Source organism: Suricata suricatta, chromosome 3 (genome assembly GCF_006229205.1).
Source record: "Suricata suricatta isolate VVHF042 chromosome 3, meerkat_22Aug2017_6uvM2_HiC, whole genome shotgun sequence".
Lineage (NCBI taxonomy): Eukaryota > Metazoa > Chordata > Mammalia > Carnivora > Herpestidae > Suricata > Suricata suricatta.
Genome location: NC_043702.1, coordinates 97,864,494 through 97,933,282, shown reverse-complemented (window position 1 = coordinate 97,933,282; position 68,789 = coordinate 97,864,494). Strand labels below are relative to the sequence as shown.

The 68,789-nt window shown below is 47.7% G+C and overlaps 1 protein-coding gene across 1 annotated transcript; it reads right to left on the bottom strand.

Annotated features, from left to right (window-relative positions):
- Positions 1-20,741: 20,741 nt before the first annotated feature.
- On the bottom strand, positions 20,742-56,056 carry MARCO (macrophage receptor with collagenous structure). Its single transcript, XM_029933020.1, has 16 exons — positions 55,948-56,056; positions 43,799-43,900; positions 42,767-42,985; positions 41,478-41,513; positions 36,073-36,117; positions 35,749-35,793; positions 35,412-35,519; positions 31,804-31,902; positions 31,673-31,708; positions 30,865-30,963; positions 30,710-30,772; positions 23,879-23,923; positions 22,795-22,893; positions 22,226-22,270; positions 21,569-21,745; positions 20,742-21,004 (listed from the first exon to the last, which is right to left on the bottom strand). The coding sequence occupies exons 1-16, from the start codon at positions 56,054-56,056 to the stop codon at positions 20,874-20,876; spliced, it is 1,458 nt and encodes a 485-aa protein (XP_029788880.1). The 3' UTR covers positions 20,742-20,873.
- Between the last annotated feature and the right edge of the window lie 12,733 nt (positions 56,057-68,789).

Here is a 68,789-nt window from a genome sequence, read left to right as displayed (position 1 = left end):
CCCAGGACGAGGCTGGCACACAGGAGAGGCTGACAAATGCCAGCTGGACCGAACTGAGCTCAGCATCTGCGCTCCTCCCCTTCTGCTCTCTCTCTCACAGTGGCTTCAGAGTCGGGCCTGGATTCCATCCAGTGGCAGCTCAGCAGTTGGGCCTTGGGTTCCCCCACGTCTGCCGTCATAATGAGATCTCTGTGCAGAGTTGTCACGTTCACGAGGCCCAGTGTCTGGCACCTCCGGGGCCCTCTACACACATCTGCTTCTCCCCTGGTGCCTGAGTCGCCTGCCAGCCCCTGTGCTTGCCCCTCCAGCCCCCACCCAGCTCTTTCCAGCCTGTTTACCGTTTGCGGACACCCTTCGGTGGCCCAGGAGAGCCCAGTCTCGTGAAGCTTCCTTAACGGGATGCTTTGGCATACTCGGTTAACAGGGTGGGGAGGAAGGCTGCGGTGTGCAAAGGTGGGCACGGAGGCTCAGGGAGCTGGACCCCCAACGAGGAACAGCTGTGCACCGTGTGTGTTGTGGCTGGAGGAAGAGGGTCTGCCCCGTTGCAGGCACTACAACCCCTCTGAGACCTAGCAGAGACCGAGAACAGGGGAGCATGACCGTGGCCACACAGCTATCGCGTCAAACCTCGCTCTGGCTACCACTCAGCTGTGTGACTTTCGGCAAGTTAATCTCCCTTTCTGAGCCGTGGACTCCCCAGGTAGAAAATTAAACTCGATGTTTAGAACCGTCCTACAAGAGGGTGATGTGAGGACGAAATGACTTTGCACTACAGTGTGCTTAGCACGGTGCAGGGAACATGGGAAGCGTGGAAGGAATTCCATAATTCCATTAGTAACTGTGTGTAGGTTCAGAGCTTTGCCAAGCCCAACGCACAGAATGATCCTGAGGGTCTATGGGGCCCCAGGAAAATATTTGATGAAAAATGTGTTATAAGAGCCACGTGGAGTCTAATGACTTATTGATGAAGATTTAGAGGCAGAGAAGAGGAACCTAATTGCTTGCTGGCCCACGAGTGCTCGTGAAGGTCCCTCAGAGAGCACAGCACGGCCTCTCCCCATTCGGGCCCAGGAAGCATCACTGTATACTCTTGGCTGACAGGAGCCCATCCCTGGCTAATTTCACATTTGCCACCACAAGACACAGGTGGCGGCACAGTTTAAACCCACAATGCCATGGCTCTCTGACGCGTAAGTCACCAAAGTCATGTTCCTCTTTGTGGCTCTGCCATTTCCCGGCGGCACTTCTGGATGCTGGCAGATAGTCAGCCATTGTGCTGTCCATGAGCACTGACCTCACGGACGTCAGGTGTGGTGCTTAGTTACAGATGACCACGTGCGCGAGACCTGTGCCGAGATGTCCCCCAGGGAAAGGGGGACAAGGAGTCATTTTGTGGTCATGTTTAATTTGCCACTTATTTCATAGCATAAATGTAAAACAACACAACTCCCACCCGTGTCTTCTCTCGAACTCTTCAGGCTGTGACTACTGCGTCTCTGTCACCACGGCCCAGGTGCCTGCCTCTTTATACCATCAGCATGGAGGATGGGCGAGGTGGCCTGGGGCAAGCCCGCAGACCGGCACATCTGTACAGTGTCCATCTCTGGTGTGTCTTTAGACAGGCGGGGGTGGGGGGGAGAATGTGCTGTCACCGCACCCGTCAGCCAGAAGAGATGGCATTGCCAGCCTTCCCCAGAGCTCTGAGGAGGTAGACATGGCCAACCCGTGGAAACTGCCAAGCTCGGAGCCGGGGAGGGGGTGTAGGCACCATCCTTGGTGCCAGGGGTGGGAGGTACACAGGGTAAAGTTGGCCCTACCCCTCCCACTGCCCTCAAGGGCAGTGACCTGAGGCAGCACTGTGATGGAAATATGCCTGCTGAGATCCAGCACAGGGTCCCACAACGGTGGCTCAAACTTAAGGCTCTGTGGTATGACTGCAGGTAGCGCAGAGCCCCCGAATCTAACCCGTCTGGCACGAATAAGAATTACCCCAAATCAGCATGTCCACACGCGCTAGGGGCCCCAGCTCATGCGTCCAGTGAAAGGGAGAGTATGGCAGCCAGCGGAGCCACCCACTGCTCAGACCAGTCTCCCAGAACCATGGCCTGGAAGGTTGGTGATGCCCTCAGAGTGGGTCCTGGAGCTCCTTCAGATGCTTTGTAGATGCGTTGCAAAGGGGAGAGGGTAGGAGAGCTTCTGGAAAGGGAGAATGAGCACCAGTCTAGGTCTGCATGAGGGGTGACCCACACAGAGGCTCTGCCAATCGTGACAGAGGACCTTTCTCAAGTACTAAAGGGGACTTGAGAAATTTTCAAGGAGGGGGCTTCTGGAAGCCGGAACCCATGCTGGCCCTGGTCTGGGCTTAGGGTGCCCTGCATGAGCAGAACTCCCAGCCCCTGCCGGTCCCAGGTACTCAAGGGAGGTTCAGAGAACTGCAAAGAAGGCACCCCAAAGTGGGGCCCCCTGAGGAGGGATCTGCTTGCCTAGGCCTAAGGAAGCTACTTTGAAAACAAAAACAAAAACAAACCAAAAGCAAAAACCAAAAAAGCAAACCAAGAAATGAGATTTTGAGATTTCAAATCCAAGGGTCATGAAGAAATGAACTGCATAAGAATTTCTCTCTCTGTACAGCATTCATGCTAACAGCTATGGGCCTGGCTGAGCAGCAGTGGGGCACATGGGCTGGGGTGACCATGGGTCAGGCCCCCCAGGGAGGCTGCTGTTTGCAGATCTGAACTCAACGGGTTGATGCCTCTCCCTAGACCTTGCTTTCCTGGACCTGGGCAGGGGTGCCCCACCTGGCTACACACTGGGATGACTTGGTGATGTTCCCAGATGCATGCTAGACCAGTTAAATCTAAATCTCTGGGGTCTTCTGTCCTCAGGGCATGGATAAAGAAAGTGAATGAGAATTGCATAAACTTTGGGGATAGCAGGCTTGAGTTCAAATCCTAATTCCTTTACCAATATGCTGTGTGACTTTCAACAAGTTAATTAACCTCTCAGAGATTCTGTTCTGTCCTGTGTAAACTGGATACCTCATAAGACTGTCAGGAGTTCAGTAACAGAGACTATGGACTTCAGGATGTTATGTTTTGTACTTTCCTGGCTCTGTGAACCTGGGCAATTATCTAGTCACTCTTGAACCTTCATTTCTCCAGTTTTTTTTTTAAATGTTTATTTAGTTTTGAAAGAGAGGGAGAGAGAGCGAGCAGAGAGGTCCAGAAAGAGACAGAGATAGAGGATCCAAAGCAGGCTCTGTGCTGACAGAGGGCTAGAACTCACAAACCGTGAGATCATGACCTGAGCCGAATTCGGACACTTCACCAATTGAACCCCCCTGTTGCCCCCCCCAGTTTTTAAATGGGCATAATAATATTCCTTCCACACCACCACCCAAGGCTGCGGAGATAGAATAGGACTAAGTATTTTAAATACCTAACATAGTGCCTGGCACACAATAAGGAATAAAAACACAAGATTATTATCTTGCCTATGGAAACTGCTTTGAAGAAATGGAAGGTCCAAATCACCCATCCAGTTTTTGGCTGTTTCCCTGTCACTTTCCTGTCCGCCTCTCCCCGCCCCCACCTGACAGCACACACCTCATCAATCCTCCTCTCCCCTAACTGCTCCCGTCATATTAATCTTCCTTGTTCTTTCTTATCTCTGGGCCTTTGCTCCTGTCAGGTGCGACAGAATGATCTCCCCGCTCCTCTCGGCCAAAGTAGGATGAGCACCTCATTCACGCCTTTGTCAGATTAAAATTTCCCCCATGGCACAAAATGCCAGGAGCGAAGTGGAAGGACAAACCAAGGGAATGTATTTACATATTCTTACCCAGGCGGTATGAACAGCTCTTACAAATTAGTGGAAAAGAGTAACAACTCAATTCTTTTAAATAAGGAATAAACACATAAGCAGGTTACAAACAGGGACGTCCAAATGGTCAGTAAATACATGAAAAGAAGCTCAGAGTCACTCATCATGAAAAAGCAAGGAGGTGCCATTTTTCACAATTATCTTGGCAAAAACAATGATGACAAGAGAGTCGGGCCAAGGAACGGGGAGGAAGACACGACCGGGGACTGCTCATGGGAGTGCACACTGGTGCGGTCTGTTTGGCTGGCAGTCTGACTTTACCAACCTTTTCTAGGCTTTTCCTCTTGGAGAGGGCAAGGCCGCTGCTCAGAGCTGTTTTCTAGTTGTGATCGCTCCTGCCCTTCATCTCACTTAATGAATCATAGTAAACTCCGATTGTCTGAAGGCGTGGTTTTTGGTGTTGAGATTCGAGGAGAGGAGAGCAAACCAGTGAAGCATCCATTCGTTTCTTCCTGCTGCTGTAATGTGACTTCAAACATCATGGATTTAGCACCTTACAGTCCACGTCATTGCAAGTGGCAAGATTTCATCTTTTTTTATGGCTGAGTACTATTCGTGTGTGTGTGTGTGTGTGTGTGTGTGTGTGTGTCCACTCACCACTTAATGGACTGCATAGGCTGCTTCCATAGTTTGGCTATTATAGAAACTACTGCTATAAACAGCAAGGTGAATCTAACAGCAGTTTTGTATCCTTTGGCTCAATACCTAGTAGTTCAATTGCTGGATCATAGGGTAGTTCTATGTTTAATTTTTGAGGGAATTCCATTCTGTTTTCTAGAGTGGCTGCACCAGGTTGCATTCCCACCAGCAGTGTGAACATGGATGGGGCTACAGTGTATGATGCTAAGTGAAATAAATCAGTCAGAGAAAGTCAACTACCATATGATTTCACTCAAATGTGGAATTTAAGAAACAAGACGAATGATCATGTGGGGGGAGGTAAGGAAGAGAGAGTGGAAAAACCAAGAGTCTCCTAACTACAGAGAACAGACTGCTGGTTACCAGAGGGAAGTTGGGAGGCGGGGTGGGTGAACTAGGTGATGGGGATTGAGGCGGGCACTCGCTGTGATGAGCGCTGGGTATTATAGGTAAGTGACAAATTGCTAAATTCTACCCCTGAAACTAATATTACCCTGTATGCTGACAAAGTGGAATTTAAATAAAAACTTGAAAAACAAGAAGCCCTACAGTCAAGGAGTCTCATCCTGGAGGCTCTAAGTGAGGAGAATGTATTTCCTTGCTTTGTCCAGCTTCTCGAGGCTTCTAGAGGCTACCTGTGCTCCTTCCCTGATGGTCCCCTCATTCTTACCCTGACTTTGACCTTCTTGCCTTCCTCTAACAAGGACGCTGTGATTACATTTAGTCCACACCTGGATGGAGCAGACTGCTCTCCCCATCTCCGGATCTTTAATGTAACTGCACTTGCCAAGTCCCTTTGGCCAACTAAGGTAACATATTCATAGGTCTTGGGTTTAGCATGTGGAGGTCTTTGGGGATCCTTTTTCTGCCAACCACATGGCCTCCTGGAGTTAATATTCTGGTGCTTAAACACAAAGATATTCACGGCAGCATTATTTGTAACCGCAGAGAACTTGAAACACCTAACCGATCATTAATAGCAGACTAGTTAAATTGGTTATGATGCATCCATTTAGTGGAGTCCCCGGCTGTCAAAGATCTGAGCAAGCTGGGGCTGTTTGTAGTCACAGGGACTCATCTTGCAGATGCTTCTCGCTGAGTGAAAAAGTGACTGTGGGGCAGGATGAAGAGCGAGCTGACAGCTGAGTGGAAGGGAAAGTGCATGGGCTTTGATATGCATAGAATGCATTTGGAAAGGTACACAAGAATCTGTTAATGAGACCAGAACTGGATCGAGGGTTTGAGTCAAGGTGAGATGCTTCGTCATCCATCCTGTGGTGTGGCTCTCCTTTTTCCCCATTGGTAAGAATAACTTGTCAATTACTAAGAAACCTAGCCAAGGAATGAGACCATGAGTATCTTAGCAGCAACCCCCACCTCTGCCCTCCAGGGCATCTCCTGGAGCAGCAAAGGGCTGGTCTGCCCAAAGCTGAAGCAGGAGATGCTCCCATCCTGGGAGGGCAGCTGGAGGGTGCAGGCAGCTGGCCCAACACAGACATGGGACCTGAGGGAAGTGAGGGCAGGACAGAGAACAGCCCAGTTTGGTTACTTCCTCCCTTCTGGGTCAGGTTGGGGAGGGAGAGCTTGGAGCCATCCCTGCAAGGTGAGGGACACCCCCTGGAGCCTAATCTTTTAAAGTCCCCTTCTCACTTCAGACCCACAGACATTTGTAAGGTGCCCTGGTCCTGGGTAGTCTGGGTACCTGGGCACTCTGCCTCATCCTTGATGAAGTCAGATGTGAAACCCTTCGGGCCGGGATGGGGAGCGATGCACAAGGACCAAAAGGGGCAAGAGATGAGACAGGGCAGAAGCTCCAGAAGCTGACTCTGGAGAAGTAGGACAAAGATCCAGATTAAGAGAGTGGCTGCTGGGAAGAAGGGAAGGGTCTGAGGATGACTTGGTGACAGATGGAAAGAGCTGGGGGAGCTGGAGGGACCCCTACGTTTCCTTTCCTGAGAGACTGTGTGGAGAACAGCATCTTCTCCTGAGAAGGAGCATAAAGGGGGCAATGGCTCTACCATGAGAACGTGCAGGCAAAGGCACCCGTGGGGTGCCCCGAGGATGGTGCAGGGGTGGGTGAACAGCCAGCAGCAGGGTTGTCACCAGAGGGCCAGAGCAGTGGTGGTGCGGGGAGGGGAGGGGCCACACCTCCAGGGCTACACGTGCTAACACAGCACCCCGCTCCCGCTCACCTTACTACCGTAGAAAGAGCACAGTCCTCTAAGATGTTTTCATTCAAGCTTTCCTGAAGAATGACAAAACACACACATCACTTGCTTTTTCTCTCTTCCTCTTTCCCCTCCTTCTCTTCATCTGCTTTGGAGGGTGTTTTGGGAGGAAGCAGATGAAGCTGGGGTAACCACCCCCAGCCTCCCTTGACATCATTCCTACCAAAGAACGTAAGGACAGTGCATCAAGAGAGGGTGAATGTCAGTCTTTCAGGGCCAAACAGAGGAGAAAGAAGCTGGGGCGGAAAGCTGAAGGGGGTCAGGGAGACAGCGGGGTAAAGCTCCAAAAAGTTTGAGAAAATGGAGAGACAATGTTTCAAAAAACACATAATGCATTTTTCTAAAAAAACATTTTTTTAAAGGAAGCGATGGTTAACACTGTCAGCTACGTCTCTCTCTCTCTCTCTCTCTCTCTCTCTCTCTCACATCCATCTATCCATTCTTCCATCTTTCTAACTTGCAGATAGTTACGGCATGCCTGCCAAGCACAAGGCACTATAGTAGAATCTTTAGGCAATGGTGTTAAAGTACCTACACTCTAGTTGGGTGAAAATTGAAAAACTAGCCACAAAATATTGAAAGAGCTGCTTAACCCTGAAGTCACAAAGGACGGGATTGATAAATCTGACTACACTCAAAAAACTAAAAGCTTTAGCAGAAAAAAAAAATCCTCCAGTACACACTGCAAAGGTATCTGAAATGCATAAGAGTGACAACCCATTTCCCTAATCTGCATTGAAAGAATTGTTGAAAGACCCCAAATGGGCAGATGTGAACCGGAAGCTCTTAAAAATGAGAGCCAATGGGAAAAGTATTCTCAACTCATTATTAAAAGAATGTGATTTAAAACAGCAAGGAGACTTCAATAAGCACAACTCAAGCTTGGCAAGTATTAAAATACTCATTACTGTCAAGTGCCATCCAGGGTTGGGGGAAATAGTCACTCCGGTGGCAGTCACCTGGTTAACCTTTTTGGAAGTGCACCGAGGGCTATGTCAGCATGTAGAACACATACCCCATTTGACTCAGCGATTCCACCACTACGTACACAAGGTGCACCAGTAGGAATGCTCAGAGCCGCACTGTTTAAAGACTGCAAACTACCTAATATCCATCAACTGGGAACGGGATAGATGAGTCATGTTGCGTCTCTATTGTGGAATATCGTGTAGCCATTAGGAAGGATGAGGTATAATAGAGAACAGTGTGTCTAGAATTATGCCATTATGTTGATAAAAAGCTTAGGCAGTCAGCCATATGTGGATTACACTCCATTTGTTTTGGAAGGATACATGTGAAACTGGTAACCATTTCTGTCTTAAAACACGATATGAATGGTTCAGGCCAGATGAGAAATGCAGGAGCAGGTTTTTGGATGGAAATCATGAGTCCGGCTTTTGACTGTTGAATTTAAAGCATATTTAGGAGGAAGACAGAGAAGAGCTCAATGCAGACAGAAAGGCACTGCTATTATCTATTTTATGTTTTCAAGTACTGTTTCAACGTTTTACTATGTGCATGTGTTACTTTTGTCTTGTAATAGATTTTAGATGAACTTGCATATTAAGGCAATAATTGAGGAGTTGGCCCAAGGCCGCATGTGAGAGACATTGAATTGCTCAACCAACAGGGGCCAGGAAAGGAGGTCTCTCTGGCCACCCCTCTGTGCCACGTTGTTTCTCTATTTTGTGAAGGCCTTGTGTTACTGCATATTGTTCCTGGAGGCCTTCAGCAAAAGCTCCTGCAAGGTGCCTGAGATACTCCCCTCCCCCCATACGAGCAGCCCCGCCATTTACCCCGAGATGCAGACACGGTAGAAGTTTGTTCTGAGCAATTTCCGTTTCATGGTGATCTTGAAACATCGAAGTATTGTCTTGGTCAAAGACAGAACGAATCACTAATTTGAGTAACTGTGTGTGTGTGTGTGTGTGTGTGTGTGTGTGTGTGTGTGTGTCCCATGGTGGCACAGCTTGGTGAGTGGAAGGAGCCCTGAACTGGGGACAAGGAGACTTGGGTTCTAACCCAACTCAGCAGTGAACCCAGCTGCGTCTCAGTGCCCATCTCATTGCCTCTCTGGGTCTCCCTCACTTGCTTATAAAATAAAAGTGGCTCAGTTGGTTGAGCATCTGACTTTGGCTCAGGTCATGATCTTGCAGTCTGTGAGTTCAAGCCCTATGCCAGGCTCTGTGCGGACAGCCCAGAGCCTGGAGCCAGCTTTGGATTCTGTGTCTTCTTCTCTGTCTACCCCTCTCCCACTCATGCTCTGTCTCTCTGTCAAATATAAATACATGTTAAAAATTTTTAAAAATAAAATAAAAGAGTCCAATTCAAGTCATGTCTTCCAAAATCCTCATAGCCCAGCCGTTCTGGTTTTTCTACATTTCTTTCTAGACCCCATTGCAAGCCTTGGTTATATATTGCTCCATTTCTCTACTTTACCATAGAGCCTCCTGGAGACCTGAGCCAACAGAGGGCTGAAGTGGAGCCTAGAGCTCCCTACGGTGGAGAGTTTGAGCCTCAGAGTCAGTCACCTAACCTTGGATTGGGACTCCACTTCTGCTTGTCACCAGCTGTGTGGTCTGGAATAAGGTGCTTATCTTCTCCAAGACTTGGGTTCTCTCTGGACAGAGTACCTTCAAGGTGGTAATGCAGATTAGAGATGCTTCATCTCAGGGGACTGGCACATAGTAGGTGCCCACTAAAAAGAGAAGTTCTTGTCATGCACCAGAAAGTAAAAATAAGAGAGCACAGAATGTCTACTCCCTCACCTCCTTCAAGACTTTGCAAATGCCCTTCCTCCAGGCCCCCATATCGCCTCACTGCTGACTGTATGAGTCATGTCCTATTGGATGGTCTACTGATATCTCCATCTTCCTCATTAGACTATAAACTCCATGGGGTCCTGGATCATGATTTTCACCCCCTAATCCCCCATATCTGGTGGCTAGCACCGAGAACTGCTCTATAAACCTTTGTCAAGTGCACGTAGCCACGCGTAGGCCTGTAAGGCCTGTGGGCTTTGGAGGGTAGTTTTGCCCCTGGCCCAAGCTTTTCTCTCACCCACCTGTCGCAGATTGAGCTAATCCAGGGTGGGGGTGAGGTCCTATTCAAATGGGGGCAAGGAAGGCTCTCTGGGCAAACTGATGCGAGCACCAGGGAGGAGGCTCATTTTTAATTAATTGCAGTCTCTTTTATCAGTGACAGCAAGGGCCACAGTTGACATCACAGAACTGCTCTCATTGTCTCAGAGAACTCTCCACACTTTGGATGCTCTGGGAGGGCCTCCTCGACAGGGCTAGGCAGCCCTGGTGACTCCGTCCTGTCCTCACCAATTAGCTCCTCTGGGGGGAGTGCCCATCGATCAAATTCAAGCTTCTCTTTTCCATTACCTGCCCTGTTCCTGAATTCTGTTTCAGTGGCACACCATACTCCTGGGCACTCCGGGCAGGAATCATCAGCCTGGAGTCCACCTTCCATTCTGGGCATTAAGGGCCCGTCTTGTGCCCCTGGCCCCTGATCCAGCCCTTGTCCTGTCTTGGTGAGGCTGCTGAGCCGGGCCCCTTGCTGGCCTTGCCTGTTAAATGTCCAGCCTCTACACCCTCCCCATCTAGCTCTCCCTTTCTAGAGGAGCTTTGCCCTGGTCTCACTCTTCTGGCCAACTTCCGTCAGCCTCCCATGAGCTCCATCACCTCGGTTCGCCCTCCTGCTCTGTGTCCCTGGTCCCCATATTGGAACATCTAGTTGCTTGTTGATGGTTCCTCTCCCTAGTTGGACTGAGAGTTCTTAGTGGGCCTGGCTGCTCTGGAGACATCTCCCTCTCCCCACCCAGCACCTGCTGCAGGGCTCCTGACACTTAGGATGTGCCTGGGCAAGCTCTGTTGAAATGGAATTAAACCCAACATACTCAGAGAGAAAGAGGCTGGAGAGAGAGATTTCCTCAAGGGAAGTGTGGGGACAGCTATCAAATGTTGGGGGCATCTCCTGATGCCAGAGAGCACAAGATGTAACCAGCAGCTGCGGGCCCCTTTAGTCCATGGGTGAGCACCTGCTCTTGAGGGCATTTCCTTCCCTGCTCCCCTGTTTTCTCAGACTGACTGGCCACCATCCAGCAGGCCTCAGGGAGGGCCTTTTCAGCAGCTCTGGCTTTCAGAAGTCCCTCCATCCAACCTGCTGGGGTCCCTATCTCCTCCTGCCCCAATTCTTTACCTTGTGGGTATGGGAAGAGGTTTGCCAGTGTGGGAGACGAACATGCGCTTCTAGGTCAGTATGGATTTAGACCTTTAGCTTTGCTCATACCAGCTTGTTGTGTTGCCCTGGGCAAATAAGCTACCCTCTCTGAGCTTCAGTTGTCTCCTCAGTAAAATGGGAGTTATAGACTCTCTTGGGACTGTTCTGAGGCATTAATGCATGTAAAGAGCCTCTTATGGTAGCAGCTCGCAGTCAGTGCTTAAAAAATGGAAGTTTCCCACCGTCCTAAGGGTGCTGACTCCAAGGACGTGCCTTTTTGAAAGCACCCTGTCTGGGGCCAGCTGTAGATTGCTTATTCCTGGGGAAGAGGAAGAAGGAAGGAAGCAGGACTTCAGTGCAGGCTCGGACCAGGCACAGATGAAAGGCGTGAATTTCTTCTGAGGCAGGTGGGCTGAGACTGGGCGGCACCCAGGCCAGGGAACATTGGCCAACGATAGCGTCTGGAGGTCTGTGGCAGAACCAGGCAGAGACCGAGGCAAGTGCCTGGTGGGCTGAGCATGGCCTGCAGCGCCCCCGCGTGCCCGCAGCGAGAAGGCAAACTCCCAAACCGCCACCAGATCTGCATGTCCCCAGGCCTTGTGCCCTGAAGGGAAAGCAGGACCCGGTCAGCAGGTCAGGGAAATCAGAGGCAGTCAGGTTATGTTTAGGGGACGTGAGAGGCCCGAAATCCAGCCTTTTCCAGATGGTTCCTCAAAGGCAGCCCTGCAACCACCTGCGATAGTCACTTATTGCCCAACGGATACCAGATTCTTGCCCAGGGACCACAGCCCATGTGCATTTAGCCCCTGCTCTGCTCCTGTTCTATTCTTCCGGGTCCTGACCAAATGGGCCAGAGGCCAGAGAAAAGCTTTCATCAGCTTATCGGAGGACTGCAATAAGACAATCCAGTCCAAAGCTGCCGTTTAATGCATATCTTAACAAACTTGCAACGTTCCTGTGTTATCTTCCGTACCATTTTGGGTGCAGTTAGTGGGGAGACACCTTAAAGCTGTTTCAAGTGTGTTATTAAGATTTTACTACGGCTCTCAGCATGGATTCGCTGTGTTGGTAAGGTAATAAAACCGCCCTTTGCTATTGCAAAAAAAAAAAAAAAAAGATTTTACTACACAGGGGCACCTGCGGGCTCACTTGGGAAAGCGTCTGGACTCTTAAATTGGGCTCAGGTCATGATCTCCTTGTGGATTCACGCCCTGAGTCCAGCTCTGTGCTGACAGTGCTTGGGATGCTCTCTCTTCTCCACCTGCCTCTCTCTCTCTGCCCCTCCCCCGCAAAATAAAAAGAAGAGCCTGGGTGGCCCAGTCAGTTAAGTGTCTGACTTCAGCTCAGGTCGTGATGTCAGGACTAGTGAGTTCAAGCCCTGTATTGGGTTTTGTGCTGACATCTCACAGTCTGGAGCCTGCTTCGAATTCTGTGGCTCCCTCTGTCTCTCTGTCCCACCCCCACTTGTGCTCTGTCTCTCTTTCTCTCTCAAAAATAAATAAACATTTAAATAAATAAATAAATAAAGGATTTTACTACGTAGATTTGGGAAGTGGAGCTGAAGGAAAGAATCTCAATTGGGCCCTGAGTGCTGGCCGGGGTTCAGAGCAAAGACCCTCACCTGCATTCCTGGGCCAACCCAGCCCATTGCTCTGTACTGAGAATATATTCACTTGTGGCTTCCCCCATGGACTCTGACCGCAGGGAACAGGAACTGGGCCATTTGTCTTTGTGTCAGTGAGTCCCTCGTAAAAGGCACAGATGAACCTCTGGCAAATTGCAGGGGGAAATGCAAATGTGAAGTTGGGAACAGGGTGGTACCCAGCAGAAAGGAAAACAGAAGTGCAGCACAGTATTAAGTAAGTGGGGCCCAGGCCAAAAACCCCTCTGAACTCTCCTGGTGGGGCATTAAAGCTCCGGCAGCCATTGATATATGAGACCCCCCCAAATTTGCTGGGTTCTCAGGAAACAGGACTTGACTGGGAGGGAGGCAGGGGCATGAGGCGGTGCCCAGATGGGCAGAGGGGAGGCCTGGGTGTGAGGCTCAGCAAAGGTGTCTAGCGGAGTGTATGGATGACCACTTATCCCTCTCATCAGATATGCCTGGGTTCAAACCTGGCCTCTGCCTCTTACTGGCTGTGTGACCTTGAACACACAGCACCTCATCTGTACAATGGTTGCAGGAATCTTTACCTTGCAGGGTTTTTTAAAATTGAAGTCTAGGGGCGCCTGGGTGGCTCAGTCGGTTAAGCCTCCGGCTTCGGCTCAGGTCAGATCTCACGTTCGTGGGTTCGAGCCCCGCGTCAGGCTCTGTGCTGACAGCTAGCTCAGAGCCTGGAGCTTGCTTCCGGTTCTGTGTCTCCCTCTCTCTCTCTGACCCTCCCCCTCTCATACTCTGTCTCTCTCTGTATCAAAAATAAATAAAACATAAAAAAAAATTAAAAAAAAATTGAAGTCTAGTTGACACACAACGTCACATCAGTTTCAGGCATCCAACGTAGTGATTCGACAAGTCTGTGACACTATACGTTCTCAAGTGTGGCCGTCATCTGTCACCATGTAACACCATCACAGGACCATTGGCCATATTCTCTATGTTGTACCTTTCATCCCCAGGACTTATTCATTCCATAACCGGAAGCCAGTACCTCCTCCTTCCTTTCACCCATTTTGCCCATCCCCCCACCAACTATCAATTTATTTTCTATATTTAGAGTCTGTTTCTTGCAGGTTGTTTTGAAGATTGAATGAGAAGATGAGTGGCTGACAAAGGTAAGCCTTCAATGGGTGGCAGCCTGACACCCTGCCCCCAACATTTCCAGTAAAGGCAGCACTGGGGACCTCCCTTCCCCACCCCAGAGTCGAATCTTTTTCCCTTGATGCTTCCGGCACCAGTTCCTTCCCCCGCGCCCTTCAGCTGCTAACCCTGGTTCAGGCCCTCTGGGAACACAGAAGCAATCAAACGAGAACTCCACCCGTCCCTCATCTTCCCACTGCCAAATGCTCTGGCTTCTGCATCTTTATTCATATTTTCCCCTTCCTTCATCCTGCCACGGGAGAACTCTCCTGCTCCCACCAATTGCTCCGAACCCCTCTGACCTCTAGCCCTTGTAAGGACATAGCTGCTAAGATTATGCCCTCTCTCCTGAGTTACTCATTTCTCCCTACCTACTTGGTCGTCCCTATTAACATACAAACAGGACATAGTAAAGTCCTCCCCAGCACATCCTGTCTCCTCCACAGCTGTGGTCCCATTTCTCTTCAGAGGCCACCGCACCTGAAGTGTTCTCTGGACTCTTGTCCTCCAAGGGCTGGCACTCCAGGACACAGAGAAGGGGGGTGGGAGAGGGCAGGAATGAAAGTCCGAGCCCAGGGTGGGGAAGATTTTGGACTCTTTGATGATGCATTGTATACTTTTACTGTCCACTTTAAATAACAATCTCTCTTATGCTTATAAATATATACTCATGGCATGTATTTATTGTCATGATAGACAGCTCCCAACTCATAGAAAATATAAAAAAGAAAAGGAAAACCAATGATAAAATAAATAAAAAATAAAATGAAATCTATCATAATTTTGCCAAAGAGACACATGTTGGTATGTTTCTTTCCAAGTTTTTTCCCTGGGCACATACATTTAAAAATTATCTATTACAAAAAACGTAAAAAAATAAATAAGAATTATGTATTACATATGCATACACCTCACACACACACATGATGTATACACACTGTGTGCTGTGCACTGTGCCAAATAATGGGAGGACACCACAACAAACACAATTCCTGCACACAGAGCAGAGAGATGCAATGAATCACTCTTTTTTAAAAAAATTTAATGTTTATTTATTTCCAAGAGAGAGAGACAGAGACAGAGCGTGACCAGGGGAGAGGCAGAGAGAGAAGGAGACACCGAATCCAAAGCAGGCTCCAGGCTTTGAACTGTCAGCACAGAGCTCAATGCAGGGCTCGAACCCATGAACCCCCAGATCCTGACCTGAGCCGAAGTTGGATGCTCAACTGACTGAGCCACCCAGGTGCCCCTAGGCCCCTATTTAAAAGGTTATTTCTCTTTTGATTTTTCTGAATGCAGGCCACTGAGCATACACAGTTAAAAGTGCTTCTGTGTGCCTCCGTAGTGTTATCCACAGGATTCCACAGATATACTTCTGTGGGTTTGTAGATACCTCATTGGCCCCAGTTCCACCCCATCTCCCATGCATGCCGTTTGTCCCTTTGCCATCCTCCTACTAAAGGTGGAGGAACATTCCTGGCCTAGGACTTTGGGCTTGACCACGTGACTTGCTTTGGCCAGTGAAATGTGGGCAGAGGTGACAGCATGCAGGCTCTGCCTGGGCTCAAAGGAATATCATGTATTCTTGCTTATCTTTTGATGCTGCTGCTTTATCAGGAGACAAGTTGTAGAGGGATCGCAGGTGGCACAGCTGAGCCTGATCCATGGCAAAGAGCTTACCCCAGGTGGACCTACAGCTTGAAGCAGAGCCCCTTAGTGGAGCACAGCCTGGATCCGCCAACTTCCAGCAGATCCACAGGGGCATGAATGAGCATAAATAATCATTCTAACCCATCAATACTTGGTGCAATTTGTCATGCAGCAATAACTAACCAATACAGTGGGCATTTCCGATTAGTTCCTTCTTCTGTTTCAAAAGGCTTAAGTCACATCTTGCCACATTCCCATTCCCCACACCCGGGAGACTCATCTATATTTCTATTTGCAGTGGTTAACAGTTTTCTTTTCCTTCCTCTGACCAGCACCAAGGATTTTTTAATTGCCAAATTGACATGGAAATAAATGATCTCCCTTTTTTTTTTTTTGCATTCTTTTTATTGAATGTAAGGATGAACTTTAAAAAAAATGATTATTGGACTCCAGTCTCTTGTGAATTCATGGTTTATATTTCTGGAATTTGATCTTATTCGCCTCTTTTCAGTTCCCCCTTGTGATTTTTCCTTCCTTACATGGATGGACCATAGGGGTTGAGTGAAAGGAAAGATTTATCGGCAGTGAGAGGCGTCAGAAAAGGTCTCCTAAAGGAAGTACCTCAACTGAGCCATAAAGGGCAGAAGGGATTCCGGAGTGGTGGGTGGAAGAAGGAAAGGTGGCGGTTAGAGCGAAAACTTGCAGTCAAGCTGTTCTAGTAAATCCCGCTGTCATTTCGTTTTCAGTATGTGCCAAGAGCACAGCAGTTAATCCACATGAGGCAGTATATTATTTTTAGTTTTATCATCATCATCATTTCCCCCCCTTTACAGATGTGGAAGCAGAAAGTCAGAGAGGGTACGTGACTTCTCCAAAACCACACAATCGGTCATTGGTGCTGGGATTTAAATTTGTTCCCAACCCCCACACACTTCCCCCCAAATCATCCCCAGTGGACATGTCAGAGAGAAGCTATCCTTTGGCTGTGGGAGGACAGGAGCCTCGAGTCTCTGGGCGGCGACTTCGGGAGTCACCTTCACTTCCAGGTCAAGTCCATGCACTTCCAAGGTGGCATGGCCAGAGACCGAATGGAGCCAGGGTGTGTGTAGAGCCAGACTCTTCCTGCCCAGTAGGGGACACCTGTAGGGGGGCAGTCCTTGCTCGCATCTCGCTGTCACCTTTGGCCTTTCACAGGCCTGAAACCTCAGTAAACCCCTGTGTGGGGCCCTGAAGGATCCTTGGACCCCATCCTAGTATGTCCCATGCCTCAAGCCTGGCTTTGAAGGGAAGGCCCCAATACCACCCACCTGCCAGGGACACATGGCCCAGGAGAGCAGTGCGGGAGTGTGGGGGGTAGGGGGGCAAGGGGTGGACTGTGGAGGGTCTTGAAGGATCATAGTAAGGAGCATTGAGCATTACCACATGTCAGGCACCATGCTAATGCTTTCTTTTTAGTTATCATTTCAACAAATCCTCACAAGAACTCTGAGAGGGAGGAATTCTTACTATATTTTATAGGCAAGGAACCCAGGGCCCAGAGAATTTTTTTTTAATTTTTAATGTTTATATTTGAGAGAGAGAAAGAGAGGCAACGGGTGGGAGAGGGCTGAAAGAGAGGGAGACAGAGCAGGCTCCATGCTGATAGCCCCATGCAGGGCTGGAACTCACGAATTGCGAAATCATGTCCTGAGCCAAAGTCCTACAGCTCACCAACTGAGCCACTCAGGTGCCCCAGGGCCCAGAGAATTTCAACACCTTGACTGTCCAGGCTGAAGCCTGTCATAGGCTGCCCAGCTCAGGCAGCCTCACTCCAGAACCTTTCCTCTTCAGTGTGTCTCTCTACCTGGAAGCCAGGAAGCTCTCTGGGTTTGCCCTGCTGGGCCGGGAAGTGATGGGGGGTTTGGACACAGAGCGTTCTCCGAGGGCCATCTCTGTCCTGCTCAGCCAGGTGGCTCTGTGCTGGTGTGTGGCCCACCAAGTGTCTGGGAAGAGGAAGCAAGAGGGAGAATTGCTTCACATGCACAGCAGTGCCTTGCAGAGGTTAGGGGGTCATGGCCAACACTCAGTGCTCCAGTCCCACCCTACTCTGCTCTCCAGCCACTGAGGATGCTGCCATGATGATTTTACCCATTTCCTCTTCTGCCCTACAATCAGCCTCCCATTGGCCGCAGAACCAGTGTGCCCACACTGCGGCCTTGTGCTATGCCCCGCCCCGCCCCGCCGTGGTTCTGGAAGGGGAGTTTTCTCAGTTTAGCTTGGTCTGAGAGCTTATGAGGGGAGCTGCCGGGCCGAGGTATAGATGGTGGCAACTTTCCTTTGTCTCTTATTGTTACTGGTGTCAGACAGATCTGGATTCAAATCTCTCTGCCTCTTCTTGGCTGGGTGTCCTTAGCCAAGTTAATTTTATTTAGGTGGCTATTGCTATGTAACAAAGCACCCCAAAAGTTAGTGGCTTTAAGCCACAGCCAACTGTGATTGCTCATGAGTTTGTGGATTGGTTGGATGGTTAGTTCCTCCAATGTGGGGGCCAGGCTTGACCAGCCTTGGCTGGACTCCCTGATGTGACTGTGGCCAGCTGTGGACTGGCTGGTGAAGGCTGGCCTCAGCTGGGGTAACTGGACCCTCCTCACATGTTCACCCATCCCCCAAGCGGCTGGCCTGCACTAGTGTTCATAATGTGATGAGAATTCCCAGAGAGAGGGTGTAAGAGCCATGGACCTGGTTCTGGCTTCTGTTGATGAGCTGCAGAGTCACGTTGTGAAGGCCATGGCCCCATGCTGCATCACAGAACTTCGCTGTAACTCGTTTGCTCATTTGTAAGACGAGAATAATGTCACTTGTATCCTGTGATGCTCTAGTGTTCCTGTTCTCTTAGGGGATGGTCATTCAAGTGCTGCCGTGAGAGGGGCACAGGAGAGGTGCAGGAAGAAGAAGGTTTCCTCCAGGTGCTGAGGGGCCACTGCATGGGGAGAGCACTTAGCCGTGCAGGTGGGGAGCAGAGAGAGAGTGAGGGCCCGTGGGCAAGGGCTTTTATGGGGGGTCTGGGTGGGTACACAAGCATAGGGCATGAGAAATCTCCATTGATCCCCTTTGGTGTTTGACTATCACTAGGTCAAGGTCATGGGATGTAGGAAGGGAAACTTAGGGCAGGGCCCACCTTACTGCACTGGTACACCTGATCCCCTGGGCTGGGTGCTCACCGTGTGCTTGTGGGGATGCTGAGGCAGCAGGAAGATAGGAACTACTTTTAAAATTTATGATGCAGCTGGTAAACCATGAGCTGCATGATTTTTTTTGAAAGCTAACTTTGTAAAGTATAAATGACCGAGAAGTAGATCTCACCTTTCGAGAAAACCATTTCTTCCTTTCCTTTGGAAAGTATTTGAGTGGGGAGGTCCTTAGTCACAATAATTAAAGCATGAGGCAATGCCAGTGCAGAAAAGCTGGGTGTTCTGCTAAGCATTCCTTTTGTCCTTCCTGCATTTATTCGCAGAGTCAATCAGAAAACATACAGGAAGAGCCTACTGTATGCTGTATAGGAGACTCTGGATGTAACGTAGAGAGAAAATGAAGCAATAAGGTTACTGGAGGGCTGTGTGAGGTCGGTTTTCAGGGGCACTTCTTTGAAAGTCATGTGATGAATGTGGCCCACTGCCTCAGGGAATGGGAAGCCATTGAAGGCTTTAGGCAGGCATCAGTATGGTTTCTGGGTCATTTCAAAAGATCTCTCAGGCTGCTGCCTGGAGAATGAAGAGGTGGTTGATGGAGTTTGGTGCAGGGAAGAGACTAATTAGATGTTCCAAGCATCTGGGCTCTTGGTGCTGTGGCCTGAACCATCATGGTTGCAGAGATGGAGAAAGCTGGATGGACTGGAGAGATTTTTTTGGAGGTAGGGAGGTGAATTAGTGGGACTGTGTGCCTGGTGGGTGAGGGGTAAAAGATGGGGAGGCATGGTGTTTGACATTCAGTTTCCGTCTTGGGCCCTGATGGAGAGAGCCATTGGCTGAGATGGGGGAGTGGCAGATGATGATTCAGGCCTTAGCTTCCTCACCTTGAGATACCACATGGAGGTGGGTGGTAGACAGATCTATATGGTTGGCTCTCAGGAGAGAGGTCTGCACTTGTAGCATAATTGGGGAGTCAATAGCTCAGAGAAGGAGACCAAGGCCACGGATGGGAAATGTTGAGTGTGATCTTAGGCCTTAAGAAGTATCATGTGTTCCTGCTTACATTTTCATGCTGCTGCCTTCACCAGGAAACAAGTGGTAGAGGGCATCTAGGTGGCCGAGCTCAGCCCACAGGGAAGAGGCAAACCCAGCAGGCCCTGCAGCTTGAAGCAGAGCCCCCTAGTGGAGCCCAACCTGATGGGCCAATCTCTGGCCTACCCGCAGGGGCATGAATGAGCATAAATAATCATTCTAACCCATCAATACTTGGTGCGATTTGTCATGGAGCATTAACTAACCCATACAGTGGGTGTTTCTGATTAGTTCCTTTTTCTGTTTCATAAAGTTCAGGTCACATCTCACCAAATTCCAACTTCTCCACCCCCCAGAGATCCATCTATGCTTTTGTTTGCAGTGAGTAACTCCTGGGCCCAGCCCTTGCATTGCCACTCCTGGGCTCTGACCTTGACTCCACTATTTACAAGTGACCCCGGGCAATTTTCCTCATGCCCTGAGGCTGAGCTCCTCATGGGTCAAGTGCAAATGATAGTACCTTAGAGTCATATCACACATACATCTCACGCTCCCAGAGTTAACATTTACCAAAGCATTTATGATGTTGAGAGAGAGAGAGAGAGAATACTCATGAGAATGCACTCAGAAAATATATAACCCAGGGGAAGCCCGAAAAGGGAGAGGGAAGTCAAGTTTCTCAGAGCATGAGCTGCTCTCCCTTCTTGGTTTAAGTCCGTTGCTCATTCAGTACATGTGTACTGAGCCCTACATGGGTGAATAAAACAGACAATAGACCTTTTACATATGGAGCTCACATCCTAAGAAAACCAATTTTCATGCTTAAAGGCACAATTCCTATTTATCATGCAACATGGTGTCTACGACATGCCAACATCCTCCTTCGTTGGCGAACAGCTCCAATGCTGGAGCTGAAGGATGGAAGGGATGGTCATGCCTCATTTTGACTTCAGGTACTGTTCAGTTTCCACATTGCATTTAGATCCCCCAAGTGGAGACTCCACTGTCTCCCCCCCCCCCTCGTGAGAACTCAGTGAAGTGTGGGCATTGAGGGGGCTCATCAGTAAGGGAGGAGAGGTATGAACTAGTGATTCCAGTCTCAGCAATGACGTTCCCAGGTAGTGCTTTGAGCTTTATTAGTGACCGCACCCCAGAGTGAGCCTTCAGAGAGCAGTGGCCCTCCCCTGGGTGAGCTGAGTGTCCATGCCTGCAGACACTTTGGGAGCGGAGCAGTGGAGGGGCTGTGAGGGGTCAGCTGCACTCCACACCCGCATCCTCACTGTGGTTGCAGTTGTGAGAGCCCCAGTTGTTCTTGCTGCAACTCCACAGGGTCCCCTCTGTCCCTCGACAGGCGACGTTATCCAGCCAGATCTCCCCAGTGCCTGGATATAAAGAAGGCAAGGAGAGCGAGGAAAGCGCGATTAGGGGTCAACTTCCATTTGGGGGTTGATGGCCGATTTCCCTTGCATCCACTCAGGTCCAAGGTGCTGATTTATTTTCTCTTCCCTTTGCACCTTCTCCTTGAAGAAGGTCGCAGCATGGCCTGTCCTGATCTCTAGTTGCCAGACTAAGCTGAGATGAACACTGGTGTTTGCCTGCCCTGCAGCTCCTCTGTCCCTCCAGGGCCAGCGCCTCAGCTGTCCTTCGGAGGGTTGTGCCTCTCAAACACCATCGGCTGTGGAGCGACCTGGCTTCAGGGCCAGTCGGACAGTGATCCAAGCCAGGGCAGCCAGAGCCTCACCCAAGCCCTCGCTGCCACTGCTGGGGAAGGGAAGTCATCTCTTTCCGGGGGCCACCCACCTGGAAGGCTGGCCACCAGGGGAGCCGAACTGCTCTTTCAGTTGCTTAAGCCAATGCTTTTCTTTGAACCCACACTTCTCGCTGAGTCACTTGCAACCCAAGTGAAGGCCTCAAGGAAAGAGGCCCCTGGCTGAAGACCTACTCACCAGGTCCCACATTGACAAGGGCCCTTCCCGTGGAGAAGCCCAGCATGCGGCAGAAGACAGTGGCATCTGAATTGTCCCAGTCGTCATCGCAGATTGTCCCCCAGGCACCATTATAGTAGACTTCAGCCCGGCCTCGGGTCCTAGAGCCGATAATCCTGACGGCTACCAGGGATTCACCTGGGTGCAAGGCATACATGCGAGGGGTGAGGAGAGCGGTCTAGGGATTCACACAGATACACACTCTGCCTCTCCATTACTAGAAAAGCAAGTCCCCTGCGTGGCTGTCCCCAGCGCCGGGGAGGTCCCACATAAGGGACCGCCACAACCATGCACCTGCAGGTGGCCTGGCCTTATGGGGAGACGAAAAGGAAAAGGTGAGGGGAAAATGGAGGGAGGGAAACAGGGGACGGGGAGACACAGGGAAGGAGCAAAGGAGAGAGAAAGAGAAGGAATGAGGGTGTTGGGGGAGAGAGGATGGGAACGAGCCGGCTGTGCCCTGGTTCTATGCCCGGGGCAGGCTTAGCCAGGGGAAGAGCCGGTTAGCTTTTCCCAAACTGAGGAATTTCTCTGAGAACCAGGCCCTCTCCCCCTCATACCTACAGTTCTCAAGTAGTTTCCTCCAAAGCCCAAATTAAAGAGAAGAGAAAGAATGATTACCTTTTTGACCCTTTTGTCCCTGTATTCCTTGCTGTCCAGAGGATCCTGTCATAAGGGGAAAAAAAACCTATACACAATTTGAAGGGAAACAAGAAGCCCTGACCCCTGCACCCTTCCTTGCCAGCAGTGGAAGGAGGGCGGGCGGGTGTGTGGGGAGGTCAGAGTCTCTCCCGAGTTTTGCCAGTGACCTGGCATTGTAAGGGCTGGATGTACCATGGGAGCCGATGACTGAGCAAGCCGAAATAGGCTTACACCACAGCGCACAGGATTTAAGCTAGATTGGTGGGGAGCATGTAACAGGGAAGAGGCATGGGGTGGGGAGCAACTCCTCTTTGGAAAGGTCCAGTGTCCAGGGCATGGGCTGGATGTCATGAGACCACAGTCCACATGTCCGCCCAGGACGTGCCTTACTCACTTCTGTGTGCTCAGGGCTAAGGGTAATCCCAACACAGAATTTGTCCAGGAAGGAGCCAGCAAACCTCTACACCTCTGATTCTGAAAACTCCCAGACAGACTCCTTACAACAGGGACTCTCCTTAGAACACACAAATCAGAGACCGAGGCCTTACCTTTTACTCCTGGATCTCCCTTTTGGCCTTTCAGTCCGGGTGGACCACTGACGCCTATAGAGCCCGGGCTTCCTTTGTCTCCCTTCATGCCTGCGGGGCCTGGAGAGGAGAGAGACCGAGAGGCTCAGAAGCTTTGTTCTGCTTTCCCAGGGGGACCAATAGCCTTGGGCTTCAGTGACTGAGTTGTCCCTGACCACCAGGTTTCCCATGTCCATGAAGGGGCCGTCTGGATGGTCAGCCTGAGTCTGTGGTCCACCTTGGAGGGGCAGTTGGGGGCAGGGTGTTGCTCTGATCTCCCCACGGACTCTCCTCTGAATGCTGGTTGAGAAGACACAGGTAAAAACAGGTGACAAGATTCCAGGGGCTGCGGGCCCTCCTCGGACGACAGGATTGTGTGGAAGTTCTGGCTGTTCTGAGAGAATTTGCTACCATGTGTCTAGGTCTCAAGTTCTCCTTTAGCGAGTTCAAACAGGAACCGAATCCCCAGATCATGAGGAAGAAAGAAGGTTTAAGAAATGTGTCTGAGAAGTTTTGCGTTGGCGCCCATCAGGGCAGGGCTGTGGAGAAGACTAGAAGGGGGCTCTCTGTGGGATGGGCTGCGCGCAGGCGAGGGCTTGGGAGGTGATCATAACAGGCTAGTGGGAAGCAGCAGGGGGAGGTGGGAAGGGGCTTGAAGGGCCAAAGGGAAGATGGAGATGGACAGAGGCAGGTATGGGGAAGCAGAGAGAGGCACCGCGGCCCACCTGGGAGGTGGAGACGGAGGCCGCACAGCTCCACGGTGGATGCACGGCCTGAAGCTTCCAGCTGGCCCCGCTCTTCAGGCCCTTCTCACCCCTTCTCTACCCTCAGCCTGGCCCCTATCCCTACCCCCTCAGGTCACTGAGTTCTGTCGCTCTCCAGGTTTTCCAGGGGAAAGAACCTGAGGCTTGAGGGACAGAGTCCTGGAATCTCAAACAGTCTTGGGCCCCAGCCCCTTCGGGAGAGGGTTATAGAGCAGCATGTTCAAAGTCAACCCGACCTGTCCTGCAAGCACGAGGTTTTCCAGACATCATTCAGAGAAATTAAAATGAAGCTGGCCCTTTACCTGGAAATCCTGATTCTCCTTTTGTTCCTTTCTGTCCTTGAAGTCCTAAGATCGAAATACAAAAAAAGGGGGGGGAAGATAATAAAACTTAGATATTAGACACTTTTAATCTTAGACAACCTCTACCTTTTGTCTGATTAATGCAGACGGAAAGATACATTGGTTCTCCACTATTGTTTAAAGCCTCCTGAGCAAAGCATAAAAGGAGACAGACTGGAGATAAATGGGGACACGCGTTGGGGACAAATAGAAACGGAGTGGATGAAAGTCTGCATTAGACAGACAGACAGACAGACTCTGGATTTACTGGCTGGCCTTCTTTGTCCAATTGTAACCTGACTTGGTGTCTAACTCCAGTCCTGCTGCATTTTATTGGAAAGGAATTGAAAGATATTTTGAAAACAAAGTTGTCTTTATTTCCAAAAGACTGAGGAGGGGACTCACTGGCCGCCAGGAGTATTTGGCTGCTCCATAGAATTTGTTGGTTTATTTCATTGTGGCCCTAATGTGGCAAAAGATTGACGAGGCTAAAGGGTCTCATGTCCAGAAGATGGAAAAACAATCACTGCAATCATTGGTGATGATCCGATTTGTGGGTCTAATGTGAAAGATCCTTCCTCCCTCCTTTTCTTCCTCCTTTTCCTTCCCTCCTTCCACCCACCCATCTCCTTATTCACTGCTTTTCATGGAAGGGCCACAGAAGAGGAGGGAGGTTACAGGGAGATAATATTTTGTTGGTTTAGCAGCATTGTGGTTTTCTTTTTTTTTTTTATAAACCTTTTTTTAAGTTTATTTATTTATTTTGAGAGAAAGAAAGAGAGAGAGAGGAAGCAAACCAGCAAGGTGGGGTGGGGAGGAGTAGGGGGCAGAGAGAGAGGGAGAGAGCGAGAATCCCAAGCAGACTCCATGCTGTCAGTGCAGAGCGCAATGTGGGGCTTGAGCCCCGAATCGTGGGATCGTGACCCCAGCTGAAATCAAGAGTCAGACACTTAAACGACTGAGCCACCCAGGTGCCCGGCAACATCGGTTTCTTGACTTTAAGTGCCAATACCAATTTGATGCCAGAGAAACAAGACTCTTCAAGACACACAGACTTGGGGAAATGAAAGCTCAGTATTGCCTGGGACGTCACGGTCACTAGAGAGTAACAAGAGGAACGCCATGCTCACCACCACACGCCCCCGACTGGGGTCCTTCCCTTGGCCCAAGCCCACCTGTGGTGACAAGCAGCAGCCACAGGGAACTCGGTTACCCAGCTGGCCCATTGCCTGGGGGGAGTTTCAACCTGGGGAACTTCCTACGCACCTACTGTGTGTGGGTCAATGAGGGGCATGGCAAGGGGCCCAGCAGACCTCTTAGGATCCCTTTCTGGAATAATGAGCAAGGGCATTCCTGGCTCCCGGTAGCCCTTGCAATTGTTCCCCCGAGGCCGGGAGCTGCCTGGAAGTGGGTCAGAAGCCCCAAGAGCTCAGAGCTGCTTCTGCAGACCTTGGCACCAGGGAAGCAGGAAACACTGGAGGGATCTGAGAGGGCAGTGAGCTCAGCCCCTCATGTTAGGGATAAGACGGAACTGAGGCTTGGAAGTTTCTTCTAAGGGCTAAAGGAACCTCAGAGGTCAGACCCTGGCAGGCAGGCCCCACCTCACTCTGTGGCGATTGGCACATGCTCTACCTCCTCCCTCCCTCATCCCCTGGAGAACTCAGATGAAGCCTGTGAAACCTGCTAAGATGTCAGATGTCACCAACCGCAAAGCCTTCTCTGGCCTCGCCCATGGATGACACACTCCTTTTCACGGCAGCAAAGTGGCCAGAATCAGAGAACCTGCACTTGCATCTGTCTCTGTGACCCTGAGCCAGGTGCTGCCCTCTGAGAGGCTTACTTTCCTTCTCTGAGTCTCCAGGCTGCCTATGGGGGCACTTGGGAGACTGAAATGAAGTCCTCTGTGTCCTGTGTTGAGCCCCATGTCTGGCGAGTGCTCAGTAGACACCGTCCCAGAGACCCCACAGACCCCTGTTTGTGCTCGTCTGCCTCCCCTCTCAATAGGGAGTGCCTCTGACACTGGCCCACATGAGCTCCGGGCTTGCTGCCCATCGGGTTCCATAAATGTTTGCTGGTGACCTGAGGTCGCCCAGCAGAGGTGGTAGATATTTCCTCTCTGCTCACCTACATCTGAATTGCAGGTGTCAAGATTAGAGAGGAGAAGCCACGCTCAGAAATGCGTCTTTGGTTGGTATTAAATAGAAAAAAAGACCACAGCCCACCATCTTTGAGCTGCCTTCCTGTCTCAGAAGCCAACAAATGCTGGGTTTCTCCTCCTAACCACAGCTAACTGAGTTTTCCTGGATATTGCACACATCTCAAGCTGAGGGGACTCCAAACTCTGTATTTGCAAGGTGTTTATTTACAGAAATAATTTTCTCCCAAGAAAATCATGCAGTACCAAAGCACGCATCCTCTTACCTGTTTAGCACTCAACTAGTATTTTGCCTAAAAGCTTGGAACATTCCTGCTCTGAGGGGAAACTGCCCATTTCAAACCCAGAGTGCTGTCAATAATGTCCCAGAGTGGATATTATTCTAGACTACTCCTCGAATTCCACAGGGGAGGAAACTCAGGCCTGGGGCAAGTTAGGAGCAAGTCTCCCAATGCTGATTTGGCGTAGAAATTTTTAGTGCAATAGGAAACTTCCTTCAATACTTCCCTGACATAGAGGCTAAGTGGAGCTTGGCAGGTTGAGGACAAGTTTGATGACTAACAGACTCAGCTGTGTAGCAAGAAGGGGACCAAACACTGGGATGCCTGTAGAAATCTGCAGATACCTCTGAGAAATTTAGAGGCCAACGAGAAAAGTTTTATAAGTGACAATTTAGTAATGTGATTTGGTAGAATTCGGTAAATTCTGGGGCTAACTCAGTCCTTATTTATGGGGCTGGAATGAACTGAGAAACTCTATTCACAATATAAGGCTTAATTGCTAGTCTGACTAATAATTCCTTGCTGCTTACCTTCAAAGTGTCTTAAAATACAGACGAGAAAATGGATTGCAGGTTATTTGCATATTGGCTTTGCCTCAAGAGGAAAATAAAAACAGAAAATTCAGACTCTTGCTGTAATTTAGACAGGAAGGCTGTTGAGATGCAGAACTTCTGATCAGATTGCTGTTTTGGAGCTGAAGTGTTTCCGCTGCTTCTAATATCATTTTATGAGGTGGAGTGAGAGAAATAGAAACGATGACCACAGGATGAAGCGAGCCCTCCCCATTACAACAAACTTCAGAATGGCTAAGAGTTTTTGAGTTAAAATTAATTTTTTCTTGGGGATTTTGTGTTTTGCAATTCTCCCCACTTCGAAATCAAATGATTTTATAATCCTTTGGATGACCAAAGGTTAGGGGAAAAAATGAAGTTTGGGGGGTTTGCTAAAACACTGTTTGGTGAATGGTAAAGGAAACTACTCAGAGAAAGTTCTGCTGAGTGATGACACCCTACTTAATAAACTGGGCACTTTCTCTTCCCAGCAGAAGGAAAAGAATTTCCTCTTCCCTGTCTTTAATCTGAAATGGCTCCTTTCTCTCGAGAGATGTCAATGGAGGGAAACATGTCACCAGGATGGGGTGGGGTGTGGTTAGTGGCTGCTCACAGCAGCTGGGTATCTGGTGACAGAGCCAGGGGAACTGGAAGTCCAGGTGATTCTGACTTCTCTGGAGTTCTACGCTCTATGTCAATTCTGTATGACAAAATCTGGAACAGCACCATTTTGGAATCTGACTTTGAGATTCACTCCTGGATTCAAAGTATATTAACTGTGAGCCCCCATTGTCTAACCTGGGGAGGGTTTGCCCGCGGGGGAGTCTTTGCTTCCTCTGCTGTAAGGTAGTGAAACTCAGGAGTAAGGGCAAGGGGACTAAGATCCTAGGAGGAAATCCCGAGCACAGGGCCTGCCGGAGAGGTATTGCTCATTACAAACAGATTTCCTTTTTTTTAGATCTGTATAATTAACACATGATAATGGGATCTAGCTGTTCTCTAGGTCAAGCCAAGGCACTGCCATTTCTGTTTTCATCTGGGGGGGGCTAGATAACCTCTTGAGAGATTAATGATTTTATTTTCAAAATGGGAAATACATTAGTTCGCAAAACTGGCTTGATATCATCCAAACTGGACAAACACTGGAGTGCGTCCGGTTTGCGGAATACCGGTTGTCCTGACATTGAAAAGCTTGCATGATCTTCCAAGATAAGAAGGCCGGGCTCCTGCTTAGGGGGCCCAGTCTTCCTTTCCCCACTTCAGAAATCTATTCCAAACATTCATTAACTTCTGACTTGGGGATCGTGGGTGGACCCGCCTATGTGCTGCCAGATTACCGACCTGTGGGAATGCCCTCTTGAGATGTCCGTGTGGGTCATCAGCTATGAGATCAAGACAAGCATTTGATTTGTGTGGGAAATCCATGCAGTTGTACATAAGCTGTAAGTATCACATGCTCCACGTTGAAAACATAACCACCGTGTTTACTTGGGAGGCAGAGCTAAAGAATAACTCAGCATTTGCCCGGTTGGTATTCACCGGTAGGCCTGATTGATGGAAATCCCCTAAAAGGTGCTCAGCAAATATACAGGAACTTGATAATGGGGTTGAAATGATCCCCAGGCTAAGGGCCAACAGGCTCTGTGCTGTGAGGGAGGTGGGTTGGGGGGTAAATAATACAGAGCTGTAACAGGGCCTGAGAATGTCATGTTTTCTTCTCAGGGTAGAAGAGGCTGCTAAAGCCTCAGCTCTAATCCTCCCTGGACTGGGAGGGAGAGAGAGCGCCTGATGGGGTGTAGGGGGCAGGTGCAGGCTGCCTGGGTGGGAAGATGGCATGATGGAGTGTAGCAGATGGGCTTGGGCTTGGGTTCCAGCCCTGGCTTTGTCTTCTCTTTGAGGCTGGGCAAGCTGCACGAGACAGCACTCACAGGAGTGCTTATCCCACCCAGTTGTCATGGAAATGCTCATTATCAGGAGGTGCTTTTACTATGCAACCCCCCCCCCCACCAGGATGAGGACTGCAGGGCAAAATTCCCTACCCTCAGGCAGTGAGAGACACAAGCTGGGAGCCTGGGGAATGGGCAAGGTGTTCCTTGTGGGTAAAATCATGCTTTACCCAGAATACCCTTGCTTAGTTAAGAACCATTGGTCTGGCAGTGGGAGAAGGGTGCAGACAGGTGGGGACAGAGACTCACTATTGACAGCTGAGAAGTAAAAGCCACCAACCCTATGAGGCCAAATGGAAAACTCAGGGATAGGCAGCCTCAGGCCCTAAAATCTGGGACCAGGGAAGGTGACAATATACATGATCAGGAGGAGGCAGTCAATGCATCAGGGGCATCTGACCATCATAGTCAGATAGAATCTTTCCAGAAGGTGACACCTTGCTGGCTGCCTTCAGGTGGCATTTAGCATGGCATCAGGTAGCAGATGCCCTTCCCACACTGACACACAATCCATGAACAAGAAATCAACCCTGGGGCTCCATGGACTAGAAGGGCAGTTGGTGCTAGAGGTGTCTGGGCCATGGCTCCTGAAAATCTTCAGAGAAGCCCAGATAGTTGAAGGATCCAAGTCCAGGGCCCCACTTACCCTTCTGGCCAGAGCTCCTGACCCTCTCTCACGTCTCCACCCTCAATGCCAGGGACATCAGCCTACAGAGTCCTCCCTCATTCTTCTGTGACTTCTCCTGCTCTGTTTCTTCTCTCTAGATTTCCTATCCCCTCCTCCACATGGCCAAGCTCCACTCATTCTATGAGCCCCCAGCTCAAGCTCTTAGATTGCTCTTGTGCTGTGCTGCCTTTCGCCACCCCTGCCAGACAGGGGACACTGTGCAATCAAAGCACTTAGCTGAGTTAAGTCACATTTGTTTAAGGACTCCATCCATCCATCAGGCAACCGGTTGATCAGTGAGCACTGAGAGGACGTGCCACTGGTGCGGGTCTGTGCACTGCTCTGCACGAGGGCATCAGGCTGTCTAACACGACCCGATCTTCCGCTCTGGCAGAGGAGGGGGCCATGGAAGACTGTCCCTGGCCATCCCAGGCGGTCGTGCTGCCCTTGCTCTCACCTTTGTGCTGCTTCTGCACTTCCAGGCTGCACTTGGCTTTCTAACAGGCTTTGGGCACTTCTCCACACAAAAGCCCACAACACGGTGTACCTGGCACAACCTGGCAACAGTCTGTGGGCCTGTGTCCTGCACCAGCCTGTGTGTGTAGGGGCAGGAAGCAGGCATCATGATGATCCAGCACCCAGCACACTGGCCCAGACCTTCTAGGCCATGGTAGGTGCTCAGACGTAGGGACTCGACAAAATTGGCCCAGAGGTTTAAGACCCAGACCACACTGGTTTGATGGTTTGTGACTGAGAGGACCTGGCTTGAAGGTTTATACTGTGGTCACTGTGAGTTTGGTCACATGGGTCACTCCTCCCAGCCTGAGTCCCTTTGGGACAATCCCCTGCCCCAATTCAGAGCCCTGACTCTTGGGGCCCCACTGCAGGTCAGTAGGAGAAAATAGAAACCATGCACACAGCTGGAAGGCAGGCCAGGAGACAATGTGGGTCAGCTGCCTTTCTCTTCTCGTTAATGGGGAAGGTTTGGCCATGGCATTGAGGCCTTTCAGGGATGCTGGGCAGACAGAAGACGGTCCTAGGACTTGGGCAGAGGAAAGTGTCTTTAATTAGGGGGCCTCAGAGGCCAGAGCCCAGGAGACTCTGTGCCTCCTTCTGGGGGCCCCGCTGGGAGGCAGTGCTCCTCCCTGTCCATCCCACACCCCCCCAACCCCCACCCCACCCCCTCTGTTACCTGGGTCCCCCTTGCTTCCCTTCATGCCGTTGGCTCCTGGTGTCCCGGGTGTCCCTGATGGTCCTATATAACGGATGCCCGGAGAGCGTGAGGGCTGGGTTCTGTGGCTCTTCAGACATCACCCTCCATGCCCACTGCGGGACTGAGGACCTTACCTGTGAGCCCCGGGGGGCCAGCACTGCCAGGCTCACCCTTGGCACCTGGGGGTCCCACCACGCCCGGAGAGCCAGGAAGACCCTTCGCTCCAGGTTGTCCTGCAAGTCAAGTGACAACCGCGAGGTTGGGGGTGGTCGGCAGGGAGCCTGGCTGCCTACCCCTCTGCTTGTCTTTCTTCTCAGCCGTGACACATGTTACCTCCGACCACCTTGTATGTTCCCTGAGCAGTTTTAATTTTTTTAATGTTTTATTTATATTTGATAGAGAGAGAGAGACAGAGCATGAGAGGGGGTGGGGCAGAGAGAGGGAGACACAGAACTGGAAGCAGGCTCCAGGCTCTGAGCTGTCAGCACGGAGCCTGACATGGGGCTCGAACCCACAAATGTGAGATCTGATCTGAGCTGAAGTTGGAGGCTTAACCGACTGACCCATCCAGACACCCCTCCCTGGGCAGTCTTAAACAGCTCCCTTTAGAAGCCTAGAACTAGGCAGGTCTATAGGAGAAAAGTTACAGCACAAGCAATGCATTCATCTCTGCCATCACTCTGCAGTGTCTGGGGCTCTTGGGCTCCCGGGGCACCCTGGTCGTGGGTGTGTGCTCCACACCCCTGCGTGGCAGACTGCTACCAAGCTCGAAGGGGATGCCAACCAAGCCTGTTCCTCCCAGGTGGGGGCCTGGTTTTAAGAGACCCAATGTGGTCTGGGTTAACACTACAATGAAATTAAAGATGGTGGAGTCACATCCTGGACTTGACTTTGCCCAGCGACAGTAGCGGCTCCAACGATGCCTGGACTCCCAGAGTTTACCTTGGTCTCCTTTCATTCCAGGAGATCCAGCTGCACCTAAAATGAAGAAGGACTTTAGGGATTTTGTCCCCCTCTGGCTCAGTCTACCAGAGAGAAAGGGAACATCTACCGACCAACAGACGGCCTCTTACCTGGGAGGCCTGGCTTCCCTGAGTCACCTTTACCTCCCTGGGCTCCGGGGGGCCCCATGACCCCTGCGTCTCCTTTCATGCCCATGTCTCCTTTGCTTCCTGAAAAACCACAGAGTCTTGGTCAGACCACAGGAAGAGGACGAAGCCGGCCATCAGGTCTCACTGACACTGTCCCACCCAAATTCCAAACTCGAACTCCTTGGGCTCCACCTACCTGATTCCCAAAGTGGGAGATACTCTCAAGGAGCAACAATCTTGCCCCAGACCGGATGTAAACTTATGAGAAATGGCTGAAGTCACCTGGCCTGGCTGACGGGCAGCAGAAGGCCCAGAAGCCGGGCTCCCAGGGCCCCAGTCAGTACACCGGTCCCCTTGGGAGGGACCACAGCCCAGGCTGAGCCAACGCTGCCCAGCTCATTTCAGTATCTGCATGTGGGGAGTTATTTTTTTTTTCCAAGTCTCCCAAACAGAAATCTGAATATTCCAGAATTCTGATCCCAGATGCTGAGAATAGAAACTTGAAGGCATGAGTGGAGAGAAAAACATTGCAGCAGCTCGGATCCCTGCCAGGGCGCCAGCCTTTCCTGGTGCCCAAGGTTTCAAATTTTCCACTTGCCATCAGCATTCAAGGCTCGTCCCAGCCTGTCCTCTCCTCGGTCCTCCATTGCTCCCTCCTCCTCTTTGCCACTTCACGGCTTGTATCAATCGCATGGGGCCTGGCAACCTCTTCCCAACCAGCGGGCTGGGCTTCAGAGTGGGCTGCATGCCCTTGCTGGTGGTGCCAGCCTGGGTCTACTTGTCAGCGGCCCACCGGGGCGGCTGGTGTTGCAGGAGCTAGTCACAGTCCCACCCCGGCAGCGGCCTCAGCCCTGGGACAGGCTAATTGGGATGGAATGTGGTTAAAAGGCTCCACTCCACTGTTTTCCCTGATATCAGAGTTGGGAGGCCTCGGAGGGAGGGTAGCCTTCTCTCTCATGAATTGGGAAAGGAGATGGAGAGGTCAGAGGCCTGGGGAAGGAATCACCAGTCACACTAAGCTTTCTGGTCTAAGCCTGGGGTGACATTAGGGGCAAGGCTCAGGAAGTAGATTCTTTGAGGTGGTTTCGATACTTGAAGGATGATTATTCCTTGATGGGAAACAAGATAATCAGAGAAAACTTGGTTCGGTTGAGATCTCTTATGGCCCCAGGGGCAAGTGCCAAAGAAGGAAGTTCTTGCTTGGTCCAGCTGTGCCCTTTGGCAGAAGGGACAAATGGCCTTTGGGAGACAAGACTGGAGGAGTTTGTTGGTGCCTGACCAGCCCGGCTGGCCAGAACCATCTGGTTATGGGAAGGGCGGGGCTGCCTGAGGACTCCGGAATGTGGTCTGGGCCCAAGTCTGTGTGCAGCATGACGGCCACATGTCCATCAAAGGAGGAGTCTTGGGGAAGCAGGGTGCTCTCAGTGAAAGGACCAGAGTCTAGCACCAATGCGTGAACCTCAGCTGCCATCTGGTGTCAGAATGGTCCTATCACAGCTCAAGGCAAGGTGAGGACAGACTCTGCCCTTGGAACTTCCCCAGGGGCCTTTGCCCCATCGGTTGGGACAAAGCATAAAGCCTCAGGACCACTGGGGCAGGCCCCTCTCCCCAGCCTTGTCGGCCGGCAGGAGATTAGGAAAACAGTGGGTGAAGGAGAACTTGTGATCATGGGAGAGGAGACCTCAGAAAAGGAGGGGTAGGTGGGACCCCTGATTTCTGAAAAACTGAAACTTCACATTTCCCCTGCCAGCCAACCACAGTTTGTCCAGGCCCAAGTCTGAGGGCAGGTGCCACCCCTGGTGGCAGTATCTGCATATCTGGGGCACTGGATGAGTGTGGGAGGGAGCACAGTAGGGCACACCCTGCACGGGCTGGTTCTCATCCCCTCCTCTGGGACTGGCAAGTCTGGGCCTCCCTCTCCTGTTACTCAGAGAACTACAGACAGCAGCCTTTGGAATCACCCTTAGAGGTCAACTGTCTAACCATCTTCTGGTGCATAGATCGCCCTCAGTACCCCCCAATTCTCCTCAAGGAGAATCCTGCAGCCCTTCCCCCTGCCCCCTACCTATGGAGGCCCTTGAGGCCCGCGCATGCGCATTTCATCACAGAGCCCCTGAAAGTCCTAACAGCCTCCTTCCTCTGTCACCTCTGCACAAGTGTCTCTCCTGAAACCTTTGATCATCACTCCTCATTCTTCTGCAGCCTGCCCAGCGCAAGCGTGTTTTCTCTTCCACAAGTGCCTTTCTGAAGTTTGAGGATGGCTGACGCATTGTGTCGCCCAAAGGGTCCTCTTCCTGAAGGCAAGCACCCTGGTCTCTTCTAATGTAAATAGTTCCTATCTGGGTACAGCTCCACACATCGCGCGTCTTCCATTCCTGTTGTAACCCATCCTTATTAAAGGTTGCTCTTATTATTCCCCTCTTATAGGTGAGTAAATTGTGGGTCAGAGGGGTCGAGTCATTTGCCCAAGGTCGCCCAGCTAGTGCGCCTGACAAGGACCCAGGTGTGTCTGCTTCTAGAACAGAAGTTCTCCCGTTTCTACCTTAAGGGATCCCTGATGCTACTAATACGAACGCTTGTCATTTGTTTAGTGTTGAACCATGTGCCGGATAGTTTGAAAACATGATCTCTAGCTCTTGTACCTGCCATACAAAGGATGCCTAATTTAATTATTATTTTTAAAATGTTTATTTAGTTTTGAGAGAGTGCAAGTGGAGGAGGGGTAGACGGGGGCGAGGGTGGGGGGGAGGGGGGACAGAGCATCCGAAGAAGGCTTGGCACTGCCAGCAAGCAGCGAGCCGGATGCGGAGCTCCAACTCACAGTCTGAGATAGTAACCTGAGCTGAAGTTGGAGGTTCAACAGACTGAGCCCCCTAGGCGCCCCTGATTATTATCATTTTAATTGCCATTCTTTGCTGAAAGGAAGAAACTAAACCTCAGCTGGTTAAGTTATGTGCCTTGAGGCACAAGTGAACAAGTGCAGAGTGGGGGTGGCATCAAGCCCGCTAGCACCCGGCCCTCATTCCCCCAGTGCATCCCAGAACTACTGAGGGGTTCAGGAGGCCATGCGACAAGGGCATGAAGGTGCGCGGTCATGGCCAGAGGCCCTGGGGCAGCGCTTCTCAGAGCACCCTAGATTTCTGGCTTCCAAATCATCCAGGCCTTTGAAACACAGACTCTTGCACTCTGAACAAGGGCCTTCATGGTTCTAGCGTAGCACCTGCTTCTGGAATCCCCCCCTCCCCTCCCTGTCAGCCAGTCTCCTGTCCTGCCCTGTGCCCACCTCATGTCCCACTGCCACCCCTCAGCGTCCTCTCCGCAGAGCTCCTGGCATGGCCTGTGTCCCCACTCATCACAGTTGTGCCTGGTGCTCCGTGGCATCTACCCCTACACATGCTACTCTCAGCTCTCACATTCCTGGCCTCTGCTCACCTGGACAGACGGGACCACAGAGGTGCTCCAGGGGTGGGAGTTGTGAGCACAGCCCAGCCCTCAGTGGGGCTGAACAGACATGCTGACACAGGGTCTGGGCCCAGGCCTAGGCCCCAGCCCCTCCCCCACAAGCCCCGACACCCTCACACAGGCCTTACCTGGGAGGCCCAGGTCTCCTTTGTCTCCCTTAGCTCCGGGTTCCCCTTTCAGGCCAACACGTCCCCCTTCACCTTTGCTGCCTTTCTCGCCTTGCCGTCCTGGGGTGCCTGCAGAGAATGGCCAATAGGATGGGCTCCCACTGTCCTCCTAAGGCCTCCTTAGCCAAGGAGACTGGGGGATGGCAGAAATCTGGGGGACGTTAGGTCATCCCTCAGAGGTCTTGATGAGGCACCAGACTCCAGAGGACCGTGGGAGGGCACCAACTCCCTGGGGCCGTGGGCGGGGATGGGGGGAGGGGGTACCCAGCTGAGCCCAAGCAGGGGAAACACACGTTACCAGGGGCTCCTTGTTTCCCGGGAGTACCACTGGGTCCCTGGAGGCCTGCGAAGAAGGACAGAAGAACTAATCACAGTGCTCAGGGCTCCTCGGTCAGCTGACGTCCTAGAGCCTGAAGGAGGGGACGAGGGCCCAGCACAAGGGGAGGGGCTTCTGTCTGCATCATTCTCTCTCTCTCTCACACACACACACACCCCAATAGTGACAACATTCACCCTTCACAACAGCAAGGAAAAGAGAGATGGGGGATGAAGGGCTGAGTTTCTTAGGCACAGGGGTGTCAACGAGCCATGGCCCCTGCCTCCTCACCCAGCCCCTACCCACCTGCCTCTCCCTTGATTCCAGGTGGGCCTTGGAGTCCTGGGGGGCCTGGAAAGGAAATGGAACTCAGAACGTAGCCTGGACGAGGAGGAGAACCAGGTTATGGGGCCAGTGGACAGATGCCAGTGTGTGTGGCAGCATGGCATGCCTCGGTCCCCTTGGTCCCCTTCTTGGCCTGTGGCCTTGGCAGGCAGGGGATTCCAGGCATGCTCTGGGTTCCTTTTGACCTGGAAGACCTGAAGAAGAGGGGCAGAGACACCAATGGGCCAACCCACGAGGTGGGGCAACAAAGCCATTTATCACCCCATTATGTATTCGATGACTGTCACTGAGACTGAGCCAAACGATGTGGAAAGAAGAGAAGAAAAAGCAGAGCTCCTTCCTCTGGGAAGCTCATGGCCTACCAGGCAAAATGCAATCCTATCAGTAACATCTTCTAAGAGAGGCTGAGTCAGACAGACCTGGCTTCAGGTCACACCACCACCCCCTCAGCTGTGTGACCTCATGCAGGTCACTTCTTCATTTTGAGCGTCAGCTTCCTCCTCAGCAAATTGAGATTAATATGCCAGTTATGCAGGGCCATCCGGAGGCAGGCTCTGGATCAACGGAACCTCCTATCGCCGCAACTTGCATGTGGCTCTGGCCCTTTCCAAGGGCCGCCTTGCAGACTTGAGACCCACAACAACCCGGGAGGGTGGGACGTCCCATCCTAGTTCGTTAGGGGCTGCTAGGACACCGCAGAGTGGCTGGCTTTGAACAACAGACATTTCTCTCAGTTCTGCAGTTTGGAAGTTCCAGATCCTAGATCCAAGAGCTAGTGTGGTCGGGTTCTGGTGAAGGCCCCCTTCTGGGGTGCAGACCACTAACTTCTCGCTGCGTCCTCATGGGGTGGCAGGGAGGGGGTGCCGAGGGAACTCGTTGGGTGCTGGGAGCCACACCGGCCTTGCTAGATGACACAGTCACAGTGAGGAAATGGCAAACGTTTACACAACTCCTGCCATGAGAGGCGAAACTGGTCTCTCCTTCTACTACTACTGCTCATATTGAAAATAAACCGGTCGTCGTTAATTAGGCCTTACAGCATTCCAAATCAGACTGATATTCCCCACACAGTTACCCTGTAAGAAAAAAACATTTTCCTGTCCTTGCATAAGAGATTTTAGATCAAAATATTATAAACATTTGACAAAAGCCTCTTCTAATGAGCCTTGCAGACCCAAAACATAGACTTGAAGGGCTTAAAAAGACAAGAATTGCATTTGAGTCTGGCCCAAAGAAAAGGAGCCTAATTTGGAGATAAGAAATAAATACAAAGTCAAAAACATAGTCCATTTGAGTCTTGTCTGAAGAGAATTGGAGCCTAAACTGGAGATTAGAAGTGGAAGACAAGGACATAACACAGTGCCTTCCCAAGGTCTACATTCCACCTTATGCTGACTTCAGTTATGAGGATGGATAAGGATGTGAGAAACCCAGGTCCAAGGCCAACACACACAGCGCTGCCATTGTGCTTGCATCAAAGAAAGGGCTTTCTCAAACAACTTGTTAGCAAGCATTCTTTTTCTTGTGGTTTGTGAGCCTAGTAAAATGGCTCCTGGCCTATCTGTGTACAGTTTGACCTGTTTTAATCTTAGCTTTACTGGCTTAAATGACATGAATATCATCCTGTTTTATGCTGAAGACATCCTGTTATGTTCTGTGGGATTTTCTCAACCTCACTGTAAGTGCATTACATAACTCGATTGTAATTTGTTAATCAAAAACAAAGTCATAATTATTGGCAAAAAACCAATCTGTAGAAAATGAGATAGGTTTTTCACTTTCTTAATCTTGGGGAGTGACACTAAAATGAATGAGATAGTTCTCTGTATACTTTTGATGATTAAAGCTTTTATTATGAAAAATTAGTCATTATAAAAAATTTCTGTTATTCTAATCACTTCCAATGATTAAAACATCTTACCACTAAGAATTAGTCACTGTAAACAATTCTGATTTTCTGATGTCATGTTATTGCTTGATCAATAAAAAGAGACACCAAAGCAGACAGAGCAGAGATGCCTGCCTGGTGACCAAGAAAGAAACTTGAGGCTCTCTCACTCTTTTTTGCCAATGCCGTCTCTCCTTCAGGGGACCCTGGACCTGCTGAAGCTGGACTCCGGCAGTTGGGGCCCCTTTGATAAGGGCACAAGTCCCATTTGGGGGAATGCCCTACCCTCATGACTGAATCGCTTGCCAAAGGCCTGACCTCCTAATACTGTCACTCTGGGGGTTAGGCTTTCAACATATGAATTCTCGTGAGAGACTACTCAGGCCACAGCATGTCCCACCATCACCGTGAGGACAGTGACTTTCTGAGAGGTGTGGCTTTGCCTGAGGTCACACACGAGGAGAGAGCCTGGCAGATTACAGGTCTCCCGATGGCAAAGCCTATCCTCATGTTGGGGCGCCATGGTGACAAAGCCTTTGACATGCCTTCTATTTCAGAGTTAGAGCCCCAGTCTGATTGGTGGAACCCATAATGCCGTATCTCTCCTACATTCATGAGTCGGGGCAGGAGGGGGCAGAGGGAAGGGAGCTGACCGCTGGCCCCCCCACTGGCCAGTTGTTCAGCCTTCACCTGGCCTCGCCAGTTTTCCTGTGTGACACAAGAACAGCACCACCTGTCTCCCAGGGTCCTCAGGGGACTACACAGGGTCACGTGACATGGTAAAAACCTAGGGAAAGTGGGTTTTGGCTACCCTTAATAGCCAAATGGAAGAGGCAAAAACTCCAGAGACCTGTGGGTACAGGGTTCAAGGTCAGAGGCTCCTGCCCCTGGCCCTTTAGGAGCAGTGCCCCGCTTGTTGATGGGATGCATCCTGTCCCTCAGAGAGCGAGTCCCTAGAATCCTGTGCCCGTCAATATGGTTCCTTCCCACCACAGGCTATACAGGCTAAACCTGCTCTGCTGTGGTGGCCTGGTGTCTGGGGTGGGAATGGGACTCTCTCCTGCTGCTCCTCCAACAATGCCTGAGTTAGCTTGAGTCCGTCACCATGACTCTGAGCCTGTTTCCTCATTTGTGAAATGGGGGTAATAGCAGAAGCCACTTGGGGTTGGTGTGAGGAGTCAACACTATACATAGTGAGGGGCACCCCCTTCATTGCCCGTGATCCAGGCCAGCCTTGTCCCCACCAGTGCCAGCCTGTCTTCCATCTCTGCTCCTCTGGTTCTTGCACTCCAGCACATGGGTCTTCCTTCTTTGCCTTTCTATGCTCACCAAACTCCCCTTCCTGCCTCAGGGCCTTTGCACATGTAGGTCTCTGCCCAGAATGCATCTTTCCTGACACCTTCTGCTCATACTCAGGTCAAGGCTGAAAGGTCTCTCTGGGAAATGTCCCTGACATGTGAAGGGGGTTAGTTCCCCTCTGTGCTCTCCTTACCTAAGGAGTTGTCCTAGTCTCTCAGAGCCGAAGGAACTGTAACCAAATCATGCTTCCCTGGGGGAAGGGGGCCTGTCTGTCTTTTTGTATCTGCATTCCCAATGTCTGGGTATTGCCTGGTCCGTAAGAGGCTTTCAGTAAATATTTGTTGGGAAGAGAGTATGGGTGGGTTCCACATTACCCTTTCTCTAAACTTGACTTAGGTGAAGCTCCCCTCTCCACCCCCGCTGTTCTGGAAGCTTGGGCGGTTTCTCAGCAGGCTACCTCTGAACCAAACCAGTCACCTCTGAGCCCTGCACCCAAATGTCCTCTGGGACCCACTTATTGGTCACCAGGGCCCTTTGCAGGAAAATGTGCCTTTGGGGAGCCCTAGCTAGGCAAGGCAGGCCATGGCTTCAGCACCATTGTAGAGTTGAGAAATTGTACCTGGAGCCACTGTATGCCAGTGACTCTGTGTATGTGCAAGCAGAGAGAGATAGAGGCAGAGGGACAAAGGGAGGCTGTTCCCCACCCCACAAGTGAGCTCTGTGTCTGGTCCTGGAGCACTGAGCCTGGGGCAGGTTCTGCAGCAGATTTCAAATGTCAGACTAAACCCACTGGGTTGACAAGAGGTGTAAGCCCTGATCATGTTGGCTGCAGGGTAGAAGCTGCTGGAACAACATCTCCGTGGAGGGGCGGACACAACATTCATCAGGCTGGGGCTGCCCACGAGGTTCTAAGATTATCCCTTTCTTATAGGGGAGAGCAGAGCACAGAGCTCACACATGTTATATGACTGACTCAAGGCCACCCAGCTCCAGAGGGAGCCAGTGTTTGTCTCTAGTGTTAGTCACACAGGGCACACTCATGCCACTGGGGAGGGCTGCCTCAAAACTCTTCTGGCCAGCGAGGGGCCTAGGTGGCTCAGAGTCGGTTAAATGTCCAACTCTTGATTTCGGCTCAGGTCATGATCTGACAGGTCATGGCTTTGAGCCTCGTATCCAGCTCTGCACTGATAATGCAGAGCCTATTTTCCTTCTCTCTCTCTCCCTGCTCCTCCCCTTTGCTCGCTCTCTCTCTCTCTCTCTCTCTCTCTCTCTCTCTCAAAAATAAATAACTAAACAGTAAAAAATAAACCACACAGCTCTTCCTGGCCAGCAGTGTGATCTGGGCCATATGTGAAAACTCATGAGGCCAAGGAGTTCTGTCCCAAGAAGGCCATGTACCCTTATTTTCCAGGTGAAATTTCAACCACTCAGGTGATAAAATGGAACAGGAGGTGGAATGTAGTGTGTGTATATGTGTGTGCACGTGAGCAACAAAACCTACGTGTGTTCAGTAGAAAGGAAAAGCAGCTGAGGCCCGGGTTTTTGGCTCAGAGAGCTCTTGCTACTGTCAGACATTTGTTGCACACCCTTCACGTGAATCCTCCAGCATCCGCGTGAAGTGAGTCCAATGATCTCTGTTGCTTTTTTACAGGGGTGAGGGGCTAAGGGCCCAGAAACTGGCCCCAAATCACACAGCTAGTAAGTAGCAGATTCAGGTTAGAGGCTGGCCCTCCCGTCACACTCCACCCCTTCCCTACTCCTTCACGGTGCTCCAGGAGACAGGAGAGGGGCTGCTCTGGACATTGTCACAGGCGGGTGGGGTGGCAAGCTAGGTGTGGGGTAAGAAGCACCTGGAAACAGTGCTTCCGGGAGACAGAGAGGGAGTCCTGCATGAGCAGCAGGGATGCCTTGGACGGTGGCTTAGATTTGGCTGGGTTGGGTGATGGGGAAGCCATTTCCCATTTCAGCCAAGGAGCAGGGAGAGGCCCAGAGGGTGGGAGTTCCAGTATGGTCAGGGAACAGAGAGCAGGGCAAACTGAGGACCAGTGAGTCTGTGGGGGGCTCTGGAGGCCCGAGGAAGGTAAGCTGGGATTGAGTCACAGTAAGGCACAGGCCCGGAAGCCCCTTGGGGAAGGCTGTGGGGAGTGGGAGACGTGGGTAAGAGGGGAAGTGAACGTACCTGGAGGGCCTTGTTCCCCTTTGATCTGGAACATCTCTGCAAGGGGAGAAAAGAGGATTGTAGCCTAGGCTGAGTGGGTGCACACGCAGAGCACCAGGCTCAGAGCTGGAAGGCTGTGCCCTTGGGGCTGAGGGCAGATGGAGATTTGGACAACAGGACTCAAACACTCGGGCGTTTTCCAGGAATGAGTTTTTTAAGAAAAGCCTGACATTTAATTGCAAGTAGTGGTCGGCACCAGAGAGCTATCGATCCCTGGGAGCCGCAGGAGTGTGGAAAGAAGGTTGAGACCCCCGGACTCTACCCTGTGTTGTCAGAAGACCTTGGGGCCAAACCCGTTAAAGGCAGCCCTGGTGCTGATCACATCTTTGTGTCTCACGAAGGGTGGGGTGGTCCCCCGTGTCTGAGCGTCTGAGCCTGGACTCCGCCTCTCTACCACAGCTGTCACCTCTCCCCACCTGATGGCTTGGCCTTTATCTGTGCTCACAGGGGGGCCACAGCACATGCTCACATGGGCAGAGAACTGCAGTCGAAGAATTATTCCCGAGGCCTGAGCTCGTCCCAGACATGAGAGCCGGAGCTCCATGCGACAATGTGAGCCATGCAACAGTCAGGTCACACCTAGAGGCTGGTTTTCCCCAGCTCAGATCTTCCTGTCCTGGCACAGCCAGAGAGAGTGGTGGACAGCCTCACCCGACCCAGAGAAGACTGAAGGAAGGGGAGGGCAGTGGCATGTCCACCTTCAGCTCTGTCACCTCCTGTGTGCAGCCCTATCTTTCAAGCCACCACACTTCCCCAGCAGGGCCACTGCCCTCTCCTTCCAAGGCTCCCAGGTGGTCTGGACTGGCTTCATGGCTGCCATGATGCTTTTGGCAGCCATATATTAGTTGGCTGCATGGCAGTGGTCCTGGGAATTGTCCCAGGCTCTGTGTTTTACCCACCTACCCTAACATTCTAGATCTATCTGTGGGCTTTGTGACTAAGACCTGGCCTCAGGCTGGTTGCTCTGGTCCCTGGCTCTTGAAGGTCAAATTCTGCTTGGATAGGGCACTTGGTCCCTAGGTTCTTGACCCACTTGTCTACAGCCCCCAGTGGGGCCGTAACCTCATGCCCACTCCGTGTGGCTCTCACCCCTTGTCTTGGGCCCCAGGGTCTCATACTGGGCCAGGGTTCTGGAATGCTCTCTTTGCCAAGGAAGGAGATTCAGGCCCAATGATCCCTTTGCCCATGAACCAGCAGCCCCTACTTTCCATCCTCTGAAGGGTCCTGGTGCAGGAAGGAGGGGGCCAAACCTGGGTTCTGAGTGAAGTTGTCCACCTTCCACAGCAGGTGTTCCTGTCTGTTGCGGACCTGGGTGATCTGGGCCTGCAGGATTTGCAGCCCCAGGGTGCCCCCAGGGAGTCTCGGGATGGACATCGACCGCAGCCAAAAGGACGGGCTGTCCTCTGTGGTCAGGGTTCCATTGGTGAAGTGAGTCTCCATGGCCTCGAGCCGCTCCTGCAGATTCAGAACTGGACACCCCCACCCCCATAGCATCCTTTTGGGGACCTCATTAAAGCCCCAGGCGTGTAAGAATGGTCCTGTGTCATATGTGTACAGCTTCTGTGGATCCTGAACACCAAACAGGCATTCCATGTGCTGCCAGGCCCTAGCATGAGCACAGAGCTCTTTCTAGATCTTGCATGTGTGCACTTGACGCTGTGACGTTACACATTCATAGACTATTTCTCAGGGCCTACGGACATACCTATCACATCACGGTCAACCTTCAACCTTCCTGCAGGCCCTGGGCATGAATGTATAAAGACTAACGTACTGGCATGACCTAATCATGCGTGATCTTAATATGTAAACGACACATGTTTATGACAGCTGAGCACACGATGTTCTTGTGTGACTTCAGCATCTGCAGATTGAATTGCTTCATGGCCTTAACATTTGGACTACGAACACTTTGAAAGTTAAGTCATGTGAAAACAAACAGTCTGCTCAATAAAGCCCCTTCACACTCAGACACTAGGGATCCTTGATGAAAACTGCACACGACATCGTGGGTGAAATTATTGCACTGCTCTAGACACACACAGGTTCACCTGAGCTTTCTTTCTCTCTCTCTCTCTCTCTCTCTCTCTCTCTTTCTCTCATCCACACACATGCAGACACACACATGCACACACTCCCCTCGCCACTCCTCCTCCCATCCCCATCAATGTGGCTACCCAGGAACTAAAAACTTTCTCTCAACAGGTGACCCCCAGGCCCTTCACTCAAACCCGAGCCCCATGTCAGCCCAGGAAGCACCAGACAGGACCAGACCTCTTTACCTTTCACCATCAGCAACCCACCACCTGAGGTGAGGAGAATCAGGTAGATGGCCAGCACGGCCGTGAAGCAGTTTACCGCCTTTCTCTTCCTTGACTTCTGATCTGAAACACAACCCCAGTAGAAGGTGGCTATTGTAGAAGGCAGAGAGCAGGAAACCCCCAACTGTGTCCAATCCCCGCTCTGTGTGAGCAGAAGGCTCCCCGTGAGGTTAAGGGTAAAGACACAAAGTCTCACTCCCTCCAAATCTTCCCTGACCCTCCTCTTCCCACAGCCAAGAAGCGCCATTATCGGTCACTCATCAGTGTGGCTGGGCACACAAACACCCGGGCCACACATCATTCACTGAACAGTGCAGTTCTTAAACCAGGCTCACTGTGGAAGCCCCTGCACGGTGCCCAGAAGTAGGGGGCTCTCAAGAGAAGCTCATTAGGTGAACTGATGAATGAACATACTTGAATTTCAAAACCTTGAGAGGAGGATCCTTGTTGCCACTTTATAAACTGTGAGTGAGGTTTGGAAAACTTGGAAAACCTGTTAGGTCATGAGACACAGATCTGGAATTCAGATCCAGGCTTTTGCATTCTTGTTTTTAGGTTATTTAATTATAAAAATAAAATATGCTTAATATTATTTGTCAAGCAATACAGAGAGCATTGCAAAGGTTAATGATCTTGTGATTGGGGACTTCAGAGGACCTGAATTCCTCAGTGTCCCAACCCGCTGACATAAGCTTTGCTGGCATTCTGGGGTGTGGCCTTCTTTATCTTGCTTTGCTTGGGGAAACTGAGCAACCCGTACTCTGCTGAATAGACTTGTTTTTTTCTTTTGGTTTTACACAGCCGATGTCATCTTACATATAATACAGCACATTGCTTTCTGCAGTGAATGATTTACTATGGCCATTCCTCCAGTCTCTTATTTGTTTATCTTCTGTCCTTTTGTTTTGTAGAGAGGGATTTAACCGTTCTTTTAATAGCTGCCTAATATTCCTTCAAGACAAGGGCCATAATTTACACAGAGGTTTCCCTGTGGACAAGCTGTTTCTGGTTTGGGGGGTGACAAAAGAGGCCATTGTCATTCTAACTGCAATCTTTCCCCCACACCAGCTGTCTCCCCACTTTGGGGCATCCAAAGGCAGACAGCTGGCCTGCGGAAGGTCCTGTGGTCCCCACCACTGGCACAGACCTGGTGTTCAGAGAAGTTAGGGCAATATAAAAGGTACGTGTCCCTGGGCCCATCGAACCCCAAGGCCTGAGCTTACCTCATTAGCCTACACTGAGAGTCACCCTTGGGAAAATGCAGTTGAAATGAACTCCAAGGGCAGGTATGAAGGGAAAAGGGATCCTTTGTGAGCATCCCAGGGGAGGGAGTCAGGGGTTGTGAACACTTTCTTTTGCTCTGTGGTAGGTGACAGTGTGTGTGAACCTTCTGTCTGTTTTCCATCTCCTGTGGAAACGTTGTCACTCTGCTAATGATCCTTTGAGCCACCCACAAAACAGAAGTCTCTGTGTCAGCACTGTTGAATGCATGGTGGTCTCAATGGGTCTGGCAGCCACAAGAGGAGTGGTTATCTTATTGGGTGGCTTTTGAGTGAGTGGCACTTGGTTATGCTTAGCCTAGCATAGAGCGTCCCCTGCATTGCACCTGCCAAATGGAGGCCCACACAGTAGCCTCTGTGAGCTCTCTAACACACAACCTGGCCATGTCGCTTCCCTGTCCACTGTCCTGTTCACCTCCTCCGGGCCATTTCTCCTGTGGCTACACCTCCACACCCCACTCCACATGGACCCCGACCAATAGTCAGGCCAGACCACTCGTGGTGACACCCTTCTGATTCCAGGCAGTGTATCTCCTCCCTTCTGCATAACTAATTCTTCCTCATCTTTTGGGAGCATGGTGGAGCTCCTCCTGCTCCAAGATGCATTCTCTGACTCCCTTGGGTTAGGCGGGATCTTGCCCTCCTTCCCCACGTCTCTCTGGGTTTCTACTTGGTATGACATCCGTCACCCTGAACTGTGTCTGTTTGTGTCTCAGTTTCTCTCCAATAACCTGGAAGCTTCTTGGGCTGCCTTCCAGCACCAACATGGTGTGGACCACACACTGCATGCTGGGAAGATGAGTATTGAATGGAGGAATGAGTGACTGCAGAGGTTTGGGTACTGCACACATGTGGAGTGGAGTGCCGCTAGTTTAGACGTGTTGAAAATGCATCAAGGCCCAACTGCAGACCTCAGGTAAGCATGTCTTCAAGGCGAGATGGGAAACATACAAGGGAAGCCTCGTAGTTAACAGAAGATGGTGGACGTTGAATGCAATCTTGTAGACAGCACTACAGTTTAAAAAAATGTTATTTTATTTTAAGATATATAGAGAGAGGGACAGAGAGAGAGAATAGAGAGAGAGAATCCCAAGCAGACTCCAGTTTTAGTGTACACCCCAATGTGAGGCTAGAACTCGCAAACCAGACAGCACTAAACTTGAAGAAACAATGGGAATAGAAAGACAGTGAGGTTCAGAGATACGGGTGTTAGAGGTCAGAGGTGGCAATGAGGGCCAGCATGGAAAATACAGATATATATTTTTTTAATTCACATTTTATTCTAAGTACATTGGCAAGGGGACATATAGTTTTCTTGAACAACTTTTTAAAAAATTTAGATTCAAGTTAGTTAACATATGAAAATATGAATATGTTCAAACTAGACGGTAGGAGGGTGGAAGGCATTTGAGTAACGATAATGAGAGGACACATGACATGATAGTAGGACAGAGTAGTTCGGGGCTGTTCGCTCAGGCCTTTTTTTTTTCATGTTTATTTATTTTGGACAGAGAGAGACAGCATGTCAGTGGGGGAGGAACAAAGAGAGAAGGAGACAGAACCTGAAGCAGGCTCCAGGCTCCAAACTGTCAGCACAGAGCCTGACGCGGGGCTCAAACCCACCAGCCGTGAGATCATGACCTGAGCTGAAGTCAGACACTTAACCACTTAGCAGCTGAGCCACCTGGTGCTCCAACAAGGATGCTTTTTTAAGTCAGAGCTATCATGTAACATAGAGGCAAGGTATTATAGAAACCTGGAATGGCATTTCTCTAACTGACTTTGTACAAAGCTGATATTCTGATGCATTTTTCTTGTTTTTAAGTAAGATTCAGGATGAAATTTTTTAAGTTTTTATTTTTTTATTTTGAGGAAGGGAGTTACAGAAGGGGCGGAGAGAGGGGGAGAGAGAGAGAATCCCAAGCAGGCTCCTCTGCGCTATCAATGCAGAGTCCAAGGCAGGGCTCAAACTCAACAAACGGTGAGATCATGATCTGAGCTAAAATCAAAGGTCAGACCTTTAACTGACTGAGCCACCCAAGCACCTCAATCTGATAAATTCAAAGGAGGCCTGTGCCCTATTGGCTTGATGTCTCCACCCCCAACCCAGTTCTTTTTTTTAATGTTTTTAAATTTATTTTTGAGAGAGAGAAAGAGTGATATCGTGAACAGGGGAGGGTCAGAGAGAGAGGGAGACACAGAATCGAAAGCAGGCTCTAGGTTCTGAACTGTCATCACAGAGCCCGACGCGGGGTTTAAACCCATGAGCCATGAGATCATGACCTGAGCCAAAGCCAGACACTCAACCATCTGAGCCACCCAGATGCCTCACCACCTTCAACTTGGTATCACTGGACAGTGTGAGGAAGTACGTTCGGTCTCTGCAGGCAGCACTGCTGGGAACAGCAAGGATACCAGTAGCATAAGGTGAACAAAACAGACCAGAACAGCATGGTCAGGGCTCTGAAAGCTAACTTGCTATTGAAACCAGAGCCCACAAGATGGACTAGAATGTATGTGATAAACCTAAACAGTGTGATTTTCTACTAAAACAGAAGATTTAAAAAGATCCAGAGTCTCCGGACATTCTACACGAGATGTCCACAATACAATGGAAAACCACTCATCATGCCAAGAGTAGAGAAAATTGCAACTTGAATGAGAAAAGATAATCAATGAGTGTCAAAAACATTGGAATTATTTGATAAGGATTTTAGAGCAGGTAAGACAAAAATGTTTTAATGAACAATTACAAATGAAACAAAAAATTAAAAAAATTTTAATGTTCATTTATTTTCAGAGAGAGAGCACAAGCAAGGGAGGGGCAGAGAGAAAGGGAGACACAGAATGTGAAGCAGGCTTCAGGCGCTGAGCTGTCAGCACAGAGTCCAACGTGGGGCTTGAACTCATGAGCCATGAGATCATGACCCGAGCCAAGTCAGAAGCTTAACTGATACTTAACCCAGGCACCCCAAACATATTTTTTAATATACAAAAAAAATAGAGAATATAAAAAAGAACCAAATGGAAATTGTAGAATTTCAAAGTACCAATTAAACAAGAATCTCACTAGATGGACTCAACAGTGCAATAAATGTGATAAAGGAAAGAATCAATGAACTAAATGATAGAACAATAGAAATTACCCTTCCTAGAAAACAGAGTAAAATGACTAAAAAATAAAAAATAAAGAGACTTACAGAGCTATGTATCAATAACAAAACACATAGCATTCGTATCATTAAAGTCCAGAAAGAATGTGAAGCTGAAAAAAATATTTAAGTAATGGTGGCTGAAAACTTCTCAAATTTGTTGAAAGTCACAAACCTACTAATTCAAGAAGTTGAGCAAAACCCAAACATGATAAATTCAAAGCAATTAATAACAAAACACATCACAAGTTAAAAATCTGAAAAAACCCCGCTACATACCAAGAAAATTAAAAATCTAAAGGAAAAGAAAAAATCTTGAAAGTAGCCAAGGAAAAATGACCCATTACCTATAGACATACCAGTTTGAATGACAGCAGATTTCTCATCTAAAAACAGAAGTGACATGACATTTTTCATGTGCTAAAAAAATGAATTATCAATATTATTTAGTAAAAATATCACTAAAGAATGAACAGGAAATAAAGAGATTCTTAGATGAAGGAAAACTAAGTGAAGTTACCGCTGGTAGATCTACTTTTAAAGAATGGCTAAGAGGGGGTGCCTGGCTGGCTGAGTTGTGACTCTTGGTCTCAAGGTTATGGGTTGGGTGTAGTAATTACTTAAAAATAAAATGTTGGGACACATGGGTGGCTCAGTCAGTGAAGTGGCCAACTTCAATTCAGGTCATGATATCAAGTTCGTGGGTTCAAGCCCTGCATTGGGCTCTGTGCTGACAGCTCAGAGTCGGGAGACTGCTTCGAATTCTGTATCCCTCTCTCTCTGCCCCTCCTGTGCTTGCACTCTGTCTCTCTCTCTCAAAAATAAATAAACATTAAAAAGATTTTTTTAATAAAAATAAGATCTTAAAAAAAAAAGAATGGCTGAAGGAAGTTCTTCAGACAGAAGGGCAGAGATAATAGCAGAAGATAGGGCACTTCCAAAAGGAAAGAAGAAGAAAAAAGAATGGGTAAACATGGAGATGTGTTTAGACCAACCCCCTCATGATTTTTTAAAATAGCATTTGATGGTTGAAACAAAAATTATAATTATGTGATACCTAGTGCATGTAGAGGAAATGTTTAAGACAATTACATTTCAAAATTGGAAAGGCTCAAAAGACATAAATGGAAATAAGATTTCTACATTTGACTCAAAGTGGTAGAATGTTGATATTGGTAGACTGTGATAAATTATGTATGTACATTGTAGTGCTCAGAAAAAAAATTAAGAAAACTATTTCAAATAATGAACTGAAAAACAAACAAAAAACTTTAAGTAAGTTAAAATGGAATTCTAAAACATGTTCAGGTAACTCATAGGAAAGTTAGATAAGAGAAACTGGTACTGGGAAACAGGAACAAAGAGAAAATGCATAATAACACCGCAGATTTAAGCCCTAAAACATCAATAATTACTTTACTGTACAAGGTTTAAATATATCAATTAGGAGACACTTGGGTGGCTTAGTTAGTTGGGCATCTGATCTCACTGTTGTAGGATCGAGCCCCATGTCAGGCTCAGCATGGAGTATGAAGCCTGCTAGGGATTCTCTCTCTCTCCCTCTCTCTCTCTGCCCCTCTCCCACTCATGTGCTCCCTCTCTCTCAAAATAAATAAACTTTAATAAATAAACAAACAAACCAATGAGAAGGCAGATAGTGGCAAAGTGGATTAAAAGGCATGACTCAAACTATATGCTCTCTTCAAGAAACTAAACAACAGGGCTCCCGTTTGTACAAAGCAAAAATTTATATAACTGAAAGGATAAAGCAATATATCCACAATTTTGCTGGGATGTTAATATCCCACTCTCAGATATTGGTAGAAAATCAGCAAAGGTACAGAAGAAATGAACAACAGCATAAACCAATAGGATAAAATGAACAGTTACAGAACACTCCCTGCAACAACAGCAGCATACACATTCTTTCCATGCACACATGGGATACTCACCAAGATAGACTATGTGATGGGTCCTAAAACAAACCCCAACAAAATGGAAAAGAAATGAAGTTGTGGAGAGTATGTTTCCTGACTATCGAATCAAAACAAATCAATAACAGACAGACAATAGGAAAATCTCTAACTACTTGGACATTTTTAAACTAAATAATGTGTAGGCTATAGAGTCTTAATTATGTTTTTTGAGAGACAGAGGGAGAGCAGGGGAGGGGCAGAGAGACAGGAAGACATAGAATCCACCGCACTGTTAGTGCAGAGCCTGACATGGAGCTTGAACTGATGATCCGTGAAATCATGACATGAGCCAAAATCAAGAGTTGAATGCTTAACTGACTGAGTCACCCAGTCACCCCTTAAATAAAAATTTCTAAAAATAGAACTGATAGAAATTAAGAATACAACATATCAAATTATTGGATTCAGCTAAAGTAGTACTGAGAAAGAAGTTCATAGCAGTGCTAAAGGCTTACATTATAAATGAGGAATGGTCTCAATCCAATAAGCTAAGGTCTTAACTCAAGAAATTGGAAAAGAAGAGAAAAATAAACCCTAAGCAACCAGAAACAAAACAAAACAAAAAAAAAGATCAGAGCAGAAATCAATGAGATTTAAAATAGGAAAATGAAAGAGAATGTCAATAGAACAAAACACTGGTTCTGTGAATAAAATCAACAAAACTGTTAAAGTTCCAGCAAGATTGACAAAGAGTAAAGAGAGAAAGACACAAATCATCAATATCAGGAATTAAACACAGGAATTACCACAGATCTTGCAGCCCTCACCAAGAAAATACGAAAATCCTATCACTGACTTTATGCTCACAACTTAGAAGAAATGAACCAATTTCTCAAAAACTACAACTACCAAAACTCAGCCAATATAAAATACATAATAGAAATGTCTGTATCTATTAAGTAAATTTAATTTGTACTGAAAAACTCCTGAAAAAGAAATATCAGGCCCAGATAATTTTATTGGAGCATTCTATCAAAGCCTTTAAGAGAATTAACACTAGTTTAACATGTCCCTTACAAGATAATGGAAGAGTAGAGAACACGTCCTAACTCATTTTAGGAGGTCAAAATTATCTTGAAATGAAAACCCAAGACAATATAAAAAAAAACTGATCAGTATTTTTCATGAAATGTGACATAAAATCCTCCATAAAATATTAGTAGTCAGTATTAAATGATGTATCAAAAGAATGTATATGCCCTGATATAATGGGATTTCCAGGTATACAGGCTGGTTCAATATCCAGAAATCAATCAATACCATCCACCATATCAAAAAGTTAAAGAAGAAAAATCAGATAACCATATAACGGATGCAAAAAAAGCACTTGACAAAATCAAATTCACAATAAAACTCTCATAATTAAAATTCATAACTCTGACTCTCTTAATAAATATTAAATTCATAATTTAAAACTCTCAACCAACTAGAAAGAAAAGAGAATTTCCTTAACTTAAAAAAAGGAGCGTCTAATGAGATGCTTCAGTAGCTCAGTCGGTTAAGCATGCAACTCTTGACTAGGGCTCAGGTCATGGTCTCACAGTTTGTGAGTTCGAGTCCCGCTTTGGGCTCTTCACTGAGAGTGCAGAGCCTGCTTGGGATTCTCTCTCTTCCTGTCTCTCTGCCCCTCCTGTGTGCATGCACAGACTCCCTTTCTCTCTCTCTCTCTCTCCCCTATAAAACCTTTAGAATTAAACATAAGAGAAAAATTGTGGGTCATCAGGCCAGCTGAAGAGGGCTTAGACTTGACACCAAACCCAATCCATAAAAGGGAAAATTGCTAGGTAGGATGGCCCCCATAGAATTAAATATTTTTCCTTCGTAAAAGACTGTTAAGAGGATGAAAAGACATGTTACAGACTGGGAGAGAATATTTGCAAACATTAGCAGCTGTTATTAAAATGCAAATCAAAGCTATAATAGGCTGTCGCATTCAGACACCCATTCAGAATGGCTAAAATAAACATAATAATAATACCAATTGCCAGCAAGGACCCAGAGAAACTGAATCCGATGTACATCACAGGTGGGAATGTAAAACGACACAACCAACACTGGAAAAATAGATCAGTTGCTTCTTATAAAAGCACACATACACTTAGAATCCAGCAATTGCACTTTGAGGCATTTATCCCAGTGAAATGAAAACTTAGGCCCACACAAAAACTTTTACATAAATGATCATAGCAACGTTATTCGTAGTAGCCCCAAACTGGCAACAATATGTATGTCTTTATGTCTTTCAAGGGGTGTGTGGTTAAACATGTACATTCATATTGTGGAATAAAACTCATGAAAACTACCCATTAATAAAAAGAGCTAAGATATATAGACCAACTTGGATGGGTCTCCAGGGAATCGTGCTAGATGGGGAAAATAGCCAATCTTAACAAAGTTACACATCGTGTGATTCTGTTTATATAACATTCCTTAAACGACAAAATTATAGAATTGGGGAATTGACTGGTGATTGTCGGGGGCCACTGGTGCTGGTGGGGGGTTAAGGGGCATGTATGTGTGGCTATAAAGACAGCTTGATGCAGAGTCTGGTCGTGACGGAACAGTTCGGGATTCTGATACTGGTGATGGTTACACAAATATGCACATAGGATACACTTATAGAGAACTGTATTCACACACACAAACAGATGCATGTAAAACTAATGAAACCTAAATAAACTCTGTAAGTTGCACCAATATCAATTTCCCGGTTGTGATATTATAGCTATGTAAGACATTCGCACCCGGCGAAACTGGTTGGGGTCACAGAGACTTCCCTATACATGTTTATGCAACTTTCTGTGAGTCTATAATTATTTCATAAAAAAAGTTAGGAAAAAAAGAACTCCAGGGTGGAGCTGGATGTCTGAAAGATGCTGAGAAATAGTGACACGACAAAAAACAAAGTCAGAACAAGGACCCGAAGTGACAGTCATCACAGCAGCGCTGACCCTGAACAGATTCTAGTGTTCAGGTCTATTGGGAGAATGTTTAAAATTATCTGTAGAGCAGGAAGAAGAGACAGCTAGACCCACAGCTGGGAGCCAGTGCTTCCTGTTAATTAAAACAAACAACAACTTTGCTACCTGTATTTTTTTAAAAAATATTTTATGTTTTATTTACTTTTTGAGAGAGAGAGAGAGACAGCATGAGCAGGGGAGGGACAGAGAGAGGGAGAGACAGAATCCAAAGACAGGCTCCAGGCTCTGAGCTAGCTATAAGCACAGAGCCCGATGTGGGGCTCGAACCCACAAACCGTGAGATCATGACCTGAGCCGAAGTCAGATGCTCAACCGACTGAGCCACCCAGGCACCTCGTGCTACCTGTATTTTTGGGAGTTTTTCTCTGTCAAGAAGAGTGTTTTCCAGACTACAAATGGTGGAAAGACGTATCAAGAAGCAAGATGTGAAGCCTGAAATAGTTGAGGGCTCAGGGTGAGAGGTCCAGACAGATTACATCCCACAGGCTTGCAAGAGCTTCCTGATGTGCTAACAGACCTCCTTCTTGAGAAACCAGACACACTGGAGGAAAGACAGGAAGCTCAATAAAGAAAAATGTCTATAGTTTTCCAAAAGGAGTGCATCCCAGAAGGATATTGACATAGGGGACAAACGGAGGGTCTCTTATTCAAACCTAGATGTGCCATTGAGGGGGAGGATGGACCGGATGCTGGTCCACGAGGAAAGACCTGGGGTTTTGGTGGACCTTCCAGGCAGCAAGAGTAGTGTCAGGTTGAGTCTCTTCAGAAAACAAAAGCAATCTTCCACAGACAAAAGGAAAGGGAGGGCGTGAGGGAGGAAGAAAGAAGGAAGATGCTTAGAGACATTTAGTGCTGAAGCAAGGAGTTTTGTTCATTTCAGTAAGCCCTGAGAGGTCACTATGTTACAGAGCCTCACAGTGACTACTATCCATAATGGCATTCATCTAGAAAGTTCCATATGTTCCACGATCTTTGAATGAGAAGATGGGAAGTTGTGAGTGCATTTAGAAAAATGTTCTTTCCAATGACGCTGAGTGTTTTGTTGGTTGGTTGGTTGGTTGGTTGGTTGGTTGGTTAGTTAGATTTTCAGTTAGTGGCATCGGGAAGCCAAGTCAGAAATCTGGAATTCCCCCTTGAAGCTGGCCTCCCCCTCACTAGCCTTGTCCCATCATTATAGTCCTGCTGACTGGACTTCGAATACCTTTCCAGAGCATTCCTTCTTTTCCTCCCTCATAACCACTGCCTCATATTGTTTCTTGCTGCTATGCTTTTCTCTGTCCTCAGAGTTACTCTTTTTAGCTCGTCTTGGGTTTAAAATATCAAATGCAAACCAAGGCCTCTTTGCCCAACTTCAAACTTGCAATGGTCCCTTGCCTTCAGGACAAAGTCTAAATTAATAATTGGTCCTAGGTTCAATCTCCACTGAACTTCCCCACTCAGTGTTGGCCCCACCTTATGGAACCATTTGTGTTTTTCTAAATAGTTCCTATGAAGCGGTCCTAAACTTGTGGTCCTCTATTCCTGGCCCAGCCAGCGTCTTCTTTCCCTAACTTATCCTTCAAACTTTGAAGAGCTCTCACCTCTGACCTCCACATCAGACCACAGTAGATCTGCCCAGGGATTTGTCCTGTGTTGGTGACAAATTGTATAGAAATAGTTTACGAGTGCTGGCTACCACCAGCATGACTGAGGGCTGACTCTCCGTTTACTCCTGCCTATTTCCTCGGTGCTGAGAGCAGTGCCCACCAGGGGCTCAATGTTTGATCAGCTGACATTGCTTGCACATTTTCAGTATCTTAAAAAGGCATATATCTAGAATGCTGCATTCCCTCAAAGTTCTGAATAGCCAACAATTATTAAAGTCATTTGCATGCATGTCTTCTCTCTTACCACACTGTAAATTCCTAAATGGCAGGACATCCAACCCCCCAGCATTGTACCCCCTTAAATTCCAGCCATGACCGCAGGCACAAATGCTGGATGAGAGAGACAAATCAGGCCAGGGGACAGAACTTCGCTTGTTCTGAACAACTTTCAGAAAAGAATGGGGGTGGGGATGACTCATTAGTTCAGAGCAATTCCAAGATAATATTCTAGAATGGGAAACCAGAGAGCCCCTTAACGAAAAGCACTCACTGGTGACTTTAAAAATGCATCACCTGTATAACAAGGAAGGAGAAAAAGATGACAGAGTTGCCTGAATATTTTAGAACCTGAATTGAATCTAAGACAAACTAATGATGAAGCGACAAACATAGCCTAGTCAACACGAAATGGAGAAAGCACTCCCTGACCAGCACATCAGTTATAATGGAAGTCACCTTAAAGAATCTTAAAGGAATCACATTAAATAGCTATGTGGCACTGGCTTTAGTTCTGTGAAACTTTCTCATCCCTCTCGTTTTGCTTTACCATTTCATCGCACAATCTTTGTGTCCAAATAAGACGTTAATAAAAAGGAGGAGCATATGGTAAGGATTAGCATTAATCTAGGGGAATTTATTTGAATACAATTTATTGCGAAGCTAAAAAAGCAACCCCAACTAATGATACAGCGTCTCTTACTAGCCTTATACAAATTCCAGATTGAAGCATTCCAGAAATGGATTAGTGAGAGTCTAGGGTACAAACCTAGGCTTTCTATCACCTTGTCCATTCTTATGTTGCCAACAGAAAAAGTATATCACCAGGCAATGTCATTACTGGGAAGGAGTACTTTACCATTGATTTCAAAGGTCTCCATTGCAGGGAACATGGTTTGGTCGATAGCTTCTCTTTCTCCAGTGCAAGCCAAGAATTCGTCCTCCTTGAGAATTTCTTTATTTTCCATCGTGAAGCTTTATAGGTGGCCAAAAAGTCCTAGAGGCAGCAGAAATGTTCCCTTCAAGAGGAACCACTTGGGGAAAGATTGTTCCCATTTAACGACTGCTGCTAATTGTAGGACACACAGCACTTCCCTTTGGCTCTGACTTCTGAATCTGCAAAATGTTTCCTGACATGATCAGAATTGGACATTTCTCAAAAACAGGCTATTCACATGTGGAGCTCCTGCTCTGTGCAGCTACCTGTTAAGTGGGGTTGTCAAGGTGGCTTTAGGGGTAAGTCACAGGTCCTTGGAACCACCCCTCGCTCCAGGCCCCTGGGAGCTGGGTGTTGGATGACCCGGGGGAGGATGTCTCCCTCCTTGCCTTCTGCCCATCTAAGCTTCGCCATCACTGGAGACCCAGAACACTGTCTCAGGCCCCTACAGCTCACATGGAACTCTCCCTCCTTTGGCCTACTTTGGCCTGAGGGTTCACCTTTGCCCTCAAAGTATAGACCCTGGACCAGCAGTGTCAGGATTACCTGGGAACTTGTTAGAAATGCAGTCTTGGGCAGCTGGGTGACTCAGTCGGTTAAGCATCCAGCTTTGGCTCAGGTCATGATCTCACTGTTCATGTATTCGAGCCCTGCATCAGGCTCTGTGCTGACTGCTAGCTCAGAGCCTGGAGCCTGCTTCAGATTCTGTGTCTCCCTCTCTTTCTGACCCTCCTCTGCGGGCGCTGTTTCTCTCTGTCTCTCAAAAATAAATAAAAAACATTTAAAAAAAATGCAGAGTCTTTGGTCTCATCCCACATGAATCTAAATCTACAATTTAACTAGATTTCTGGATGGTGTACCTACACTGCTCTATACCACGTGTTGTAGTATTTAATTATGCTTCCACTGGCATTTTCCCAGACTCCTTCCGTGTGGGTGCACACATGTGCTTGCTCTGGCCCCAGTAAGACCTGAACTCTGAGGGGAGAACCCCCTTCCTTAGCTCCCTCTTGTCAGTCATTCCCCATCCTTTCTGGAAATATAGCTGGGTGGTGAAGTTACAGACCCTGTGAGTTCAACTGTTCGGGTTCAAATTCCCCCTGTTCCTCATAGCTGCTGCATGACCATGGGAACATCGCGTAAGCTCTGAGTACCTCACTTTCCTAGTTCGTAAACTGAGGAAGACGGTGATGTTTGTTGTGTTGGCTAAATGGATCAGACCACGTACAGTGGCCGGAGGGCACCTGGCTATGATCACTAGAGACATGAGCTTCTTGGTTTCTGGGGAGATAAGGGAAAGCTGCTGTTAAGTGAGGCAGTCCCTGAAGCCCCTGACAGAATGGAGCAGGGCCAGGGGTGGGAACACCCCAGAAAGCTTGCTGATCAGCCTCAGGTTGGAGGGCTGACCGGGGCTTTGCGTGGAGAGCAAGATGGGCGGGGGCCACCCCTGGTCAGAAAGATGCCAAGTTCAGGCACACAGGCAGGGTGGCTTGAGGGCCAAGGAGGCGTGAGATTTTGGGGCTGCTCGTACCCTGAGAGGTAAAGAGGAGAGGTGGCCTGAGATGAGGGTGGGCCTCGCTAAGTCACTTTCTTTGGCCTGTGACATGGCAGAAAATGAAAAAGGAAAGGAACTGGAAAGCGAGTTACAGGCAGTGCCTACAGGACAGAGGTCCCAAGTGGTGCCCGCAGTTTCAGCATTCAGGAAGTCTCTGTCTGGGGCTGAGGTGCTGGGAGCTGCAGCCAACATGGGAAGGGGAAAAGGTGAGGAAATGAAAGCAGCTAACAGCTCTAGTCAGAAGTTTGGGCCCTGCAAGATAGTAGAGGCTACAGGGGGGTTCCCCCATGGGAGAGAAATCCTCCAGGGACAGGAACCTGCTCATTTAGGCTGCGGTGCCTCCTCCCCCTGCCTGGTCAGCTCTGCTCTGGCCCAGAATAATCCTTGTTTGCTGTGGGCTAGTTATAGAGTGCGGCCATCCTTGGAAGGAGCGTTTAGTGGATATCAAATATGGTTCTTTTGGCTCTAGATAGGGGGCCAGAAAGGCCTGGGCCACAAACCCAACTCTTTCATGAACTTGCCGGGTGACCTTGGGTGACTTTTCACTTCTCTGAGCCTCAGCACAAAGTAATAGCTCATCGAACCATTAGTGGGTATCTGGGATTTATCAGGTGTCACTCACTGTGCTAGACACATATGTTACTCAACACTCTCAAAACCATGCAATTAGCTTCAGCTCTTGTGGTTAGAAAGTGAGGCCACTAGAATTTGAATCCAGGATACTCTCTCTATAGAACTTGTTTTAAACCTGGTTTGACCCAGAAGCTGAGATCCAATAGTTCACCCTGGAGGAGTTCTTTGAAAGCACACATACCATTTCTCCACCCCCAGCCTGAGAGTCTTGTTTCAATAAAAGCCTCATGGCTGGCTCTGGCTCTAATGTGCAGCTGGGCTGAGGAGCTTTGCATAAAATAAAATAAAATAAAATAAAATAAAATAAAATAAGTCACACATAGCACAGAGACCCCTAGGACTCCTTCTAGGAAGGATCCATTAGGTTGAATCATACAAAATTACTGATATTCATCCCTTTTTGACATACAGTAAGTGGATACATCACAGGATTCAAGCTAATTCATTCAGCCAGCAACAATGGGCCTAGAATAAGGCAATTGAGGCACTAGCTTTGGGTGCAAGAGATTCAGTAATCAATTCAGTCATCAGTAATTTAACTGCAAAAGTAATGTAACTGCAAAATATTCAGTCATCAGTATTTTAACACAGTATTTTAAAAATCAAAGTTAATGCAAAAAGCCCATGATGAGCAAAATGCCAGGATCTTAACAAAAGACAGGATCCCACACTGCACTTGCAATGACCCATCACTTCCTGTCCCTGGTCCCAGCAGGGCTCTTTACCCTGTTTCAACGACCTCATTTGCAAAATGGGATACCCACAGTTGCAAGGGTGGGTGTGAGGGTCCAGCAAAATAATAGAAGTGTGTGCGTGTTTATCAATGAAAGGGCTCTCAGTAGAATGACATCTCCTATCAAGTCAGCACATAATGTGAAACTCCTGCATTGTTAATGTTATCCTTAAAAATCCCTTAAATCTCCCATAAAGTACAAAACACACAATTTGGGAAATATCGTACAGTCTCTTCTTAAGTACCTTCCACTCAGACACTTTTATCTTTGGGAATAAGGATCAGGTTGTGTTTTCTCTTGAGCACCAGCTGAAATAGTTAACTTGCATTTGGGACCATGTTGTTCGAGAGATGCAGGCTTTGGCTTTATTCTTCCAGTGCATGTAATTGGGTTGGAGAATTTAAAGGCGTGTGCAGAGTGGCTCTGATGTGGTTACATCAAGTTCTGCTGTTCTCTGAAGTGACAGCCAAGTGGCTCACGGTGTTCTATTAGACAGGGGTAATGGGGCTGGAGTCCCAGGCAAGTGTGCTCCCGTGCCAGCTCTGTAAAGCTGGACTTTCTCTGAACGAGTGGATCCCAAATTAGTTTAGCTGACGGACCACCCGGCAGACCAAAAGCTCCTGAGCAGCCCCGTCCTAGCTGACCACTGGGACAGCCATGTTAACACATGATATAAAAACCACCGGCACAAACCCAAGTGTTCAAAACTGACAAACAAAAACAAAACCCCACAGCCAGCAGGCGAGCCGAGTCTCCAGGGGTGATCCCAGAGTCTCTGTCATACCTCATTGGCTGTTTGGCCATTGTTCTGTCCTCTGAGCTTGTCAGCAGAGATAATGGAAAGGAGGATCCAGGCAATGGGTAAAGTATATACGCAATAATGTTAAACATTCTATTGACTTCATTTATCTTTCTAGTTGTGCATGATGAGGTGGTGGTCAGTGTCCCCAGGCCTAGCTCATCACCATCGCCTGGTGCTTAATGAGGCTTAATAACTGCTGATTGCAATTGGGGCTCCTCGGTGGCTCAGATGGTTGAGTGTCTGACTCTTGATCTTGGCTCAGGTCATGATCTCACCACTCATGAGTTTGAGCCCCATGTCGGGCTCTGCACTAATGGCGTGGAGTCTGCTTGAGATTCTCTGTCTCTCTCTCCTCCCCTGCACAAAGACCCTCTTTCTCTCTCTCAAAAATAAACATTAAAAAATTGTTTTAAACTGATGATTAATAAAAAAAAAACAGCAACACAAATGACCATTGATGGGTGAATAGGCAAATAAATTGTGGTGTGTGCATTCGATGGGATAGGTAAATAAACTGTGGTATGTCCATTCAATGGGATATTAATCAGCAGTAGAAAATAGTAAGTAAAAGCATGGACAAAAGAAGCCAGACCTCAGAGAGGACATCTCGTATGATTGCATTTATATTAGGCTCCATAAAAAGCAACATTCATCTATGGTGTCAAGAAACAGAATCGTGGTTCCCTGGGTGGGGGTCAGGGGGCAACTGATTGCACAGGAGCACAAAGGAATTTCCGGGGTGACAGCAATATTCTGTATCTTGATTGGCATGTTACTTCCAAAATATACTGAACTTTATGCTTGAAATGTATATACAGTTCGTAAAGTATACCTCAATAAAATCAACTGGATATAGTATATAAATTATACCTCCCTAAAGTTAATTAAAACAACAATTAGAGGAAAAAAATGGCAGAATCCTTCTTGTTGGACCTTGGCCCAATTCACAGAAGTTCATCCTTTGAGAGCCATCAAGGGAGAACATGCCAGCCAACCAGCGACATGTGCAGATGGAGGTGTTACCCTAGGTGTGGTGGGTGTGAGGCCTCACTGAGCTGCCCACCCCTTTCCTCCCTGTGTGGGGAAACTTACCCACACTTTGAGACTGTCATGTCAGGACTGCAGCCTGTGCTTTCAAAACAAAGGGGGAAAAAAGTGAAGCAAACAGGTCTATGGTGAGATTTTCCCACTGACCCAGGACTGTTCCCACCCATGGCCTACCCAGGGCAAAGGCTGGCAAGTCAGCTCTGCCTCCCTGGTCTGATTTCAAGAACACAAGTTCTTTAGACCCAGACTCCATGGTCTGCTTTCCTGACAGCTGCAATGTTTCACAGAGGCCAAATCTTTCATTCCCCTGCCCAATTAAAATGGGTCCTTCCAGGGGTGCCTGGGTGGCTCAGTCAGTTCAGCGTCTCACCCTTGATTTCAGCTCAGGTCATGATCTCACAGTTCATGAGATCGAGACCTGCATTGGGCTCTGTGCTAACAGCACGAAGCCTATTTGGGATTCTCTCTCTCCCTCTATCTCTGCCCCTCCCATGCTCATGCCCTCTCTCTCTCTCAAAATAAATAAATAAACATTTAAAAAATTGAAATGTGTCCTCCCAGGAGAGGAAACAGTGACTTATTCATTCTGAGATATAAACAGGCAATATTATTCTGTTCCCAGAGTGGGTTTAAGAAGTTGAAGGCAATGCAGGAACAGGAAACAGTGGGATTACCCTGGTCCCTGTAATTCTCTGAATAAGATGTTAAATTAGGAATTTTGGTGTCATAGTTGTGCCAAGGGTCACCTGTACTAATTCTCATTTTTCTAAGACAATTTTTTCTTGAGCAATCAGGGGCTAAGAGCAAATGGGATGGAACAGGGAAGGTAAGAATTCCACCAGAACTGCTGTGGAGGCCAGCTGCCAGTCACCGCCATTCATTCAACTGATGTTTATTGAATGCCTACTTTGTCCCAAGCTCTATGCTGCTGGGGAAAGAAAAGAGAGCCTTATCTTCCTTGATGAGCTTCACATGCTCAATTCCCTTGCCCCTCTCTTGCTTCACTGTACTCACTTGACAAAAACCACAATGTGGATTGGGTCCAACCCTTTGCACAACTGAACATGACTAGAGAAAAGAATGCTTATGGTCTTATTTTAACATGCAATGAGAATGAACCTTAATCCCATCTGGCAATTATAGTACAGTTTGTTTGTTTGTTTGCAGTATACTTCCTTATTCAACCTCCTCTCTCATTCCCCAGTCTCTCAACCAGCTCTTTCAGGTTTGTCTTCACTCATATTCACTTTGTCTCCATCTGCCCTCTTGGCTTATGACTTTGCTCTCCTCTTTGGTAAGAAAATGTGAGCAACCTGAAGAGAAATTCTCCAGACTTCCATCACCAGCATCTGCTCCCAGAATCCAGTCTGTGTTCCTGGGGTGTAAATTAACTTTCCAAGCTCCTGTCAAGACCCAGTCCTTCAACCTGTGCCCTGAATCCAGTCGCCACTCACCTGCTCAAGGGTACCTTCCCTGTGGCTGTTCTTCCTTTTTTCTTTACAGCATCAATTGTATTGTCTCTCCTGGGTTATTCTGAACTGCTGAACATACATAACCATTATTTCTCCCACAAACTGTTATTTTTACCCTTCAAAAACACTGGCACTTGGTCCACTTCCCTACAACCTACTACCCAATTTTTTGCTTTCTTTTGTAGCAAACTTCCTCAAAATTATTGTCTGTACCCTCTGTCTGGAATCCTTCTCTTCTCACGTTCTTTTAAATCCACTCCAATGAGGCTGTTATCCCCATTGCTCAACCAAGACTACTCTTGTCAACCTCACCAATGGATTCTACATGGTGCCATCCTGTGGTCAAGTTTTAGTCCTCATCATACTACTCAGAAGCATTTCAGAGGGATGCTCATGCTCTTCTCCATGAACAAGGTCTTTTCGGCTTTCTTTTTTAAGATACGACACTCTTCATAGTTTTTCTGCCTCACTGGTCACTCTTGGTTTATTTTAGTGATTCCTTCGCTTTCCCTCACGTCTCAGTGTTAGAGTACCTCAGGGCTCTAACTGAGTGAGTGGAAAAGCCACTTACACTCACTTCTTTGGTGATGCCATCTTGTCTCATGGTTTTAAATTCCACCTATTGTGATTACTCACAAATCTATATTTCTAGATCAGAGTTCTCTCTTGAACTTCAGGCTCATATCTCTGCAAGCTGAGCAACTAAACTGGCCTGCTAAAACTGTTCTCCTGATGTCTCTTCCATCTTAGTTGATGGCAACATCATCTCTCCAATTGTTTCAATAAAAAATCCTGAAGTCAACCTTTACTCCATTATCTCTCTCTTTCTCTTGCTGCATTCAATCTATTTGGAAATCTTTTGCCTTTACCTTCGAAAAACACCCAGAATATGAAACTTTGGATTATCTCCCTTTTGCTACTCTGGTACAAGTTACCATGATCTTTCACCTGAATTACTTCAGTCATTTTAAATGGTGTTAATACTTCTGTACTTGCTATCACATAACCCACATTCAATATAACAGCCAAATTTATTCTTTAAAAATGTAAATCCTGAGAGAGGCCTGGGTTGTTCAGTCAGTTAAGCATCTGACTCTTGATTTTGGCTCAAGTCATGGTCTCACAGTTATGAGATCAAGCCCTGCATTGGACTCTGTGCTGCCAGCAGAGCTTACTTGGGATTCTCTCTCCCTCTCTCTCCATCCACTCAAAATAAATAAATAAACCTTAAAATATAAATCATGAGTGACGTTAGGGAAGATGCTGGGGAAGAAAGTGGCAGAATCACTCTCTCTAGCTGGATGACAATTATACTGGTAGAAGCAGTCTGAAGTGGCGATGTTGTGACTGTGGAGTGTATTTGAATATTCATAGCTTCCAAGAAACAGGTTGGCTCATAAATTTCAGTTAATTTCTATTGATTTCAGCCATAAGTATGGTGGCTACTCATTTCCCACCTGCTCTCAGCTCCATGGCAGACAACTGTGGGGACAGCAGCCCACCTTTCTGGCATGACATGCTAGAACCAGAGTGAGCAAGAAGGGGACCTTGTCTTTCCAATAATATTGGAGTTCTGTGTTCTGACTATGGATTACTGCTTCAGACTACTGATGGGAAGACATGTAGACTACACCATTGTTTCAATCCCCACCAACTGAGTCAGCTTCCAAGAGATTTAAATGAGTATCACTTGTTTTGGACCTTCAAAAATAATCCTACATATGGTGGAATTTAGAAGGCAAACCCAATAAAGGGAAAAATTCACTTTTCTACCTCTGGAGTAGAGGAAAACCTCATTCTTCCCACTTTGTCTTTCTCTCCCCTGTGTTTCTCCTGTACTACTTACACAAAAACTTTCACTTTTAACATTTCTGGTCACCAAATGTATGGAGGTTATTCACCATATTGAACAATTCTCTGTGACACAAACTGGGTATCCTACAATTTAATTCAATTCCAATCCCATCTATCTGCAGATAACATCAGAGCCCACAGGTTTAGGGCTCAGCCTCACAAGACTGTCCCCTGTCCCCACACAGACACTTCAGATCCCATTCTTAAGGCCAGGCGCTCATTTCCCAAGTAGTGGCATATCAGAGGGTCCAATAACCCCTTCCTTGGATCTAATTAATTTGCTGGAGCTACTCATAGAACTCATTCTGTAAGAATGATTACTTACATCCACCAATTTATTAAAGGAAAGGATAAAGATTACAGATGAACAGCCAGATAAAGAGATACATAGGGTGAAGTATGGGAGAGTCTCAAGCACAGGAGATTCCATCCCTGTGGGGTTGGGGTGTATTACCCTTCTGCTGTGGATGTGTTCACCAACCTCAAAGCTCTCTGAACCCCATACTTTTTGTATTTTATGGAGACTTCCTCACATGGGCATTATCAGTTATTAAGTGTATTTCTAACACTCCTCTCTTTGAAGATGAGGGTTGTGGCTGAAAATTCCAAGCTTCTAATCTAATCTTTTTGGTTACTGGCCCCCATCCAGGAGTCATACAGGAGAACTCTCAGAATCACCTTAATAGGACAAAAGATGCTCCTACTGTTCTTATCACTTAGAAATTTACAAAGGTTTGGTGCGCCTGGGTAGCTCAATTGGTTGAGCGTCCAACTCTTGGCTTCAGTTCAGATCATCATCTCATGGTTTGTGGGTTCAAGCCCTGCATCGGGCTCTGCACTGACAGTGTGGAGCCTGCTTGGGATTCTCTCTCTCCCTCTCTCTCTGTCTCTCCCCCGCTTGCACTCTCTCTCTCTTTCTCTCAAAATAAATAAATAAGACTTAAAAATAAAGAAATTTACAAAGGTTTTAGAAGTCCTCTGTCAAGGGTAGAATCAAATACAAATATTAGAACAAAAGATGCTCCTACCATTCTCATCACTTAGGAAATTAGAAGGATTTGGGGGGCTCTGAGCCAGGAACCAGGAACGAAGACTGTTTTTCATCTATCTATCTATCTATCTATCTATCTATCTATCTATCCATCTATCTATCTCCTATTAACTCACACTAAGGGACTAAGGGAAAGAGGCAAGTTCAGAAAAGACTTGAGAAAACCTTAGCTTTTACCTCAGGCTGATTCCCAGCACAAAGACACCCTACAACAATAACAAACAAACAAATAAACAAAAATTCAAAAACGTTTGTGGAAGAGGGAGAATTTGATTTACAGATTGACCACTTTATAAGATTTAAATGTCCAGTTTTCAACAACAAAAAGTCACAAGGCATACAAAAAAAATAGGAAAGAATGGATCCTTCAAAGAAACAAATTAAATGAACAGAAAATGTACTTGAGGAAGTGTGAATGTTGAATTTACTATACAAAGACTTTAAAATAGTTGTCTTGAAGATGCTCAAAGAGCTAAAGGAAGGCATGAATACATATAGGGGAGAAATGTATGGACAAAATGTGAATCTTATAGATAGAAAATATAAAAACAGACCAAAAATAAATTCTGGAGCTGCAGAGTACAATAAATGAAATTTAAAAATACACCAGAAGGGTTCAAAAGCAGATTTTTAAAATTATTTTTTGTAACATTTATTCATTTGTGAGAGAGAGTGAGAGTGGGGGAGGTGCAGAGAGAGAGGGAGACACAGAATGCAGATACACAGAATCCAAAGCAGGCTCCAGGCTCTGAGCTGTTGTAAGGATGTAGGTCTGATTCAAGTTTCCCCTCTGACCTTGAAGTCCTGCTAACACCATTAATATTTCTGGGGGTGGGCCTAAAGATGGAGGTTAAGACTAGTCACGCCCTACATGAGGGTCCTAGTCACACCCTACTTGAGGGTTCTGGGTCCACTCTGTAATTGGGTAAAGTTACTGTCAATAATGTGATGCTATATTGATTGGACCCCTGTACCTGTGTCACAATTTCCTGTAACTCCCCCTTCCCAAACTCATAAAAGGCCGTGCCCTGCCATGTTTGGGGCTCGCTCCATGTGGATCCAGTGTGTTGTTGAAGTCTGTGAGCCCAAGTTTAGGCTGGCCTGGCCTAAATTTGTAATAAAGCCCTTTGCTTTTGAATGCGTGATTCGGCCTCCCTGGCGGTCTCTGGTTTTTGGGGGTGATATTAAAATCAGGGTACAACACTGTCAGTACAGAGCCTGATACAGGGTTTGAACCCACAAGCGGTAAGATCATGACCTGAGCCAAAGTCAGATGCTCAGTCAACTGAGCCACCTAGGCAACCCCAAAAGCATATTTTAACAAGCTGAAGAAAGAATCAGAAAATGTGAAGATCTGATCACTGAGATGAGTGAATCTCAGCAGAAAGAAAAAAGAAGGAAGGAAATAAACAGAATTTAAGGGATCTGTGGGGCCCCATCAAATGGAGCAATACACACATTGTGGGAATCCCAGAAGAAGGAGAAGAAAGACAAAAGAATATTTGAAGAAATAATGGCTGAAAACTTCCCAAATTTGATGAAATTTATGAATCTGCAAATCCAAGAGGCTCAAAGTAGGATAAACTCAAACAGACCCATAGTGATGAACATTATATTCAAGTTGTCAAATGACAGAGAATCTTAAAAGCAACAAGGCAAAAGCGACTTGTCACATACAAGGGATCCTTAATAAGATTTCACCTGATTTCTCATCAGAAACCTTGAGTGCTAGAAGGCAGTGGGTTGATAAGTTCAAAGTGATGGCAACTGAAAATTCAACAGCCAGCAAAACTGAAGTGCAGAAATGAGAGAGAAATTAAGACATTCACAGATAAACAAAAGCTGGAGGATTTTGTTTGTTTGTCACCAGACCTTTTCTGCAAGAAATGCTAAAGGGAGTACTTCAGGTTGAAATGAGGCTAGACCAAAGTGCCTGGGTGGCTCAATCAGTTAAGAGCCCGACATCAGCTAAGTCATGATCTCACAGTCCGTGGGTTCGAGCGCTACGTCAGGCTCTGTCAAGCTCAGAACCTGGAGCCTGCTTCTGGTTGTGTCTCCCTCTCTCTCTGACCTTCCCCTACTCATGCTCTGTTTCTCTCTGTCTCAATAATAAATAATAAATAAAAACATTAAAAAATGAGGCTAGACAGTAACTTGAAGCCATATGAAGAGATTAAGATCTCTAATAAAGTAAATACAAGGACTATTATAAAAGTTAGTATTATTGTAATTTTAGTTTGTAACTCCACTTTTAATTTTCAATGTAATGACAAAGACATAAAATTAAGTAAACTATGTCGTTGAGCACACGATGTGAGAGATGTAATCTGTGGCATCGATAACAGAAAGAGGGGACAGAGCATTACAGAAATAGAGCTTCTGTGTGTTACTGAAGTGGAGTTGGTATAAATTCAAACTACTTTGTTATAACTTTAAGATGTCAAATGTAATCCCCACAGTAACCACGAAGAAAATATCTATAAAATTTACATAATAAGAAATAATAAAGAATCAAAGTGTTTCACTACAAAAAATCAACTAATGCAAAGAAGGCAGTAATGGAGGATATGAGGAACCAAAATAAAAAGCTATAACTCATGTAGAAAATAAACCACAAATAGGCAGCAACAAATTACCCTTTATCAGTAATGACTTTAAATGCCAATGGATTGAAGTCTCTAATCAAAAGACAGAATTTGGCAGGATGGAGTTAAAAACCCCAAGATTCCACTATATGTTATCTACAAGAAACTTATTTTAGATTCAAAGATCCAAACAGATTGAAAGTGAAAGGCTGGAAGAAAACACTTGATGCAAATAGTAAGCAGGAGAGAAATGAAGTGGGCTTACCAATATTAGACAAAATAGACTATAAATTCAAAAAGATTGTAAGAGGGGTGCCTGGCCAGCTCAGTCAGTGGAGCATTCAACTCTTGGTCTTGGGGTTGTGAGTTCAAACCCCATGTTGGGGATAGAGAATGCTTACAAACAAAATCTTTTGAAGAAATTACAAGAGACTGGGAAGGACATTATGTATTAAAAATGTTTTAATCCAGCAAAAAGATATAACAACAGTAAGCATTGACAGACTTAATAACAGACCTGCAAAATATATGAAACAAAAAATGGCAGAATTGAAGGAGAGAAATAATTCTCCAAGATGTAGTGGTTGGAGATTTCAATGTCCCACTTTCCACAGTGGGGAGACCATATGGAAGAAAGATAAGTAAGCACTTGGACAACATGGTCACCAATTAGATTGACCAGACAGACAGAGACTGTATCCAACAGCAGCACCCAACGTTCATCTCAGATGCATGTGGGATCTTCTCCAGGGTGCATTGTATATTAGGCCATTAAACAAGTCTCAATAGATGGAAAAGAGATAGAAAACAGATTTAAAAAATACATATCATACAAAGCATCTTCACCAACCGTGATGAAATGAAGTTAGAAATCAATGACAGAAAGAAACCTGGAAAATTCATGAGTGTGAAGAAATTAAACTGCGTACCCTAAAATAACTGATGGGTCAAAGAAGAAATCAGAAGGGAAATTAGAAAGCCCTTAGAGGGGAATGAAAACAAAAGTAAAGCATACTAAAACTTGTGTACGC

Excerpts from the sequence above, each read along its gene's own strand:
- MARCO (XM_029933020.1), bottom strand. The coding sequence starts at position 56,056 with ATGGAAAATAAAGAAATTCTCAAGGAGGACGAATTCTTGGCTTGCACT. Across the intron at positions 31,903-35,411 it reads AGGAGACCTGGGCCTCCCAG|GAAGCAAAGGAGACATGGGC; the intron begins GTAAGGCCTGTG and ends GTGGTTTTTCAG. Across the intron at positions 30,964-31,672 it reads TGGAATGAAAGGAGACCAAG|GACAACCTGGAGCGAAGGGT; the intron begins GTAAACTCTGGG and ends CTTGACTTGCAG.